We start from the raw sequence: 72089 nt of genomic DNA, 5'->3' as shown, positions 1-72089 counted from the left end.
ATATCATTTAAAATAATAAAATACTTCATCGACGACGCCCATTTTACATCGTAAAACGAACCCAAATAATGACAATGACAACTAAAGAATACATGTGTCCTATCATCATCGGGTGTTTGTCGGGTTCTCTATAAATTCCAATATCGACGGATACGGGTATCTACAGAATGCAAAGGGAGAAGAGAAGGGCGGATACTCGCGTGAGAAATATGAGGAACGAAGGTCTCTATTTATACTAATCACACGGAAGAATTAGGGTTACTGTAAAACTTTGGAAACAAATCTCGAAAAGATCTGAAAATACGCAGAAAAGGGCTGGGGAAGAGGCGCAACAACCACTGCGACCCTTGGAAGAGGCGCATCAGGTGCTGCGTCCTTTCTCCAGAGGTTTCCTCCTGCGGAAGAAAGATTTTCCGTGTTTCTGTTATGGAATTGCAGTAGATCTCAACTTCTTTACTGTTCAAAATATGATTTCGGGATATATTTTGCCAAAAGATGAAAAGATTAGATTATGGAATAGAAATATCCGGAATATTCCACAACAATCCGACTCGGCATTTTAAACGGTTTATTAGAAAATGAAGACGGTTTTTGACACGGACTCCAAATGAACTCTAATTACTATCAAAACGACCGTAATGGCACGTAGATGACGACCAAGGAGTAGACACAAGTATTTGAGCTATCACGTGATGATAAACTTACGAACTGTCATAAATCGTTTCGTGTACCAAACATGCGGCCTAATCATCACCGGGTGGTTGGCGGGAGGTGCAGAAATGAGGTATCTACACCTCCCCAAACCAAACCGTACAATGCCCTCACACTACTACAAATCCAGGCAACTACAACGGCCCTGTAACAACGCTTATTCACGAAAATCACCATAAGACGTTGTAGAATGGATGTCGCGAATTTTACTAAAATTAATTACAACGGTTATGTGTTGATAACCGTTGATATAGGTTTTAACAACGGGTCAAACATAAACAACCGTTGTTAATATAAAACTAATAACAACGGTTGACTCTGTAATACATTATAACTGTTGTTAATAATTTGGCGCAAAATTGGCGCAAAGTTAGTGAAAAGTAATTACAACGGTTATATATAAACCCGTTGTTAATACTTTTTAACAACGGTTTTCTAAGGAACCGTTGTTAATATATTCTCTAATGACAACGGGTTTTTGTGTAAAACCGTTGTCAATACTTTCCATAATATAAACCACACAAACACAGATCAGCTACAGCCACAAACACAAATAAACCTAATTTAACACAAACACAAACATACACAAACACAAACACAAACACAAACACAAACACAAACACAAACACAAACACAAACACAAACACAAACACAAACACAAACACAAACACAAACACAAACACAAACACACACTTTCTCATCGTCTCTTTCTCTCTTTCTCATCGTCGTTTTATCATCTCCGTCAATGTTATTGTCATCGTCTCTTACTTTCTCTAATTATCAGGTAAATATGCATGGTTTAATTTAGGTACGTTTTGTCATCTCTAACCTTATTTCATTTGCATGCGTTTTTATCGATCATTATGTTCTTTCTCTAAGTATTATTCGATTAATTAGTTTTGTCACTGTTGTTTTTCTGCGTTTATTAGCTTGTAAAACAAATTAAATAAAATAAAAAAAAGAAGAAGATGATAGAGAGGAAAACTTAATTAATTAATATATATATAAATATATAAAAAAACGAATTACAGTTAAAAATGCAATTCTTAGATATGCATAGAGAGTCTTATTCTCTTCTATATATCCATCCTCTCCTCCTTTGCTATTTGTAGGTTTCATTCAGCAGTTGCTATATCGTCATATAGCTGCAACAACTGTTGCTCTGTCAAGCCATTTTTTTTGGCGTCCTTGAGTGCAAGCCGAGCGTCCACAAGGTAGCTCATGAACCTGTTCTCGATGTCCAGCAACCGGTGGATGAAAATCTTGTTGAACTCGGTCATAGTGCATGTCTTACGGATGGTATCATTCATTGTTGATGAAGTTTGGAGTTTGTTTGAAAGATTTAGGGTTTGGAGTTTGTTTTAGAAGTTTAGGGTTTGGAGAGAGTGAGATAATATATGGAATGGTTATTGAAATAATGCATGAATTTATACTAAGTAATGTGCCATTTGAGTTGTTTTTTAATTAATATATGTTTATAGGGCTGTTCACTCAATGGTCCGGACTAAAGACCAGACCGGACCGGGCCATTTGGGCCGGACCAGACCGGACCAAATGGTATTTGGTCCGGTCCACGGTCCACCTATTTACTCTACTTTGGTCTTCGGTCTGGTCCTGGACCAAACCGAATGGACCGCGGACCGGACCATGGACCGAAGTTATATAAAAAAGAATTTTTAAGATTGCAATATTATTGATTTTATTCTCTACTTTGTTTACATGTATTATATTATAGGGTTTTTTTGTCAAAAACTACCTTATATTTAGGGGTATTTGTAAAAAAACTACCTTATATTATTTTTCTTGTTTTAGACTACCTTTATTTTCTCATTTTTTGGTCAAAAACTACCTACGCTGAAAATATGGCGAGATTTGGCAGATTTAGTGGTGTTAACCTATCTCACATGACTTTCTTAACATCAAACAACAATGATCATCCAAACCAAAATTTAACTTCAGATAAGAAAATTAATGAATTTCACATTTCAATAATAACTACAAACATCTACTAAAGTTTAGCGTAAATACTTTATGACTTCCCAAAATCGGGCTTTAGTAAGATTAAAACATAAAAGAGTCATGTGAGATATGCTAAAGCCGGAAAATAGACCAAATATGTCTAGATTCTTAGCGTAGGTAGTTATTGACCAAAAATAAAGAAAACAAAGGTAGTTGAAAACAAAAAAAATAATATAAGGTAGTATTTTTACAAATACACCTAAATATTAGGTAGTTTTTGACAAAAAAACCCTATATTAGATGTGTAATTATGTAGTTAAATTTAGTAAGAAAATAATGTTACTTATTTTGATCGTTATGATCTTCTCGAGTTCTAGTTTTATATGGTAAAACATGTCAATGACAACAATATTTGGCCCACTTTGGTCCATTTGGTCCAGTCCGGTCCGGTCCTCATGTTTTTATGGTCCAGACCGGACCGGTCCAATATTAACATGGTCCGGTCCTCGGTCCACCTCTTAACCCTTATTTGGTTTTCGATCCAAAAAGTTTGGTCCGGTCCGGTCCAGTCCCGAACCAATGAACACCCCTATATGTTTAGGAAGTTGTGCCATCATATCTTTTTCAAATCTTATAACCCTTCTCATTCCATATATTATGTCCTTCCATATGGCAGTAATAATGCATGCATCGGTAATGGTAATGCATGCATCTAGTAATATAATTTTTTTTTTTTAAAAAAACATCAACAACAACGGTTATTTAAGAAAAAACCGTTGTCTTTAGTTATAACAACGGTTTTTTATACTGTAACCGTTGTTATAATTTTCCCACCAAAAATTAGTCACAGTTTCCACAACGGTTTTTTCTATTATAAACCGTTGTTAATAGTTTTAACAACGGGTTTCTTAGAAAAACTAACCGTTGTTAAAACCTTTAACAACGTCCACTTTTTTATATAACAACGGTTTTTAACCGTTGTTATAACCTGTATCTGTAGTAGTGTCATTGAACCCAAAAATAGGGAAAGGAAATGTAAACTAAAAAGGAGAGAGTGGAGATGCGGAAAACTCACAAGATTACGCGAAGAAGGGACCTCCCCAAACCAGCCAGCAACATGGGAGGTCGCTAAATAGCTCCATAACAGCGTCATTGGAAGGAAATCAAGCCAACTTACTCGATAGTACTCGTTCGAGAGGATTTAGTACTCGATCGAGTACATTAGGCTGCAAAACTATTCGATCGAGGAGAAAGGTTACTCGATCGAAAGACTCTCTTTTGCAGGCACTCGATCGAAAGAAGCAGATGTTCGATCGAGTTAAATTACCAGCAAAATAGTTCGATCGAGTATATAATGTACTCGATCGAGCCATCCATGATAGATTCCTACAAAGACGCAATAAACAGCCCGCGGAACTTAATAAAACAAGCTAATCGTTCCAGTCTATGGTTTAAAAACCAATTATTACACACAAAACTGAAATGCTTGAAAAACAACTAAAAATTAAAACTTCGGGTTGCCTCCCAGTTAGCGCTAGTTTCAGATAGGTCCCAGCTCGAACTTCTTTTCTTCATCCAGCTACTCCAGTTAGTCACAATCAAAACAACTCAAAGCTCTTAGCAGAAGATCATATATCTGCGCATGTGCTATACAAGAGCATAAGTAGCACCAAAATAGAAAAGGAGCAAATGAAAGCAATCTGGAGTATCGTCTTAGCCTAACAAATTTCCGATGATAAATATGGTGAAACTTTAGTAGTCTATTTATCCAACTGGGAGGGGGTGGAGTGTTGAAATATAAAGCGTAAGTCATGTGAGGTAATTTACTATTTATAGCAATAATAATAAAATGATCGCTAATTACCTCATGTTGGTCGCTCCTAACGTCGGAATCATTGATAAAAGAATGTATTACCTCTTCCGTGCTAGGAACAATCACTGACTCAGCTGTCTTCTCATTCCCCTCCTTTGTGATTTCTATCCCGTAAATCGCAGCCTCCAAGGCATCCAGCTCGGCTTTGAAAATGGGAGATTCACCATAACCATTGTCTTCATCAAAATCGTCATCCAAAATGGACCAAAGTGACAAAGCATTGCTCTCCGTGGCCATTATGTTCGATCGAGTGAAGATGGAACTCGGTCGAAAGCCTTCCTCTTGAATATCACTCGATCGAACACATGTAACTGCTCGATCGAGATCTTCCTCATAATAGCTGTTCGATCGAGTGGATAACTCTGTTCAATCGAACACTTCCTCAGATATTTCACTCGATCGAACACTATAGCCAGTTCGATCGAGTGCTTGTTGCTGTATAACGCAGAAATCTTCAAACAATGCTTCATTTTCAGCAAGATCTTCGTGTTCCGAGTCATACAAATCATCAGAATCGATAGGCAACTCGGGCCCTTCATGGGAAAGACCACTCTCGTTGTAGGTAACGTATACCTTATCTGTGTGCCTAAAGTTCATCTCAGCAGCTAACTGAGCTATTTGAGACTCCAGCTCATTGAATTGATCTTCCTTATATCGATCATGTTCTTGCAGTTGGAGTGCAAGTGTCTTAATCAAAGATTTCAACTCAGCAATCTGTTCTTTCTGGTTATCAAGATGAGGAGCTTGTTGTTACGGTGGCCAAACGAATGGAGGCTTTTGAGAGCCTCGCTCTTGAAGTGGATGTGGTGGCACAATTGCAATGGAATGACTAGCTTGTCCACGCTGCCTAAACGCATAGACTTCGTCGCGCCAAATTTTGACACGGTCGTTTCCCGCTAGACAAATGACAACATTGTGCCCAGCAGCACCACATCTCTCACAGTAAACCACCTGTTGCGCCATAGGATGGAACATAGGTGGAATATCAAAGGTACTCAAGCCTTCCTTTTGATGATCTTTTACCTAGAACTGTCTAGGTAGGACCCGTAGGGCCTATCAAAACAACATTAGAGAAAAAGATGAGAACTGCCTCAAGGAATTAATCCCTTGAGGCTAAAGACAGACACAAATAAAACAAGCAGATAAAATAGTTGCCTCCCCGACAACGACGCCAAAATTTAGTACCCTCGTTTTAGTACCAAAAATAAATACCTAAGTACTACTAACAGAAGTCAGCGGTAAGTAGGGTCGATCTCCACAGGGAGGCGGTCACTATCTACTTATCAATTCGGTCTGCCTAAGGTCACCAGATGGGGGTTTGAATTGTGTGAACTAAACTAAATGAGATTAAAGCGAGAGAAAAGAAAAAGAGGGATTAATAATAAAGAGAGTGGACTAAGATTGTCGGGTCATCAATGCACGTCAGTTAATTGCAGTTAAGGTTACAGATCGGTCGCGTGTATTAGTCTAAGGAGCAGTGAATATCTTCTTCTGGTCTCAATTCACCCTAAAACATTATTAGCTTAGCTTCCGCCCTCACTAAAGCATCCTAATGTTCACTGCAAGTCTCACCCCTTCCAACCTTCCGGTCTAGGTTAAGGCTTACCAAATAAATTAGCTAAATGCATCGATTCTAGCAGCTAATAACAGTTAATTGCAGTGATTAACAACAAAGACATGATAACAACGAGAGATCTGTAAACCTAATTAGCAACTAACAATAATTCATCGAATCCCCTAAATCCTAGCAAGATATTTAGCTAGACATAGTAGTAAATAGAACAAGAGCAAAAGATAAAGGAATAATCAACATCACAAATTAAGGAGAGAGTAAAGAAAGAGAAAGAGTAAAAGGAAGAATTACAGATTAAGAGATCCGGAAAAAAGAGAGCAGAACCAAGTAGCAGCCATTAAGAGAGGAAAAACAGTGTTTAAGAGTGTATCAGATGTAAAAGGTGTGTTTATGACCTAATCCCGACTTCCTTTAGGAAAGCGAAATTTTACAAACATAAACCTAATCACAGACTAGCTAACCCGCGTATTAAAGCAAACTACTCGATCGAGCCATTTGAAACTATTCGATCGAGCAAAATTCAGCAAAAACCGCTCGATCGAATAAACAAGCAACTCGATCGAGGAACTCCTAAAAAGCTCAGCTCGATCGAACACATAAAGTACTCGATCGAGTCTTCTTATCCTTCAAAAGTGCTCGATCGATCAATAAAGGCTTCGATCGAGTGACTTCGACTTAGCTAGCTCATTATGTCGTTGGTTTCAGCCTTGACTTGGTGATTTAGCTTCCGAAATGACTTCACGCATCCCATAATCGCAGTATTTCCGCTCCAAATCCAATCATCCTCTAAATGCAAGCAAAATGGACTATAAAAGGCTTGATTCTGCTACTTTCTAGTCCATTCCTGCAAATAAAGCAAAACAAACCAAAGTAGAATATTCAGGGCATTTCGTAGCATAGAACCACGAGATTCGCATAGTAATACGTGCATAAGAGACTTAAAAAGACTTATAAAATGCACGTATCAAGCCCTCTAATGTGAAAGCTTTATATCGTAGAGGCTTAGCCTTACGAAAATTGAATTTCTCTGTGGAAGCCCTCTCCGATTTTGAACATGCCTTGAAGCTTGAACCGAATAATAAGGATATTAGTCGTGAACTCAATTCCGTAGTTGATTGCCTTGCTCTGAAACCCAATGGAAAGTGAATCGCTTATCATTTTGACCTCTTGGGCACTTACAGGAAAGGTAAAAAACCTCTTCTTATTGTTGATGTGGATACTGAGTGTAAGACCTTTGATAAAGTGGTCTAAGCCTCTTTTAGTCGAGTGTCTTTGCTGAATAATGAGATGGAGTATGAAAATGTCTGATGCGTATTCTGCGAAGCGGAAGACATTTTGTTTTGTTTTTGTGTTTTAATGTGAGGTTTTGTATAAATAAAAGGGGATATTTGCTCGATCTAGACCTATAGATCGACCAATGGGTGAATTACTCGATACGCGTCAAGTAATCCAAATCAAACTCGGGATCGCGTCCTTTGTTCGAGGCAAGGTTCGAAAACTCATCGAGCCTTTGGTAGCCCTCTTACTCGTGTAAGCAACACGAAATAACAAGACAATTTAGAGAGAATTCTCAATTCAATTTCAATCACAAGCATCTAAAAATGAGTACAAATGAATCCTATAAATTGGTCAAACCACACGGCATTCCTCCCCTCCTTTGGTGTGGTTTTTTGTGCATTGACCTCTCTAAAAATATCTAGCATTTTATCATAAACTCTAATTTGACTCTTTATGGAAAAATCTAAAATTAAGCCTAGAAAATATAAAATGTATGAACTAATTAATTAACACTTTGAATATTGAGGTGCATGGAACCAAGTTCCTTGTTCTTCCCCCCTCTTCTACTCGTGCGGTCCTTGGGCTTCAAGGGGCTTATTTTGGTTTATTTTGTGATTAATCATGCGGTCCATAGGAAGATAATGTCGCGTATTTTTTCGTCTTTAAAATTCCTGCTCCTCCAAGCATCAATGTCACAAGTTGCAAGAGCCCTGATGTGATTATGGATTCCGTGTCCAACGCCGAAACTTACCCTCCCTTGCAAAGTCAAAGTGACAGTAAACCTTTTGTTACCAAATCTTCTAATTATAGTTTCTCAAACAAAAACCAAGTCCACAAAAACTTGTATATGTCTTTCAAAGACTATGATAATTTGATATCCGGGAGGAATTTGCAATTTTGTCACCAAAAGTCAAGGGCTTATATAATGGTTCACCCCTCTCCCTTAAAACTTCTATCTTGACGGAAACTTCTCAAGAACAGTTTTCATGGGAAGCAGAAGTTGCCTCCTCTTCTCTTTTGAATGTGAAGCATTCGCCTTCTGAAGATTTGGGAAATCACGATGAAAAGGTAGCTCATCGTCTTAATGTTAAGAGACCTTGTTTGTCCCATAATGAGAGTTCAAGTAACAACAATGCGGTTTGCAAAGTTGCAGAAATAGATAGCACTCCTTTGGAGCTCGCTGTGATGGATGATTGTTATCAGTTGCTAGGTCAGACTCATTTTGTTTTTTCAACTTCGAAGACGCGTTCAGGTAGCAGATGTAGCCGACCGTTTGGGTTGGGATCAAACTCAGTTAAATAGTAAGTTAAAAAGTAAGTCATTGGTGAATGGATTTGGTTCACAAATATAAAGACGTTGGAGATGGTCGTAGGCTACAAAAGAAAAGATGAATGTTCAATTTGCTTCGACGACCTCTACCATTCCCTCTTAAGAAACGTCGTCTTTGTGTTACTGGGTCAGTTTATATTGTTACTTATGTTAACTCTAAAATTGCAGATATCATGTAAATCGACGGTTTTCTTTTATATAATAATACACGGTTGTCTAAAAAAAAGAGTCACGCGAGAGCTGAAGCAACGTAAAATAGAAAAGTCCAAAAAAGTAGCAAAGTCAAAGCTGCCCACTGATTTCCAAAGCTAGAGCAACATAAATTACTTAGCACGGCAGCTTCCTTGTGCAGCAATTACACGGCCAATGTAATAAAGAGCACAACTTCACGTCATTCGGATAATCCCTGTCTGTCTTCGTTAGTCTATTTTCTCATCTGCGATCAAACTCCAACATACTTCGTAAGCGACATACGAGTCACATACTAACAATTCTCCACCTTGACTCGAACAGTCGCATTTAGCAAACGACTTCCAAATCACTTGACCATTATACAAGTCTCTCCCAAATAAACATGTATCTGTCATGCTCCAGTAAATTGAACTCTCACACTAGAACACCATAGACTCCACCTTGAGTCTATAACCATCCAATATACCCTGAACTGGGTCTGCCATCCAAGTGGCCCTGGACAAAGGCACTACTACAAATCCAGGCAACTACAACGCCCCTTTAACAACGCTTATTCACGAAAATCACCATAAGACGTTGTAGAACGGATGACGCGAATTTTACTAAAATTAATTACAACGGTTATGGTTAGATAACCGTTGTTATAAGTTTTAACAACGGGTCAAACATGCACAACCGTTGTTAATAATTTGGCGCAAAGTTAGTGAAAAGTAATTACAACGGTTATTTTTTAAACCCGTTGTTATTACTTTTTAACAACGGTTTTTGTTTAACAACCGTTGTCAATACTTTCCATACTATAACCCACACAAACACAGATCAGCTACAGCCACAAAACACAAACCTAACACAAACACAAATATACACAAACACAAACACAAACACAGCACAAACACAAACACAAACACACACTTTCTCATCGTCTCTTTCTCTCTTTCTCATCGCCGCTTTATCATCTCGCCGTCGCTGTTGGTTTCATCGTCTTACTTTCTCTAATTATCAGGTAAATATGCATGATTTAATTTAGGTTTTGTCATCTCAGTCATTATTTTCTTTTTCTAATTATTTCATTTGCATGTGTTTTTATCGATCATAATGTTATTTCTCTAAGTATTATTCGCTTAATTAGTTTTGTCACTGTTGTTTTTTTGCGTTTATTAGCTTGTAAAACAAATTAAATAAAATAAAACAAAGAAGAAGCAAGATGATAGAGAGGAATAATGCATGATAAACTTAATTAATTAATTAATATATATATATATATATATATATATATATATATACATACATACATAAATTAAAAAACGAATTACATTGATAAAAATGCAATTCTTAGATATCCATAGAGAGTCTTATTCTCTTCTATGATATCCATCCTCTCCTCCTTAGCTATTTGTAGGTTTCGTTCAGCAGTTGCTATATCGTCATATAGCTGCAACAACTGTTGCTCTGTCAAGCCATTTTTTTTGGCGTCCTTGAGTGCGGATCGAGCATCCACAAGGTAGCTCCTGAAACTGTCTTCGATGTGGAGCAACCGGCAAATGAAACTATTGTTGTGCTCGGTCATAGTAACAGTCTTACGGATGGTATCATTCATTTTGTTGATGAAATTTGGAGTTTGTTTGAAAGATTTAGGGTTTGGAGTTTGTTTTAGCAGTTAGGGTTTGGAGATAGTGAGATAATGGAATGGTGGTTGAGATAATGCATTTATTTATACTAAGTAATGTGTCGTTTGAGTTGTTTTTTAATTAATATATGTTTAAGAAGTTGTGCCATCATATCTCTGCTTTAAATCTTATAACCCTTCTCATTCCATATATTGTCCATTCATATGCAGGATGACAGTAATAATGCATGCATCAGAATTATAACGGGCCGTAATTATGCATGCATCTAGTAATATTTAATTTTTTTTTTTAAAACAAACAACAACGGTTATTTAGAAAAAACCCGTTGTCTTTAGTTATAACAACGGTTTTTTATACTGTAACCGTTGTTATAACTTTCCCACCAAAATTTAGTCACCCTTTCCACAACGGTTTTTTATACTTAAAACCGTTGTTAACAGTTTTCACAACGGGTTTCTTAAGAAAACCAACAGTTGTTAAAACCTTTAACAACGGACGCTTTAACAACGTCCGCTTTTTTATATAACAACGGTTTTTAACCGTTGTTATAACCTGTATCTGTAGTAGTGAGGCCTGCATCCATTTAGCCCTGGATCGGGCCGCTCAAGGATGCTTCACCTCAAGCTCAGCACCCCGAAGGGTAAAGACATAACCGTTTATAATCAGGAACTTCTTTTGTTTTATGAACACCCCTGTTAAACTTAAAACTGTGTTTCTTACCAAACACATGCTGCTCATTAAACTTAAGGTTACTCACCTTGACACCGTTAAGAAGATCCCTCTTGCACACTTGTTGTATCCCTCTATCACCCATATGACCAAGCCGCTTATGTCTACCCTTAGTCATCTCCTCGTGATTTACGGATGCACAAACTGCAAAATTAGTCAGTGTTTCACCTTGTAATACATCCAAGGAATTTTGTTTGACACCTTTCAGCACCAAATTAAAACCCTTCGTGACAGACAAAATCTCCCCTTTACATTGGAACTCATAACCTAAATCACTTAATAAACCAAGTAATATAAGATTCTTCCCTAAAGCTGGAACATGTTTCACATTAGTCAAAGTACACTTCTTACCCTCAGTAGTCTTCACTTTAATTGACCCAATAGCCACCACCTCACACGTAACATTGTTACCAACAACAACGCGACCCTCGTTAAAGGACTCATAAGTATTAAACCAATGCTTGTGTGGACACATATGATAAGAACACCCCGAATCTAGAATTCAACAATCAATAGGACGAACATAATCAACCACAAGTGCATAGTCCGCCTCATAATCGTACTCCAAATTCTTACTTTGAACTACAATCGCATTAGACTTAGCTTGCAACTTAGGACAACTATGTCTTTTATGCCCAGGTTCTTGACATAGAAAACAAATAACAGATAACAAAATTATCAGCAATATTGTAATCTGAGCCGGTTGCAGTCCAAATTTTTTATCAATTTCTGTTCAAACAGGTTCTGTGCCGGTCCGATCTGATCTTGAACCAGTGCGGCGGTGCACAACCCTACTTTAACGGGTGCACAGCCCTACTTTAAAAGTACATAATGCACATTTTATGGTGGCTTATAAAATCAAATCAAATTATGCAAAAGTAGTTGATAATTTATTACTAGTAATTGCACCACTAAAAGCTCGACTTGCTTAAATGGGAAAGAATATATGAACAATTCGTCTCATTGTAAACATACATTATTTATTTATAGTTTTAGACGGATAGTGACCCTCCCATAAAATACAAGTGGGGGTAAATGAGGATATTCATCTTCCACCCACTCGTATTATCCACTCTCATTTTGTGAGGGGACACTATTCATTTACCATCTAAAGCGCGAGAATTTGTATACTATGAAAGCAGGGGAGATTCCTGAATCTTACGCAAGAGTAGTAAATTTGCGTAGAAGTAGTTGCGCCGACTTTTATGGAGCTTAGAAGTTTGGACCTTGTAGATAGGCTTTCCCAACCTACTCAGTGATTGTATAAATTCTCGCACAAATAAATGAAATTGTTACGAAAAAACAAAGAGAAATTGAAACGTAACTATCAAATACAGTAGATTGTTTCATGTTAAAATTAATGTTTCAAATCCTAGGTATAATAACTCGTTTTTCTTTAATAAACCTAATAAGAAAAAATTTATAAGATATTCTCCTTACTTATGGTAAATTTAAGTTTATACTTGTATTTGTAATGCGAATATCTTGCAAATATTTTCCGGCTTATTAATTAATGTAATTTTATTGCAAAACCGTAATTTTATTTATTTAATTTTATTATTGCGATTAGATGATTTTTGTTTCATAGTTAAAGCGTTATTGTTTTAGGCTCTGCTTAGTAAAATTAACTGAAAAGGTAGTTGAAAACTGAAAAGGTAACTGAAACATAAAAAAGGTAGCTGATAAGGTAGCTGAAAATTAGGAGCTGATAAGCTATCTGATTATACAAAATTGTGTTTGACAAACTAGCTGAAAAAGTAGCTGGTTTTGGTAAAATGATTTAAAAAGATACGATAATTATTGAATATTATAAATTAAAGGGGTAAAAGATGGAAAATATCTCATTTCAGGTACCTTATTATCAAATGCTACATGAGTTAGCATTTCATTCCAGGTAGCTTATTTGGTCAAATAAGCTACTCCCTCCTAGTCTGAGTGTTGGTTCCCTTTCTTTTGGGCACCAAAATTAAGTAAATGAATTTGGACCACACAAAATAGCCTACCCCACATGGAATTGAATTTGGACCACACAAAACTTAACAAAAAAGGAAAGAGGAACCAAAACCCGACTAACATGGAAATGGAAAGAGGAACCAACACTCAGACTAGGAAGGAATATTTACCACACACTTGCAAAAAAAAAAAAAATCAGTAGCTGAAATTTTGGTCAAATAAGCTACTTTGGTCAAATAAGCTATTTGAAATGTCTTACCAAACGGAGCCTTTAGACAGAGGCGGCTATGAGCCGGTTCAGGCTGAGCCCAAGAACTGGGCCTCCAATTTTTTTGGGCCTCCAAAATGCTTGTTTACAGAATAAATAGATATTAACCTATGATATTATTAGCAAAAATAGAGTGGTGTAGTAGTACAATCATTTTATACCAGCCAAGTGGCCCGTGTTCGATTCCCATTGTGCTCACGTTTTTTTTTTTTTGCCCCCTTTTAAAATAGCGACATCATTTTAACATATATTTTTTTGCCCTTTTAAAATATCGACAACATTTTAACATATTTTGGGGGCCTCCGTTTTGTTCGTGCACAGGGCCTCCAAATTAGTTGAAACGCCCCTGCCTTTAAACTTAATTTATTAATTCAATTCAGTTCAGCAGTTTAATTAAGATCAGTTTAATCTTCTCAATCAAATCGTCTTACATAAATTGTCAAATAGAATGATTTAATGAACATTTTTCGTCACAAACTTGTGACCTCTCACCGTTATAAGCCTGCAAGTGGGGGAGAGGGTATGAGAGGTGATAAACAAGAGTTTCGGTGTTGGGCAATGTGCCACTGCGACAAATTATTATGCCAATTCATTGGACTATAAGGCCTAAACTCCCTTGTAATCAGAACTCCTGAAGTTAAAGCCCAAAGTCATTGGACTCGTATTGGTAAGTGACTGAGGCAAGCATACCTGGCCCAGATACTGTTCCCTGATGACAATGGACTCTGATCAAAATCACAAATTTTTCTATAGAACCATTTTTAGCAAAAGACTAGTCTAATACTCTAATAGCACAAATCCCAACTAAATAAGTTAATAAATGTGTAAAAAAATTGTTTATTTTGGTAACATAATATTTTATCTTGATAACTTGCATATTTAAATATGTCGGTATTCATTATAAGATATCAGATAAAACTGAAATATGAATGTAATTATATGTTAACTTTGGGCTTTTCTTCTTTTGGGTCAGTCTTATACTATAAGGCAGTCCTATAAGAGAGTTGCTGGATCAAAATATATTGTCAGGATACTGAATATCAAATCCGAATCTTATTCGAATTAACGGATACTGTTCCCTGGGGTAAGAATGAGAACGCCAAATAAGAAACATAATATGTTATGTGAGAGCATTTATTTTAATATTTTAACTTTTTTAAGGTGTGTTTTGAGTGAGAAAGTATATTCGGGTGTGGCGGTAGGAACTTAGGACCATCCTTAATAAGGGATCGTTGATGTCTAATGAAAGTGTTTCTCGCGGCTCATGGTATAAATTCTTGCTTATTGCTTGCACGACATTGAGAATTCTCATTCTTTTAAATTTAGTAATTCTTGAAAAAAGAAATAATAAAGGGAAAAGGATTAATCCTTTAGCATAAGGGAGAGAGAATTAAAAAAGCTGGACATTACTTTACTATCTAAGAATACTATACAGGCCCGTACAAATGTACAATATATGGGGACAGATGGAAATTCGAACCCATGACATATTGTTACGACAGTTCTATCTCAAGTCTTAAGCACTAGGCTAAGAACTATTCCATACGTATGATGAAGTGTTCAAAGAATTCAAACTAATACGAGATACTTTTTAAAATTTATATGGAGTATTAGGGAATCAACGTCATTATATTATTTGGAGGACCCATTTACATCACTATCGTGATATTTGGATTGGATTCGGATTCACTTATGCCAATAGCAGCTAAGCACATAATTCCAGGTCATGTATTGCGGAATGATTTCCATTTTATTTTGTATTTATTTATGAGTTTGTATTATTATTAAACGTCCACTTTCACTAGCCTTGGTCTGCAGGGAAAGTGAACTCGATAGCAACCTCACCCCCCACATATTTAATTCTTTTCGCTTCATACTTGTAAACGAGGTGAATGCTTCACTTGCTAGTCAATTTTTAGAATCAATAGCAGAAAATGAATAAGAATATTTGAAGACGGAATGTACGTCTTAAACTTAAAAGAGGTCAAATAGTGGGGTCTGCTTTTGGAATACTCTAATACTTTACCGTTTTAAGTTTAATACGAATAATATAGCGATTTTAATTATTAAGAATTTCTGTATTCCTTAAACAGTCATACGAAGTATTTTTTTTTAATTTTTTTTATGACGAGGGGTTTAATCCCCGGACACATGCAATGTCAGGTAAGACATCCTTTAGGATGACAGGTAACCGCAGCACTCTCGTGTAGGGAGTTGAACCCGGGACCTCTTAATTGGTTGCCAATTTGCAACGTTTTGAGGCACTCCCACACTCCACTTCACTCAAGCCACTTTGGTACGAAGTATTTACTGGAGCGGATAATGAGATTATCGATTCATGGCACATAGTCACACAGTAACGGTACAATAATCTAATCTTAAGTCGTTATTAAACGTTGTGTTTCAAGTATCTGTAACCAATTACAAATCCAAGTAGAGTACCAAATACTCGAGAAGAAGATGACAGACGATGTACGTTCGTGAACATATTACAGTCCAAGTACACTAGAAATTTCCAGGCAAGACAACATTTTGTGTTATTCACAAGTCTGATATCTCAGATAACATTACACTCAAAATGTCAAATTGGTTTATGAATTTACAAGGACAAAAGTACATCTCTTCTTAAATAAATTCATCACGAAAATCTGGAGTCCCTTTAAACAGTACTTTAAATTAACATGGACTATACATTAGTTATTATAGAGTATTATATTAAATACAAATTCGTTTCCAAAATCATACTCGTATATTGGATGAGCCATATGTCTTGGAGTAATTTTTTTTTTCCCCAAATACAAGATGAATCTTAACAGCATAATATTTTATTTTTTAATAATTAAAATCCTTTTACTTCCCCGGACCTAGAGTCTTAAACTTATTTTTGGACTTTTTTTTAAAAATAAAAGACTACTCCCAAAAAAACTCAACACTTTTTCCGTCCGTAATCTTATCTCAAAGTCTCAAAGCTCATGCAAATTCAACTTAAAATATTGGGATAAAGTCACTAGTAAAAAAACTACTCCCTCCTATTCCAAATAACTGTCTCATTTGTCATTTCCGTCTATTCACATAACTGTCTCATTTGTCATATTTGTACATGTTTTTTTTACTTTCCTACCCTTGACTCTTTTCTTTATTTACCACCCCAACTACCCCTAAACCATCATATTCAATACTTTTCATTATTTAACTCATATATTCTTACCTCTATACAATACTTTTCATTATTTTAACTTCAGTGCCATTGTCTAAATGAGACAGTTATTCGGAATAGGAGGGAATATATCTTATCAACAAAGAAACGCTTCTCCAATCAACTCACAAAATCTTAATTAAATTAATTATCTTACAGTGTGTCTAATTGTCTACGGAGTATCTACTGGAGCTAACAAAAACTGACCCGACCCGAGGAAACCGGCCCAATAGAACTAAAAAAATAGGTGAACTGAAATCGACCCGATCCGAGACTAAACCGATAACCAATAGCAGCTATATTGTTCCAACCCAAACTCGACCTGAATCGACCCAACCTCACCTATGACCCGACATTGACTGAACCCGATGGATAAACCCTATAACGAACTACCTTGATAATGATGCAAATAAGATCAAATTAATACTCATCTTAATATTTTCACTTAAAATACAATTGATAAACTCATACATATTTTAACATAAAATGACCCCATCTTAAAATTAAACACATACGAACATAAGAGTATAAGATACTAAAATATACTCCTGATAACTTAGTCTAATGCTAACCCGAACCTGACCCAGCCCTATTCCAAACGACCAAACCTAACAATGACCCCATATCCATCATTAACCCGACACATCCCAAACCCTCTATATATCGACCCATAACTAACCCACTAACCCGATTGTCACTTCTACTTATACAAACTTTTACTTGTTTTATTTTATATCTAAAACTCTATGATAAATACACAATTATCCGTCACAAACTTGTGACGGGTTAAGTATCACTCACATGGGTAGATAAGACAAAAAGTAGGGTGCATAGAGAATCATAAATAACTTGTCTTTATCCTCTCATGTAGATTTTATTTGACCCGTCACAAGCTTGTGACGAATATCGACGCTTGTGACGAATATCAACCGTCACAAATGAGAATTTGTGATACACAATTATCTCTTCCGGTCAAACAAGTCATTCACCCACTCTTGTTTTTATTTAGTAAAAAAAAAACAAATTGATATATAACACACAGTATTTTACTCCTACTTGTCTGCTACCATTAACACTTCAGTCTTCTCCTCCACAACGATTCTATTAAATTATCAATAAAAAAATCTACAATCTACAACAACATCAACATGTTTAATACAAACTCTTTCATAAACAAATAACTAAATTAATTGATATAACCAAAGTTTCAATCTTTTTCCTCAAAGATTCAATCTTTTTCCTTGCAGTAATGTCAACCCAAATGCAAAATGGAGGAGATGAAGAAGTGCTTATTGAACCATTATTGTCTCTTACTAGAAACCAATTATCTTTTCAAAGCAATACTACTTCTCAACTTGCTCTTGTTGGTGCCAACATTTGTCCTATTGAAAGTCTTGATTATGAGTATGTTTTCATCATTTTGTTAATTACCCATCAATTTTTTGTTTAATTTCATGCTGTATTTGTTAAAAAGTTGAAAATTTGATTGAATTTTGTACTTGCCCATCAAACCCATGTTCAATTTGGTAGTTATTCTATTTTTTGATAATAATTATCGAGTAATTTTCATCTTGGGTCATTCGGAAACAGCCTAAGGTTGCGTATATCAACCCCCTCCTTACCTCGTAATTTGTGGGAGCCATTGAGGAATTGGGAGTAATGCTGCTGTTGATGTTGTTGTATTGAGTACTTTTATTTCTAGCTCAGTAAGATCAGTTAGATAGGGTGATATTTTTTTTATTGTTGCTGACTTGCTGTTGTTGCTTATCATGCTGCTATATTGAGAAAGTATGTTCAGTATGTAAATTTTTCTTGCTGCTATTGTACTCAGCTAGACTAATTGTTGATCAAAATTTTACTCAGCTCAACAGTATCCCTCTTAAGATGAAATGAGGTCAAATACGCTCCCACTTGCATATATAGGACAAACCTTTTGTTAGTCCGTAGGCATCCTTCTTTTTGTCTTATCTACATACCTGACCCATTTTAAGTTTAAGACGGATATTGTGGTCTTAAACAAGAAATTGTGAAGAGCTTTAGTTTCTCGGATTTAGCTTATATGTTGTTGCTGATTGTGTTGTATGAATAGTCCTCATCTTGGTTAAGTAACTTGGGTTTTTTTTGTTCCGAGTGCTTCTTCTAGTAATTATTTTAATTGTCTGAATTTTGGCTACTTATTGTTGAGGTATGCGAAATTAGAAGGGATGGGATGATCATTATATGATTTAACATGATGGCCTTGCCGAAAAATCATATGAGATCGTTATATGCATCTTATAATTGTGTTGATGACTTATTGTAGTCGTACAACGGTCTTACTGAACTAATTGGTTGATTTTTGTTGTCATTATGGTTTCATAAACATTGAAATCTTTTTCTGGGTTTCTGTAGAATTATCGAGAATGATTTCTTCAAGCAAGATTGGAGGAGTAGGGAGAAGCCTCAGATATACCAGTACATATTTATGAAGTGGGCATTTGTTTTTCTTATTGGGTTGATTGTTAGCTTGATTGGGTTCTTCAATAATTTGGCAGTTGAGAACATTGCTGGCAAGAAATTCGTTATCACTTCCAGACTAATGCTAGAAAACAAGTACATCTCTATAACAATTCTTTTGCATCGTCTTTAATAATTGAATTTGTCGAGAGATTACCAAGCATATGGGTATATGATGGACTTTGATTTCCTGTAGGCACTGGACAGCATTTTTGGTTTTCACAAGTTATAATTTGGGGTTAACTCTATTTGCTTCCCTTATTACTGCGCTTATAGCGCCAGCGGCTGCTGGATCAGGTATACCAGAAGTGAAAGCGTACTTGAATGGTGTGGATGCACCTGAGATTCTTTCAGTCAAGACTTTGATAGTTAAGGTGAGAATTGTAGTTATATTGAGGCACTCTTTGCTCAAGTTATTTTAGGTCTTTTGATTTGAGTGTCCTCTACTCCTCTGGGACATTTCTGTGTGAATTCAAAAGTACCTAAAACATTCTTTGTTAGTCTTCTGTACGAATAATGCTTGCATTTAATCCACATCCTTTCACCTCAAGTATTAGGCAATATTTCGTTGGGATAAAAGATTATGCACAGAAACCTTAAGAAAATTTAAGATATCTGTCTTTTAAGCTTACAGCAGATTTTATTCAATTTAGAATGTTAGTCTCAGATATGTCTTTGATTGCAGATTATTGGTAGCATAACGGCAGTGTCGTCTTCCCTTCTGATTGGAAAAGCGGGGCCTATGGTGCACACTGCTTCATGTATTGCTGCATTGTTAGGTCAGGGGGGATCAAAGAAGTATCGTTTGACGTGGAAATGGCTGCACTTTTTCAAAAATGACCGAGATAGGAGAGATCTTGTAACATGTGGAACAGCCGCGGGAATTGCTGCCGCTTTCCGTGCTCCAGTTGGTGGTGTATTGTTTGCTTTGGAAGAAATGACTTCTTGGTATTGTTGGTTCTTTTTAATTTTTAACTCACATGATTTTTTTAAGAGCGGTTGTTCTTTTTAACAATGTAAGTTAGGTAAACAGTGTCGTAGAAGCGTGATATTAGCCTTTAGTTGAACTTAAAAATTGCAAAGCATGAACTAGGTGAACTTTTTGGTAATTCTATTTTAACACGCAACACAGGTTGATTTAAGAGTCTCTAGCCAACTTGCATGCATTAATCTGTAATCTACATATCCATTTGTTATTTTCTTAATCCTTCGAGAGAGGCCTTCTGTATTGGCATTGACTTATGATCATTTTCCCATTTTAAGGTGGAGAGGTGCACTCTTATGGAGAGCTTTCTTTTCAACAGTAATTGTGGCTATCATGCTTCGTGGTTTTATGGATTTCTGCTACAAGGGCAACTGTGGACTATTTGGAACAGGTGGTTTAATCATGTTCAATGTCACGTCAGAAGATTTTGTATATCATCTCAGTGATGTCCCTGTAGTGTTGGTCATTGGCGTCGTAGGGGGATGTTTGGCAGCCTTGTACAATTCTATCCTGGAAAAGGTTCTTCGTATTTACACTATAATTAACCAGTAAGTTGATTTTTTCTTGCCATTATACTTTGGTTAGATGAAAACAAAAGCTCTTGATTATACGTAGACCTGGCAAAACTGCGACCCAAACCCAAAAAAGCAACTATGATTGGCCCCTACACGAAAAATGATCTGATCCATAAATGGCTCCCTCAACTGACCCCTACCCAAGTTGACCCAATAACAAGATGACCCAACTCCGATCTGAATGACCCGTTTACCAAGTCTAATTATGCGCTTTGACCTCTGAATACCCTTTATTGCTCTTTCTTTTCAGGAAAGGCATCATATATCAGATACTTCTCGCTTGCTTACTCTCTCTATTCACATCATGTCTTCTTTTTGGGCTCCCTTGGCTCGCAACCTGCCAACCTTGTCCAAGTGGCTCTAAAGAAGCATGTCCCACTATAGGCAGATCGGGTAACTTCAAGAAATTTCAGTGTGCTCCTTCCCATTATAATGATCTGGCAAGTTTGATTTTCAACACAAACGATGATGCTATCCGAAACCTTTTTCGACACAGCACGGATACTGAGTTTCATGGAGTAACAATGCTCATCTTTTTTGTGACTTGTTTTTTCCTTAGTATTATAAGTTACGGGCTCGTGGTCCCATCCGGCCTCTTTGTACCTGTAATTGTTACAGGTGCATCATATGGACGTTATGTTGGGATGCTACTAGATTCATATACCAGTCTTAACCATGGTCTTTTTGCTGTGCTTGGTGCCGCTGCTTTTCTTGGTGGGTCCATGAGAATGACAGTTTCTTTGTGTGTTATCCTCCTAGAGATTACCAACAACCTGTTACTGTTGCCTCTAATTATGCTGGTTTTGCTTATTTCCAAGACAGTAGCAGATTGTTTTAACTGTAATATATATGATGTTATGATGAAGATGAAGGGCTTTCCTTACCTTGAAGCTCAGGTCGAGCCCTACATGCGGCTACTTACGGTAGCCGACGTAGTTACGGGACCACTTCGGTCTTTTCATGGGATTGAGAAGGTGGGAAATATTGTGCATGTTCTCAGGTCGTCACGACACAATGGGTTTCCTGTATTTGATGAGCAAGAACATTCTGAACAGCCAGTTTTGTTTGGTTTAATCCTTCGTGCTCATTTAATTGTGTTGCTGAAGAAGAAAGCTTTCTTTTTTACACCGGTGAGAACTGATGCTGAAGCATTTGACCAATTCTCCTCGGTGGATTTTGCCAAAGGTGGGTCCGGAGTTGCTGATGACATTGATGATATCAAATTGACAGATGAAGAAATGGAGATGTTTGTAGATCTTCACCCATTCAGTAATGCTTCCCCATACACGGTTGTGGAGACGATGTCTTTAGCAAAAGCTCTTATACTTTTCCGACAAGTTGGTCTCAGGCATATGCTCGTTATACCGAAGACACCGGATGTAAGTATTCGTGATCTCTTCTGTCAATTGTAGGTATTAGTTCTCTTACCAAGACTTGGAGACAGATTTCTGAGAAAAGTAACCCAATTTTCTAGTGATTTTGCCCGAAGCCTGCACATAACGACCCAGACATGTCTTGAAACCTGAATTGACCTAATTCAACTCGTATACGGTGTGAACTTTATAGTATCTGATAATAACCCGGCCTAAAATCACCTGGCCCTAAAATGACTATGTCCAGATAGAAAACGAGTAATTTGAACTGACCTAACTTTTTCTATATAAAAATAGCCAATGTGTTACTCAGACCCGATTAATCTACCCATAACTGTTGACCTAAAAATGAGCCGACTCTTACTGACCTGTCCATTACACGATTTAAATGACCTGTTTGCCTAGTCTAAGGCCAAATCACGTGAGAGCTCGAAACAAGATGTGGGTGGGTCAGTGGGTGGGGGGTTCAGTAGAGATGCACACACACATTAGGTCACGCAGATGTTAAATAGATAGCCTGTTAAACTGTTCAGAGGTAGAATTCACGAGCGACCAGTGTTTCACAGTCATTAATTTCACTGTGACTCCCTTTCGAATTTATCCCTAATCATACCCAGATAACATGTCACATCCACTTTGAAATCATCCGCCCTGCACCCACCCCCATCTCTAGCTGCAATATTGCTTTGATGAGTTTGATCTGTTTTCAGTCTATTATCAGTTTCTTAGCCAACTCGACTCATAGCTTGATGAAAACGGTTTGATTTTGTGCAGAGACCACCGGTGGTAGGGATGTTGACGAGGCATGACTTCATGGCCGAACACATATTGAATTTGTATCCCTCTCTGGTGCAACGAAAGTGGAAAAGGTTGCGATTCCCATTCCCTCCACTCTCAAAATTCTTGTAGGTCTGCAGTTCGAAGTCACAAGGGATGACTATAGGGGCTCGTATCCAGTCACATCAAGAATGTCCTCATGTATCCCTTCACCCCCCGTACAGGAAAAAGTTTATAGGACTGCACAGGTCACTGTGACTCCAATTTTAGCCAACGGAATTCCGACACTCAGATTGAGTTTGTAAAATACACTAGGATCTTAAGGTCCAAGTGAATCCATAGTCACTATCCCAGATAGTGTATTTTTTTGCCATTTTGGATTGATTATTAATTAAAGATGGTCATTGTAAATAGAACTATTTATTATCTCATTTTCTCATTGTATATCCGTCTCCAGAACAATAAATGGTATTTTCCGGTATTCACCTTGGTTACTTTGAAAGTTTATTTCCTACTGTATAATTATGCTTACATGGACATTCCACCGTAAATCAACAGAGTAACAATCTGAATAAAAAGCATAGAGAAAAATATGCAAACCATATGATCTGATTGATACATTATTCAACACAAGCAATGCAATTGATTGTCAAACAAAACAAAATAAATCTAGGTTGATGGTTTTCTAAAAACACCACTACCAGAGCTACATTATGCTCTATTAAGAAGCAAATTTGGATTTTGGATTTTTTTTTTTTCCCCGGGGGATAAGTATACAATGTACAGTGAATTTCACCAAGGCGGAGTTAAGTTAACCCCAATCATGAAGCGTAGATGCAGTATGGTAGGTTTAGCAGGAAGAAATTTGGTCTATGCATGTCTTGAGCTCTGATACTCCAGCCTTATCGCCCACAACTGCTCCCCGACTGTTTTCATGTCTGGTCGATCTCCTCGTACAGGTGCCGCACATTGAAACACCAGACAAAATATCTTCTTTAGTAATTCCCCATCTACTGATTGTCTCATCAATGGATCAAGAAGTTTCAGGACATTGCCTTCATTGTAGCTATTGACGGCCTGCACCAATATCATTCAAACATGCTATAAAATGCAAATTATAACTCAGTTGCATCTCATCAAACACAAAAACTCATGTAAGGCGGGCTTACATAAGTAATTCTGTAAAAATGCGTGTATTTTAATATTTGACCTAAATATACTGTGGAAATATACTTTATAAGTATATGGGCATGGATATCTGTAATGGATGCATTTACAACCATACCGCCTTACAAGAACAATTGGTCAAAACTCACAAGGGTCATACAAAGGATTAATTTACTGAAGTAAAAAAATGGACATTTCCTTTATGTATGAACTGACAGTTGAAATGTTAGGACAGTCATTCATTTTCTGTTGCATTATGTTTCCAACCTATGAGTAATCAGCATGCAATAACCCAATGTAAAATCCAATAACAGCAAGAAACAAAAAGTGTCATCTTGCACAGTGTATTTTCAGAACGACTTAACAGTCATCGAAGTTTAAAGGCACAGTGCTTCAAAGTGTAGGATAAGAAGGTTACCCATCTGATAGTTACTCTCTCAGGAACAGGTCTTTTGGGTTCCACAGGACGACGTCCGCTCAAAATCTCTAAAAGCAAAATCCCAAAAGAGTAGACATCGCTTTTAGGGGTGAGTTGATAAGTCTTCATGTACTCAGGATCAAGATATCCAACTGTCCCTTTCACTTTGGTTGAAATATGAGTTTGATCACCATCAACCGGACCAACTCTTGCAAATCCAAAATCAGCTACTTTGGCCTTGTAATTATCGGTCAGAAGAATGTTGGATGACTTCACATCACGATGGATGATTTGCTTCTCTATTGTCAATTTATCAATAATTTTTTTATAAATTAGAACGCTGAGAGTCCAAAGAGAACTAATCAACACGTACAATCAATAGGTCATCTTCTGAATACGTCAGACAAACACAACCATTTCAATATGATAGGTGCCTTATAGTATTATTATTATTATTATTATTATTATTATTATGTGCTTTGGGATGTTTTCATTTAGACCAGATTACTTTACCTGCATACAAATGAAGATAAGTTAAGCCATGTGCAACGTCTATGGCAATCTCGAGGCGCTGACCAAAATCCAAAATCTTGTCTCTCATCCCTGTCATAGTAAGACCGAAATATCAGCATTTCATAATGGGAAAGATTGGGTCAATTTCTGTGCCGAGTAAGTCTTACCATCCAAATGTTCTCTCAGGGTACCATTTGGAACATATTCAGTAACGATAAGTCGTTCGTTTCCTTTATCAACATATCCTATCAGTTTCACCAGGCTGCGGTGTTCAATTTTTGATAGGATCTCAATTTCACAGTTGAATTCAGCAGAATCGAAATTTTCCTGTCATTAAGTAGAAGAAAAGAATGGTCTATGGGTAAAAATAGAATTTTCAAAACTGTATACACATTACAATATATCTAGATACTAATACAATAACACATTACCCCAATGCCTCAAAGGCTCCCGCAATTGAGGGGTAAAGGAGGTTAGCAACCTTACCCTTGTCCAACACGGACAAGCTATTTCAGGATGACTCATAATAAAATTGCTGAAATTATATTGAATGTAACTTCACAATAAAAAGAGGCAAGATAAGTTAGCTAGTTAAGTAGTTATTCTACTTTATTCCATCATAGTCCAAAACCAAAGAATAGCGAGTCTTTGGCTTTATTGGAAACAATGGAACTTTACCCAGACACTGCTACACTCCTCAAATCCTCAAAGTACCTCCAAGTATACGAGATTTTAGGTTTTAAACCCTAAGTTTCCAAAAGGAACAATTACTCCCTCCGCCCCGGTCAATTGTTGTACTTTTGTTTTGGCACAAAGACCAAGGAAAGAGGAATGAGCCAATTACTAAATGACGAGTGGAACAAATTGAGTGTGAATGATCAAATTGTTTATCAAGTTCATTCTTAAAATAGAAAGGATAACAACTCACTGAGACACCCCAATATGGAAAAGGACAACAAATGACCGGGACAGAGGAGGTACATTTTATTTACTCCAATCCATTCCAAACTACCCACCAACTTTCTAAAGTCAAACTTGTAAAATATTGACCTTGCTTATATTTAATCAAATTCATACAATTTTAAGAAAAATAGATGCATTTACGTTTGTTTATATCGAGGTTTCGGAAAATTATAATTTCAACACAAAATATGGAGTAATATATAAATGGAGAAAAATGTGGTCAAATTGTCATCTCATAGAATGTGAAAAGTTAAAAGGTTAGTTTGGAATGGATTGAAGGGAGTACACATATGGAGTTTATCAATTATAAAGTTCTTGTTTTGTAAAACTCGCCAGAAACAAATATGGACTCAAGATACAGCTTAAGGTGAAGGTTTGTAGTGTGATCTTACTCACCCTTTTAGCTCGCTTCACAGCAATCCACGGACCATTTGGTAGCTGGGCCTTGTACACATTCCCAAAACCACCTTCACCTATCTTAAAGGTTGATGAGAAATTATGCGTGGCTTTTGCAATCTGACTGAAATTGAGATGAACTGACCCGAACCTATTGAGCTTTGGGGACATCGGATATCGAGGACTAGATGGAGGATGCCGAGATTGATTAGGACTGGGTGGAGGGTATCGCGATGGAGATGGACTAGGTGGTGCATGCCTCCATGGACTAGCTGTGACCTTTTCCGGATTTGAAATCATCTCGAAAGAGGAAGATGAATCCACTGTAGAAGAATTTATGTTGTCAGCAGTGCAGCTTAAACAATGTTAACTGGCCTTACATTGCTGGCTTCATATTACAATTGACAACTAGATAAATGTGTTCAAACTTATATCAGATGGTCGGTCGGTCTTACATGTGAGACCAACCCCATAAGGCTATAGGCAAATGACGAATACATACATCTAGGTTGATCATACATGTGAGACTGTCTCATAGAAGACTCGCTACGACGTTCTCGTCGTTTGGATTAGCAAACCATAAGCTAATGAGATTTCGACAAAGAGCAACCAGGTTATTACTTACTTAGTGTCAGATCCCTCTGAGAATCATTGACGTGAACATCCTTCTTCTTTGCTTGAAAGCAGGGACAAATTATCATACAACCCAAAAGGAGCACTCCAGGTATTGCCATGCCAACAATTCTCGGTGAATAAACATAGTGGTCACTGTTTCCTACTTTATCAAAGTGAGATTGCGGGAATTTGGCTTCTTCTTTGATTCCGTTAAGAAGTTTCCTTCCTGCCTCTAGTGCAAAGGCTCGCGGCCAGAACAGACACGGTGTTAAGCTTAACAAGCATATGAAAACTTTTGAGCCAAAATAGCAGCAATCCATCCTTGGAGACTGAAAGCAATTATCACAACCCTAATTCAAACCCTCATCTTTGGGAAACTAGAGATTTGTCAAAGACAGATATTCTCAAAAGCTCTGTACACTCATTGGGGTAACCAGCATGTAGCTTGTATCAAATACGTATTTCCCTTGGACGAAAAGAAACGGGCGGAATTGTTTGACACGATGAAAGCTGAAGATTAATATACAAAAATGTCCTTATGTCAGCATATAAAACAAGCTTCCAAGGGTAAACCGAACAGAACCTGACAATATTGACCCTATAAAGCAGATGAGATCTCATACTTGCTACTTTCTATATAAGAGTTGGATTCTTCGATATATGTACATATTGTACAACAAGGAACTCATACTCGAGATGACATAAATTACATCACAACACAATCAATTTATGCCAGATAGAGGCCACATTTTATGAGTAACGAATTGTCGTTACCAGCAAGTTATAGTTTAATTGTAACACCAAAATGCATACACTCCCAACGATTGTCTCGAATAAATTTCACCATCCAACAAAAGCTAATATATACATAGAACATACAGCACAGTTGAACTAGAAATACACATGCCTAGCATAAAATAAAGTAACAGGAAACACAAACAAAACTGAATCATTCCCCCAGTTTAGTTACAAACAAATACTCCACCGTAGGCAGAAAGTAGTTACTAGCAAAAACTTCGTAAGCTCAGTAGCACATAAAAACCCGTCTGAGAAACGACATCTTTGAAGTTCCAATCTCATCATTGAGCAAAGTTATGAACACCCAATAAGCTTAAAACAAACATATGAACATCCCAGATAGCTAAACAACGCAACCCACCAAAATTACTGGCGTTATCAACCGAAATACAGCAGAAAGAGCTGAAATTCCAGCACCAAAATCCATCATTCATGGAGACAACCCAATAATCTTCACAGTATATAACACATACATAAACCAAAGAACTAGGAATTAGGGTTCTAACAAGATAATTTATAACCACAAACTAAAATAGAAATATGAACTTTTTTGCACAGAATTTCAATCCAAATTAGGTAAAGAATAATAATAGTATTATTCTACAAGGACAGCATTATTGACCGAATTCAACAAAAGACCAAAAATTTCCAACTCAAAAATGTTCTAAATCATCAACTAAAACAAACCCAAATCAGCAAATGCTAAAAAAATCCACAAAAACACAAAAAACCCATCATTTTGCACTTAGGGTTCTAACAAATCAGGTAATTTATGACCAAAAAAAGCATAAAAATCAAAACTTTAATCAATCAATCAAGAGTTATACATCAACAAACCTTGGAAAAGGCAGGAAAAAGAGTAAAGTTAAATTGTTGGAATGATTTGGAAGGAGAAAAAATGAAGAAGAAAAGAGAAAATTGAAAAGTGGAAAGAGCTGGAAAATGAGGGTGTTGCTAATGTAACACAGAACAAGGTTTTGTTGACTAAACATATTTTATGCAGTCAAGTCACAAGTGGGATTTTGTTGACTGTTTTTTAATTTTGAGTTTTTTCCTATTGAAAATCAATTGAAATCAATAAAGTCTACTTCACGCAAATTTTTTGATTGGATTCGTCATTTTGGTGAATTCACACATAATAATCAAATAATCACATTAGATTTTTTCTAAGTTTATACATGTACAAGTTATTTTATCATTTTTTTTGGGAGTGTGACGAGTGAACTTGCAGCCGCTACCTTCAGCATGCATTGGGTAAATCATCCGATGATGACAGACTCGAAGTCTATAAGGCACGGACTCAGGCCAAGAATGTCCGGCGCGCACTAGGTAAACCACCCGAGGGTGACAGACTCGAAGTCTATAAGACATGGACTCAGGCTAAGAATGCTCCACAAGATTTTGCTCTTGGGAGGCTTGAACTTAGGTCTCCTGGAAATTTCACCCAAGTTTTAACCACTAGACTCCACCGAAATATATATAATTTTTTTTTGTTTTTGCAAAAGTGGTATGATTTTAAATTTATTGAGATTGTATTTTGAGAAGCTTTATGTAGAGTGCACTTGTCACGATTGGAGGGAAAGGAAGGTGGTGAGGGACGGGAAAGCATATGCGTCAAAGGGGAAGTAGTTTTTGATGATGAAAGGTGAAACTCTGAAAGAGCGTGATTCTACATGTAAAATGAGGAAATTTTACAGAAAAATAGTCGAGGAAGGGAGTTTCCCCCTCTTTTTTTTAAAAAAAAAAATACATATAATTGTGATAGTCTTTCTTGTTTATTGATTTTTTTTTGCGTGTAAATCGAATTGTCCATGATCGATAAAAAGCTCCTCTTCTATGCGGGTGCTTTTCATTGAGGTAAATGATTAGCCTAAATGTTTTCTTTAACATCATTTAGGAGAAATGAAACCACCGTTAACTTTATAATCAAGAATGAGATTAGATAAGCAAACGCTATAAAGCCTTTCGTCCTAACTAGGGGTGTTAACGTGCTGAGTTCGAGCTTGGCCTTGCTCGGCCTGTGCTCATAAAGTAAAACTCAAGCTCGAGTTGATCTCGAGCTTACCTGAGCTTGAAAAACTGTGCTCGTTATCAAGTTTGCGAGTTTTAATGCGAGCTCAAACCAAACTCGAGCTAAACTCGAACCTATGTATAATTGTTTTTTTTTTTTTTTGGCAGCCGTAAAGAAAGATATACCTAACTACGCATAGCCCCACACGCGAGGCCATGTGCCATAACATTATAGGACCTAGGAATATAACTAAAAGCTAAGCAATGAAAGGACACGAAAAGTTCCTGAATGTCCCCAATAACATCAACCACTTGATGATGCGGTCTCTCAAGTCCAGCTGGAAAGACACTAGAGAAAGGCAATCCGTAGAAACCTCCAAGTGATGATAGTTGTGATCAAGTGCCCATCAAAGAACCTCTCTAATCCCCAAACTTTCAGCCTGCAATGCGGACTCAACTAGCACTCGTTTCCTTCCAGAGAAAATAATCTCCCCAACAGACGATAACCCAACCCAACCAAGCCCCCCAGTAGCGACGTCTTTCCAACCGGCATCAACCATGATTCGCACATGGTCGCACAACATTAAAGAACCCACCACACAAACAGCTTTACTCTCCCACGACCACTGAAGCCATTCATCCTTCTGGGAGACGTCATTCCCATACCCCGGCACCATACACTCCTTCTCCTTATTCCTCCCCTTCAGAGCCTTATCCGCCGTATCAACAACATTTGACCATAATCTGAAGAACATTAGTGGGTGGAATGGTACTCCCTGAAAGAGAACCCTATTCCGGATACTCCAAATGCATGACACCATAGCCAAGAACCGTATGATTCTCGACTTTGCCTCATCCAAATTTCCCAAAAAGTAAATCCACTGAACCATCCATTTTTGAATACTTAAATGTACTCCATTCTCTACCCGAATTCCTAATTCCGACGAGGCCCATAGCCGTCGCGACACAGGACAGTCGCGAAAGAGATGCTCCATAGTTTCTAGCCCCTCAAAATCACAGAGATGACAACCTTTTCCACTCCCTAGGTTACGCCTTGCAAAATTAACTCCAGTCGAAAGTGAATCAGTAATGATTCTCCACACTAGGATTTTCCATACTTGTGGACCTGGTAGATGCCACAGTGTTTTTTTACAAAAGTGTCTTATTTCAGCATCAATCCTTGTTTTATCTTTAGTTGTTGCTCGTCGTTCCATGAACTCATTGAATAATACCCCATACCCACTCTTGACACTATAATCCCCGATACCAGTATGCAGCCAATAAAGCTTATCATCAACCCGTGATGCACAAATATGAATAGCAAGGATATGGTTTGCACTCTTCTCCGAAAACAGCGTCCTAATTAAAGGTTCGTTCCATGACATACCGGCAGCATCATTAGCCGGCAGCCGCAGATCCTTAATTCGCAGATTGTAAAGACCAACATGATCTAAATCAAGAACGCGCACATTAGGCTCCGGACAATCGCCATTAGTCCAACATGTTGTCCACACATTTAAATCCGAGTCCAAACCCGGTTTCCACCCTATATGTTTCCTAATAAAGTCTAACCCTTGTAGAACACTTCTGGCGCCCCATGAAAGGTTAGTCCCACTCCTCAGAGCTGTAACACCACCAAAAAACCGGCCACCCAATAATTTCTGCCGGAACACACGTATGAAGAAGGTATCCTGGTCAGAAATGATCCGCCAACCAAGCTTTCCTAACATTGCCATATTAACACATTCAATGTTTCTAATGCCAAGTCCTCCTTCACTTTTTGGTAAGCTCAAGAATTTGTTGCTGCACCAATGGATAGGTTTTCCCAATCTATTTCCGGCCCACCAAAAATGTGACAATAAAGAATTAACCTTATTAGTCACACTTACCGGTATTTTAAATACCGATAGAAAGTAATTCGAGATGTTCGATAGGACAAAATTAATTAGGGTAAGCCTTCCAGCTTGAGAAAGGAAGATTCCGTTCCAAGAAGAGATTCGCTTCATAACCATATCAATAATGCTTTTAAACAATTCCCTTTTCGAACCTAGGAATTCCGTGGGTAGACCAAGATACTTTCCAAGTCCTTTATTCCCGGCAATCTTGAGATTTTTAATGCTACGACGCGCACTTCCAAGAGTGGTACTTGGACTAAAGAGGATACCTGATTTATTTTCATTCATAACCTGGCCCGATGCTTGGCAATAGGCCTCTAGAATCTGTCTTAAGGTAGTTGACGAGTCACCTTGATCCTGAAGAAAGAAGATAGCATCATCCGCAAAGAATAAATGAGTCAAAGCGCTTTCTTCACGGCACAAGCAAATTTCTTTAAGCGACCCATCAAGCATAGCACGCTCCAATTTACACGATAAAGCTTCCATACAAAGCACAAAAAGATAAGGAGATAAAGGGTCTCCTTGTCTTAAGCCACATGTTGGATTAAAAAGCCTTAACGGTTTCCCATTAAAAAGAACCTGATATGAAACCGTCCTTACACAATTCATAATTAACCGCACTAAACGCTCAGGGAGCCCCACCTTAATCAAGACAGCTTGAAGAAAATCCCAATCCACCCGGTCATATGCTTTACTCATATCAGCTTTAAAAGCAAATCGACCATATTTTCCTTTCTTATGTGTGTTTATTTTATGAAGCGCCTCATGTGCCAGTAAAATATTGTCTGAAATCTGTCTTCCCGGCACAAAGGCATTTTGAAATTCTCCAACCAAGTATCGCATCACCTTACCCAAACGGTTTGCAATACATTTCGAGACAATTCTCATAAAGAAGTTACATAAGCTAATCGGACGATAGTCACCCACACCTTCCGGATTATCATTTTTTGGTACCAAAGTAATAAAAGTCCTATTAAGTTCCGTTAGCACCAAACCCGAATTAAGGACAGACAAGGCCGCCTTAGTAACATCTTTCTTAACAATGTACCAACACTTTTGAAAGAAAATTGCAGGAATTCCATCTGGACCAGGTGACTTTAAAGCTCCCATTTGGAAAACAGCGGTTCTAACTTCCTTAGCGGTGAATGGTCGATTCAGCATATCACCATCATCACTAGAAACAGATTTTGTGAAACTGTTTAGGAATTCATTTCGTACTCCAGTTCTGGTATCATTATCAATCTGTGACACAGGGTTATAAATGGCATGGAAAGACTCATGAAACATATTTTCTACTGTGCGGGGTTTGGAAATCGTAGGGGGGGCTTAGATCGTGACTTGAGAATCCAGGAGGCAATCATGAATCGTGTGGAGGGGGATGTTGAGTGGGCGAGAATGGATGATGATCAACGGGGTTATAACCAAACCTTTGACCCCCCACCTGGTGGGATTCCCATCATTTATCATTATCCTAATGAGGGCAACCAAGGGATGGAAGGGGATGGTGAGGGTGCTGGGGAAGATATGGGTCATCAGGCTAGTGATGAGGTGATTGTTGTTAGTTCTGATTCTGAGGTGGAAGTAGCTGAAGGAGTGGCGGAAGGAACTGGGGAGAGTGACTCCTACCCTAGTAGCTGGATGGTGTTTAGGGATCAGATGGGGGATGGGTCTGATGGGTCGTCTGTTTTCCACCACAGTTCTGCTATCAATTTGATTTCGACTTCAGAGGATGGGTCAGAGGTTAATGCTCCAAGAGTGTGCACTGAGTTATGTTTGACTGTGGGGGATTCTGGTCAGGGTGATATGGGGACTGGGGAGGCTGGTGAATCAGGGGCAATTGGTACTGTTGATCCGAGTTTAACTCCAGCTGCTATTGTTCGCAAGGAGAGGGAGATGCTTGTTGGGTCTTCCTCGCTGAAGCCACTTCATGAACTGTTGGTACAAAGTAATTCTGGTTCTTTTCATAAGAAAGAGGATAATAATTCTGGGAAGGGGAAGCTATTTGATTTTCTATCGTATGGTGTCCCGTCCTCAAAGATGATTGCAAGTATGGATGATGGCAAAGGGGTATCGAGTATTTCTGACAGTATGCTGGGTTTGGCTGACTGCTATTATATTTCTGGGTTTGCTGCTGAGAATAAGGATGTCCTTATTAATGCTAGAAAGAGGAAATGTTGTTTTGAAGTTTATGAGGGTTTAGTGCCTGGGGACGCTCTCAGGTCTGTTGAGAAGGCTAAGTGTTATCTTGCTCAGCTGTCAAAAAAGCAGTGTTTGGGGATGAAATCTGGGTTTGATCAGGAAAGGCTTGGTGAGGGGACTTTTAGAGTTGCAGTTACTGATATGGAAATTGAGCTCTCTTCTGATTCATCTGCTGGTGGCAAGGATGAAGGTTTTGCGGAGGTTGGACCATCACAACCTCCTTCTTTCCCATGATTGGATTGACTTGGAATTGTAGGGGTCTAAATAATACGATCGCCCCTACAATTCCTAAAGTTAGAGCGTTATTAAGTACTAAGTATTATGATTTTGTTTTTCTCATAGAGACCAAGTGTAATGATAGTAGTATTAATCCCTTGTTTAGGCCTTTTGGTTTTATAAATAATGTCGGAGTGGATGCTTGTGGTAGCTCGGGGGCCTTTGGGTGGGATGGCGTAGTGACGCTAAGTTTCGTCATATTTTGACTTGTAGTAACTTCATCGTTTTGTTGGTTGAAAAGTATAATGGTCTCTTATGGTATATTGTGCTTTTTTATGGTGCGCCATCTTATCAAGATCGACAATCGGTTTTAGAAGACTTAGAAGTTTGTATTAAGACATTAGATCATCCATTCTTAATTATGGGTGATTTTAATCAAGTAGAATTTGGATGTGATAAGTTGAGTATGAATACAAGGTCAATTGTTGGAGCTTATGACTTTAATTTATGGAGGATCTCTAATCAACTAGTTGATATACCATTCAAAGGTCCGCGCTTTACGTGGTGCAATAATAGGCAAGGACCAAAGAGGGTTTATGAGAGAATTGATCGTGCACTTGGATCGAAGGATTGGTTTTCTCTTTTTCCGAATACGGGTATTAAACATTATCCAATTCAACTTTTGGATCATGCTCCAATTGAGTTGGACCTTCATCTTACGCGTAATGTGAGTAAAAAACCGTATAAGCTTGACGCGCGGGTTTTCACATATGAGGAATGTATCTCCATCATTAGGGATGCATGGCGCTTCCAATTTTGGGGAACTCCGTCTTTTCAAGTTGCAAGGAAGTGTTCAAGGGTACGACAACATGTTAAAAGATGGGCACTTGATAAACGACTAGAATGGAAGCAAACTTGGGATAATTTCGATATTGAGTTGGAACGGGGAATGGATTTGGCAATTAGGGAAGGAGATGACTCTTTGTATACTAAAACGAATGAGAGGGTACGGGAATTTGCGAGAGCGGCAGCGGTATTTTGGAAACAACGGGCTAAATTGAAATGGATGGTGGAAGGTGATACGTGTACTAAATACTTCTTTAATTGGGTTAAAGGCCGGGCTGGAAGAAATTGTTGAATTTTCGTTTTTTTCTCCCTCGATATGTTCAATAACAAGGCTCGAAAATTTAATATACAAATATTGGAAAATCAATGAGACATTTTTTATATGTGTGATACAAATATATAATCATGACAAAATATTTTTATAAAATATGAGCAATATCTTATCTAATTACACAAGTTCGAGCTGCTCACAAATTTTTCGAGCCGAGCCAATGTTAGCTCAACTTGACTCGTTAAGCTCTCGAGCCGAGCCCGATTCGAGCTCACATGAGCCAAGCTAAGACCGAGCTTTGATCGAGCCGAGCTCGAGTTATTCGCAAGCTGTCTCGTCTCATTAACAACCCTAGTCCTAACCCAACGGATCGGCCAAAACACAACTTCACCGGAATTGGCCCATTTTAAAAAATGGCCCATTATTAAAAGAAGCCTAAAGAGAAGAGAGTGTAGTGTGACTTGTACTCCGTACGTGTTAATTGGGCCAACGAAATGAGTTATTATCTCTATCATTTGGCAATTCATTCGGTCCTATCTTATGTTTATTTAGCGAAAATTTTATTTACAACCTGAAAAAACACAAACTGTTTAATAAGGCGGTCTCATACCATGAGACCAGCCCATTAAATAGAAGCCCAAAAAAATCAAGTACATCCCAACAAAAAATACAAAGCTCCAACTATCTAAATTTCTGGATGGAGCCATGAACGGCTTCTCTTCAAACAGAAAATCACCTCCTCGTCTCCAATCAAAAATCAGCCGGTGATTCTACTCCACGCCGCTGCCGCTCCTCTCGGTCTACCCTAGCTAGTCATTTTAAGAGAGTGAGTCCTTAATATAAGACATTAAGTTTTCAAACTAATATAATCTTGAACTTGAATTCCTACTTTCCAAAAATATGTATTCAAACTAAAGTTGATAGTAATCAAACTAAAAATGCACCAAATAAGATTACAATAACGACTTGGTTTCAAAGCAAAGTATGAAGTTTTCAAACTAAAACCGTAAGTTGTAAAGTAAGAACCAATAGTTTTCAAACTGTGAATATAAGACAAAGGTATGTGCTAAATATTGTGTTTTATTTGAATTCCCTAAATTTTCACTTGAAAATTCAGAACTTTAACATAAAAAATATGAACATGTGAATACAAATTAGTTGTCAATTTCAACTTACTAAAATATGATACCTTCAAAATCTAATTCCATACTTGTGGGTGAATGGCGCCACCGTCAATGCCGCCGTTCTTATTCTATTTCGTCTAATTGATTGGTGCTTCAAAGATTTGGGTCGATGACAGGGAGATAATGTAGCGGTGGTGATTGCCGAGGTGGTGGGAGCACTATCGTTGTGGCGATGAAGGAGAGTAAAGTCCGTAGCCTCTGTTTGTGGGAGTGTTAATACGCTTATATGGTTTTCACTTTTATTGGGCTAATTCTCCTATTGGGCCCGTCCTATACTATAGGACGGTCCTATAGGAGAGTTGCTGCTGAAAAAAAAAATTGTTTATTGAGCAAACTTTTTTTTTAAACAGTGTCGTTACGGTAACATTAGTATAGAACTCGCGCAATGCATGCACGGTATATATAGAGTTTTTATTTTTCAGGGTATTATTTAAATCGATACCTCATTAACATTTAATATTTCATTCCATTGTATTTTGATATGAAATAAAAACAAATTTGAAATGAAAATTAATCAAAGAAAATTTGTGTTAACGAAATATGTGTTTTTATGAAAGTACTTTTTTACCATAAAATTTCGGATTTCATTTTATAATTTTCTCCAGTTTTTTTAATGAATTTTTTTGTCACGAACCTAATAATAAGTACTCACACCATCCCGGTCAATAGTTTAAACTTTTCATTTTTGGGCATTTAAGTCAATAGTTTACGTTTTCATTTTGGGTATGTTATACTTTCTACTTTATCTTTTAATAATACTAGCATAGACCCCGTGCAATGAATGCACGGTATATATAGTATTTTACTTTTTTAGTATATTATTTATAGTTTTAAAATTGACCACCTGCACATATTTGTTTTTAGCCTAACTTCTTATCATAAAATGTCAATGAATTTTTATCGTAAAGTTCTTTAAAGAAAAAAAAAAGAATTTCTGTAACATAAAAAAACTGGAGATAAATTTGTGGGGAATGTAATATACTAACTCTTATAAATATTTACATTAAAAAAATTATGCCCATTTATAACTCATCATACATATAGTATGTGCTAAAAATAGTAAATCTAATTTAGGAAATATTTTTTAGACGGGAAAAGTAGGAGTTTCTCCTATTTTTTTAGTAGATAGGGGATTAAACGCAATTCTCCTCTCTTTGTGTCTTGCTCTTTGTGTATAAAGCATAGTAAACATTTCATGGAAACGCGAAAAATATGTGTTAAGTTCATTTCTAAAGTAATCATTATTACATTATGAAAAAATTAGCAACTTATAGTGTATAGTTTAATACCGATTTTGTTTTATTATTATTATGAAAAAAAATCATAGTTTGAATTTAATTAAAAGACTAAAGTATAATAATTATAATAAGATTATATTATAAGGAAAAGATAATATATAGTTTATTAAAAAGAAGTTTTAATTGTTTTCTTATTAAGGAAGATGTATTTTGTAGGGAAAATTAATTTAAATAATTTTTATTCTCTTAGTAGTAAGGGGATTTGTAGTTTTGTCGTATCTCCTCCATTTCATTTTTATTGTCCATATTTTGTACAATCCATATTCCAAATTAATTGTCTTATTTCTAAATATAGTAAAAAGGAACTCGGGGAAGTGGTGATTGACCCCCATAACTTTGTGCAATTGTGAAATTAACCCCCATAGCTTTCAATTTAAGTAATTAGGCCCCGTAACTTACATAATAAGTGAAATTAAACCCCTTTGTCAAAATCTCACGAGAAATTCAATTTATCATGTCACAAAAGTAAATATGGTTATATTTTTAAGAAAAATACAAAATATAAGTTTAAAAATTTAATAAAGAAAATAGCACATATATTAGATAAAAAATAATTAAAATATTTTACGAAAACAAACAATTATTTTTACATATGTATGTAATTCGGTATGATTTTTGGGAAAAAAAAATTAACAGTTGTATGTGAATTATTTTGAAATGCTGAAAAATTGAATGTTTTTTTTTACCCTTTTATTATATTTTTTATATTTTTTGTCATGAAAATCTTTTATTCCGACTTCTTATTTTAACACAACTATCTAACAAAATATTTTGCAATTTTTTTTTACAAAAATTGTACAGTAAATTTTTTGAAAAATGTACTTTATATAAAAATAATAAATTCTTTGTTTTCGTAAAATATTTTAATTTTTTTTATCTAATATATGCTATTTTTTATTAATGATTTAAAATTTTATTTTATATTTTTCATAAAAACATAACCATATTTACTTTTGAAATATGATAAATTGAATTTCTCGTGAAATTTTGACAAAAGGGTTTAATTTCACTTGTTATGTAAGTTACGGGGCCTAATCACTCCTATTGAAAGTTATGGGGGTTAATTTCACAATTGCACAAAGTTATGGGGGTCAATTAACACTTTCCCGGTAAAAATAGTGAACTACTCCGTATCTATTGTAACCCTAGTTAAATAACCTCTCCTTTTACATTTTGCTTTTATGCTGTCTCTAAATTTAGTGGTCAAGGGATATTTATGCTATTTTAACGATTTTTCTTAACAATGACATTAAGTCAAACTAGGACAATAAAAGTGAAATAAAGGAAGTATTATTTTAACAACACGCATACAGAGTATAAGATTGTTATGTACAAAATGATCCATTAACATATTCGGCTAAATTTTTAGTATCACTCAAACTGATATAATTTGACCCGAGTTCTTGCAAACCTAATTAACTTACCCCACCTGATCTGATCCACACCAATCCCCCCGTTTTGATGTAATTTAAAACTCGTGGAAATGAGTTAATTTAGTTTAAGAGACAACTCCTTTTTTGGAACCTCGAAGTTGTCTCTTAAACGAAACTCGGGGAAGTGGCAAATAAGCCCCATACGTTTGACACTATGTGCATATTAGCCCCATGTCTTTCTATTAGTGCAAATTAACCCCACTAGTTATAATTAATGTGCAAATAAGCCCAGTTGAACATATTCAGGCCAATTTCTCGCCGGAAAAAATGACTAGTCACCGGAAAGATGTCTAGCCTTAATTAAATAATTTGAAAAACAATAAAAAAAACCAGGATTGTTAACAACGCACCAGTTCAATTTTTGTTTACTCTCACCCACCCCCTCTCAGATTTAGCTTAGCTCCTCCATCTTCACCATTCTCACTTCAATTTTTTTGCTTTATAGTCTAAGTCTCGTTTTAATCTGTCATTCCCAAACTTGTCATCAAAAGTCTACCCAATAACCCACCACAAGCTGAAAAACGAAAATTTGGGGAAAATTCAGATACCTATCAGAAATCAAAAGTCTACCTTCAAATAATATTGACAGCATACTATTTTGATGACGACAAGTTTGGGACGATAATTTCATGTTTGAATATCGAGGATTTGTTCGATGCCGTAGGGTTTCTGTGGGACGGTTTTTCAGAGTTAAGTGTTGATAAATTTGATTGTGTGTTGCATTGAGGTCGTGAAAGAGGAATTAATAGTCGAGGAAATCTGCATTTCGTGCGGCGAAATAATTGATAATTATGGTGGAATGATGAAGGAAGTACCCTTGATTCAAGCAGAAGTGTGTTTGCCATTGTTTTCCACCGGTTCTTGTTCGCATATGAAATCATGATTTTTTTTAATTATTTAATTAAGGCTAGACATCTTTCCGGTGACTAGTCATTTTTTTCCGGCGAGAAATTGGCCTGAATATGTTCAATTGGGCTTATTTGCACATCAAGTATAACTAGTGGGGTTAATTTGCACTAATAGAAAGACATGAAGCTAATACGCACATAGTGTCAAACGTATGGGGCTTGTTTGCCACTTCCCCGAAACTAAATTAGTTAATTTAGTTTAAGAGACAACTCGTGGAAAGTAGTAAGAAATTATGACCTATCACTATGAGTTCTATTTAATTTTTGTAATTGTTAAATCCCGCGCACTAATTTACTCAATCCCGCGCATTTTTATCCTTTATTCCGAATATGCCCTTCATTTCTCCACCCCAACCTAAGAAACAAGAGAGAGAGAGAGAAAAAAAGAAAAAGAAAAAAAAGGGAGAACATGCTGTACACAACGGTTTCCTTCAACACCCACCACCACCAACTCCCCCCCTCATCCAATCCTACCGCCAGCCGCCCTTACATGCCCCTATCCCCGCGCCGATCACGCCTCTCTGCCCACATACCGGCGCCGACGACCACCCCAGCCCCTCCTTGTGCGCTCATACTGCAGGAAACGACCAACGCACCTTTCGACCACCGCAACACCCTCCGACCATCCATGATGCGCTTTCGACCACCCTATTCTGGCCGATCCGACAACCCCACAACCACCCCTTCAACAACCGCACTTTAGTTGTAATCGTCAATCGGAACCCTAATTTTAAAAATAAACCTTTTGTGAATTAAAAAAAGATTATTTCAATCGATTAAAACACGATATTCTAAAAGTATTTGATAAAAGGGAAAAATTACTTGTGATATGCGCGAATTACGATCTATTATTGTTGAAATATTAATGATTAATGAATGAATTGGTTAAGTTTTGAGAAAAAAAAAAAGAAGGGTAGGAGGATCTATTAAGATGAAGGGCAATTATAGACTATTTGGGGCAAAATGCACGGAATTTAGTAAGTTAGCTAGTTTAGATCCCGCGCAATGAATGCACGGTATTTTTATAGTTTTTATTTTTGTATTACTTAATCATGCTAAATTAACTCCCCATTAATTTTTCATATTCCAAGTCATTATATTTTGATATGAGAAAAAAAAAAAAAAGAATTGTATCCAGGAAAACTGAGTAAAATTGAACTGTGAAATAATTGTGGTATGACTAGTATCTCATTAATTATTCATTTTTCTCGTTATTGTATTTTGTTTCGAGCAAAATAAAAAAAAAATGAAAATTAATTCAAGAGAATTGAGTAATCTGCTGAAATGTATTATTTTTTTAAAAGTGTTTTTATACCACAAAGCTAGTGATTCTAATTTATAAATTCTCTCAATTTTTTTTTGTTATAAAAGTAATCGAAATGATTTATATTTTTGTTTATACATAGCATGAGTAGTATGAGTCAAGTCATTTTCAAATAATAGAATTAAGAGAAAATTGTTGATTATAGCCTTTTATAAACCACTTTTTGAAAATTACAGCCTTATATATTTTTTTTAAAAAAATTGCATCCAAAATTTTGCTTTTCTTCTAAAATTGCACCACGATCATGTTTTCGGTGAAATTTGTTAAAATCTGACCGAAATACCCTTGCTTAATTATTTGCCTACTTACCAAGATGATATCAATTTACCACTCATTTCTTTAACTTATTAGTTATTACCTCTCATTTAACCTAAACCTTATCTAAACCCTCTCATCTTCCTCAACATTTATCTCTAAAATTATCCCCAAATTACTCCCTAATTTATACTGTAATTCATTCTCCATTGTCAAAAAAAGGCTTTAGAGTAAGGATTCATACACCTTTTTTTACTTTAATTTTATCTTCAATTTGTTGTTCTTAGTGTCACTCCAAATTTCTATTTTTTCCCAATTTGTTGTTTTTCAATTTATTGAATCGAATTTTAGAGTTTGGTCAAATTCCCCAAATCATGTTTTGATCTTAAATTCTTTTTTTTTTTTTTTATTGCATGTGAATGTGTTAGATTATAAGGGTGTTGATTATTTGGTCATGTATGATCCCTTAATTACGAGTCCGTTTTTAAAATAATGCTCAAAAATAAAATATTTGTCATTTTGGGTTGGTTTTGAAAATATTTATCAAAATAGTGTCCACGTAGGTTCGGGTTTTCAAAACCTGAAATACGGAACAAACACGCCATTGACAATGGCGTGTTATAAGTTAGTAAGAAGGTCAGTCGTAAAATAAAATAACAAGGCAAGACACGCCACTACGAATGGCGGGTTTTAACCAAGAAACACGCCAAGGCCATTGGCGTGTTTGTTCAGTTGCAATAAAAACCAAACCATCCTCATAAAGTATACTGCAACTTTTCCCATAAACCAAGTCAAAGTGTAAAAATCAACCACTCTTCAATTCATCCTCTCAACCACTTCATACCTCCATAAATCCTCCACTTCATACCTTCATCTATTGTTAACTTCCACAACAAACCAAAACACCTCACCTTTTCATAAATCCGGCCACCATACCAATCAGTTGATGGCGATTGGAAATGGTGATTGATGTCGATTCGAAATGGTGATTGATGTCGATTCGAAATATATATTGATTGATATCGAGTTTGGGGATCCGAAAATTGGCAAAAGGAGAAGGGTAGGTGGTTCGCTTGTGGTTGATTTAGGGTGGGGCCATGGTGGCTCGATTGCGGTGACGGCGAGTAATCGAAGGTAGAATTGGCACTCAATGTCTTAATCATCACTGAGCTCACAAATTACAACAACATAATAGAGAAATTCAAGGAACAAAATTCACCCACTTGAGGTGTAATGTGTTCCCTGACATCAAACCTTAATTCAAAGGGGGAGGGAAAAGTGGTTTTTGATGGGTAAGATCCAATATGGGACAGTACTAGAAGATGAGAAGTGAGAGACTCGTTTATTTTTGCATCAGATTTTAGCGTCTATGATACACGCCATTGCAAATGGCGTTTGTGTTACCATAGACACGCCAGTCCCAATGGCGTGTCTGTTTTGCTGCATTTTCTGCCAGTCTGCCTTTCTTGCTCCCTTAAAACACGCCATTACTAATGGCGTGTTTGTTCCGTGTTTTAGGTTTTGAAAACCCGAGTCTATCTGGACACTATTTTGACAAATATTTTCAAAACCGACCCAAAACGATAAATATTTTATTTTTGAACATTATTTTAAAAATGGATTCCTTAATTACTCTATTTACTGGTATGAATTTGTAGGGGCTTCCTACTTTGAAGAACCCTAATTAATTTCAATTTGGGAAAAATTGATTTAGAAAATATAAAAGAGAGATGAAAAATATAAATAAGATAGAATTAAATTTCGTATAAAATGGAAATAGAGTAGAATTCAATTTCGTATAAAAGAGAGCAAATGGAAATAGGGTTGAATTGAATTAGAATGATTACGGATATTGTTGAACTCTGATGAGGAATTAGAGAGATGAAGAAATTGTCAAAATCTGATGAAAGAGATGAAAATCTTTATATATATATAAAAGAGAGTTTTTTCGAGCGATCTTAGAGCGTCCACATCATCAAAAATCAATTTAGAAAAGTATAATTTTTGATGTAAAAAATAAAGTGGAAAATCTTTTAATTATTATAATATGTATATTTCCTAAATTATATTCAAGTGATATTTCCAATTTTTATATCAAACTTTTACATTTCATTTGGCAAAAAAAAATCGTTAAAAAAATTATGAAAATAATATAATTAGCTTTGTGGTAAAAAATGTTATCATTAGAGTATAAATTTCATATTATTTGCACATATTAAAGATTGTGTACTTCTTAATACGTAAAATTGTGTACTTTTAGTACGTTTTGTCCCACATTGGAAAATAAGTAGGCGTGGTGAATATACTACATATAGAATTGTCCCACATCGAAAGATTAGTATAAGTTAATGTGATCCTATGATTATAGATAGGAGGCATATTTGGAACTTATGTATCCACCCAAAATTTTTTGAGTCTCATAAATATTGTTTTAAAGAGCTCTTAAGATTTTCTATCATTATCTACGATATGATATAAAAAATAAAACTAAAATTTTTACTAATGGTTGTCTTCTGAATGCAGTAATAGAGCGTTAATGAGTCGTTATATGTACGATGTAGAGATTTCTATCTAATGATCGAGATTAAGTGGTTTTACCTCAAAGAAAAATAATATGTATACAATAATGGGTTTTTTAAGAAGAGACATGTATTTCTTGGTATGTTATATCTTTCACATTGAAAAATAATGTAGGCATGATGAACATAATACGTCTAAATAAATTATGTATCTCACATTGAAATAATAGCATACGGTTAAGGTGATTCTATAAATATAAATAGGAGGCATCCTTGAAACTTAAGTATTAACCCAAAATTTTAAGGTAAAATAGAAGAACATTTCATTCAATCATTGTCTCATTACATTATAACAATAAGGAGCAATACTAATTATTTAGAATTACACATACAATTGTTCATCATTAAACTATTACAAAATATTACGAGTAATACAATATGTAGAAGTTGTGTAGAAGTGAGCTAGATAACCCGTCCACGAGACCACGAGTTAGTTAAATATGTGGAAGTTGTGTAATTAGTGTGTATTTCATTAATTAACAATAACGTACATATATAGGAGAGGCAATACAATAACCTAAAGATACAAAAATTCTAGGGCAAGCAGAGTATACAAAATACAATAGGCTGCATCTGTTCGTCCCCTCCCACCCCATAAGTCCATTCTATAAATATAAAAGATATGTACTTTTTAGTATGTTATATGTCCCACATTGAAAAATAATGTAGGGTGTGGTGAATATATTATGTATAAATAATAGAATTGTCCCATATATATACATTTTCTATATTATATAAAAGTGATGTTTATAATTTTGATATCAAAACTTTATATTTCATTTGACAAATAAGTATCGTATGAAAATTATATAATTAGATTGTGACAAAAAAATGTTATCATTAGAGTGTAGATTGTATTGTATTTTCTCATTATTAAATCGGGTTGATGTAAAAGTAGGTGCATAAAAAATGGTGTACTTAGTATGTTATTTGTCCTACATTGAAAAGTAATGTAAGTGTGGTGAATATACTATGTATAAATATTAGAATTGACCCACATCGGAAGATTACCATAAGGCAGAGTGATCTTATGATTGTAAATAGAAGTCATAACCCAAAATCTTTTGATTCTCTTAAGTATTGTCATAGAGAGATCTTAAAAGAGTTTGTATTACTGTCTCTATAATAATGATTTCTAACCTAAGTTAATCTTTGGAAAATCTTTTGGTTATTATAATATATACTCTTTGCTTAGTCTTTGATAAATATTAATCTTTGATATCAGAGAGAAAATAAATGTTGTGATGTTGATGAATATTAATCTTTGCTTAGTCATGGATCATTCTGTTCAGATTTTCAGATACTATTGTTTTAACAATGACGGTTGTAGTCGGTTTATTGCATTTCTGAATGTTACATTTTAATTATGAAGAACTGGGGAAGTAGATTGTATAGCAGCAATTCTTACATTTTCATCTACATGTTGAACCCTTTTGGAACATCGACGACTGGTCGGGACTCGGGAGGGTAATGATTATCGAACAAATCTGTTGTTTTATGTTATTGTAAGATGGAATGAGATGCCTTGAACTTGAGACAAGCATAAAGTAAATGTCAATCGTTCAACTTTTTGTGTTCAAGGTAAAAATGAGCCGTGTCTACGTATGTATATCTTGTAGATCTCCCACATTTAAATACACATCTCAACCTTAATGTGGATGTAGATTTCCTACGTCCAAGAGTGGGAGATACGTATTCGAACCCAGGTTTAGCAGCCTTCCCTCCAAAATAAAACCACAACACAAGTTAGTGGCCAACTGACTACCCGCGACCAATTGACAACTTCTTTCAGGTACAATACTACTCCATCCCTTCGTCTCAAATCATTTGTTTACCTTCAACTAAAATACCCGCCACAAAGAAAAAAAAAGGTAAACAAATGACCGACTGAGGGAGTAAAATTTAAGGTTCCATGGTTTGTTCTTTTGTATACTCAATTGGGTATAAATTAATATAGGTCTTCTTATTTGTCTTTCTTAATCAATGTAGTTGACCCTGCTTGTGTATTTAACGAGATTTGCTTGGCTTTGATGCTCTAAATTGAATTTATTAGTAGTACCGGGACACTGGCGGAACAATGTTTACTATTGGAACAAAAGCTAGGGGAAAATAATCGGTAATTTGAACTTAAAATCTCAATTGAACTTGTCAGTAGTAATGTTGATGATTTGTTGGGGTACTGTAATGAAGAAATCTCAATTGAACTTGTCAGTAGAATGGACTTCTTTTTTTGTGTAGGATTCGAGTTTTTATCGAACTAGGGTACAAGTCGATCTTTGTTTTTGCCACTTGAATTTATGATAGGCAAATGGTTTGGCTAGAATCAAGATAGGGGAACCGATACTATTGCAAGTATGAAGGTTGTGTATAGTTTATGGTTAGTTTATACTCTCTCTTTCTTAGTCAATTGTTTACCTTTACCAATTTTGTGAGAAATTTTGAACAAAGGTAAATTAATGACTAGCATAAACAAAGTAGTTCAATTCCCTTAGTAACTACAAGTATTGTTTCATTGGCTCTCTTTAGGCGGTTGGTACTTGTAATATTAGCGATGACTAGTATACATGTTCATTAATATTCCAGTTTTTGTGTCCTATTGTAACATTTAATTTGTTCCCATTTTTTGTTGGTCTTTGATGTAGGTCGAAGATATGATATGGATCAAATTTGAACAAAGGTAAATTATCGACTAGCATAAACAGAGTAGTTCATTTCCGTTAGTAACTACAAGTATTGTTTCATTGGCTCTCTTTAAGGAGTTGGTACTTGCAATATTAGCTATTCTATCCGTTTGTTGAACTCACCCAACCTCTAGGAATCGATGTTGAATCACTAGGCCATCTAATGGTGGCAAGGCTAACAATCAAGTAGCATGTTTTCCACTGCGGATGGCTTAACTAGTCCATTTGGATGGTGTCCAATACCCGATTACATGCTTCCCACAATTCTTAATGTTTTATGAATCGAAAAGTCAAGCCTTGAATCTCCCCATCGAAAAGAGAAATTACAACTCAAACCTTTAAATCTCAAGTGTAACAGTTTTTTCACCAACTTAGGGGGCCAACCTGTGAGACTACCATTGTAGCAATATCAGTAGATAAGTTAGCTTCCATGTCAGCTTTCCGATAGGTGAAATTAATATTACCAACTCATTAATGACTCTAACTAGAGCAGTAGTAGCATCATAAGCCCAAAATCCATAAACATTTGGTGTTGCTTCCATCAGAGTTAGGTTCTTTTTCTGCTGGAATTTTGATTTCCATGTGAAGGTAAAATTTTGGAGCTAATCAAATATATTCATGTAAATTATTGCTTTATGTTATTTCTGCCTTCAGTGTGTACTAATCAAATATATTCATATAAAATATATTTTTTATGCCCGTTGTAGGTTTCAGATTCGTCAGATGGTCAAGATGCGCCTTCATATGTTGATTGAAGCCCCTTTAACATTGCGCCTACATCATTGAAGCCCCTACGACGTTCAAACTACTAGGTGTCCTTGTCTAGCTAGTTTCATAGCATTATTTACGACTTTTTGACAACTTTATGTTGGATTTTACTTTCATCCAGATCCTTATTGCTATTTTTGATTTTGTCGTACTATAAAGTACTAGTTTATATTAGGTAAATTGTCAATGCTAGTATTTGTGACGGAGACGATATTTGTATCAGACGTGTGATTATTTATAAAAGTACGTGGGTACTACTTCATTATATATATAAATTGCATTATGTTGGTTTATGATTTAGTAATAGCTAGTAGTAGTGTAGTACTACTACATTATATGTCTATTTATTCTCTACGATTTTATCAGGAAATCAAATTCTTAAAAATCTAAAAGCCGAAATTATACTCTGACAATAAGAAGCGTCAATATATTAATAGTTGACGCCTAATTAAATCTCATCGACCGACACATAAAACCATCAATAGTCGCACAAGACGCTTAAAAGCGTCACATTTATTGACAATTAAAAGCGTCAATAGCCACCAAAGACGCTTAAAAGCGTCAATTTTGTTGACAATTAAAAGCGTCAATAGTCCATGAAGACGTTTAAAAGCGTCACATTTATTGACAATTAAAAGCGTCAATAGCCACCAAAGACGCTTAAAAGCGTCAATTTTGTTGACAATTAAAAGCGTCAATAGGCCATGAAGACGCTAAAAAATGTCATAATTATTGACTAAAAAAAGCGTCAAAAAATAGTGACGGCCCAAAATTTGACGCTTTTATAAAGCGTCGATAAAAACAAAATTGACGCTTTAAAGCGTCGAAAAAGGCCTGAAAAAGCGTCACCAATGCAAGATATGTGTAGTAGTGCAAGTGAAGTTTCTAATTTTTATATAAAAACTTTTACATTTCATTTGGCAAAATAATGTCGGTAAAAAAAATTATGAAAATAATATTATTAGATTCATGGTAAGAAATGCTATCATTAGAGTATATATAGATTTCATATAATTTGCACATATTAAAGATGGTGTATTTCATAGTATGTTATATGTCTCACATTGAAAAATAATATAGGTGTGATAAATATACTACATATAAAAAATAAAATTTTCTCACATCGAAATATAGCATAAGGTGGGTGATTCTATGATTATAAATAGTAGGCATCCTTGGAACTTAGGCATCAACCCAAAATCTTTTGAGTCTCTTAAGTATTGTCTTAGAGAGCTCTTAAAAGATTATATCATTATATTTTCTACCTATAGATTTTATATGTCCCATGTTGAAAAATAATGTAAGTGTGGTAAATATACTACTTTTAAATAATATAATTAGAATTGTGTTAAAAAAAATTCTATCATTAGAGTATAGGTTCCTATCATTTGCACATATTTTAATTATGATAAAAAAATAGAAAATAAACCTCCATGGTAGTATGTGTAATCTATCAAAGTTCAAGGTTACCATGAGAAATTTCCAATATTATAATGATATAGTTAATTAAATTTTCATTTAAAAGAGAGAGATATCCGTACCAATAAAATAATAAATGGGGTATTATTTTTTAATTGTTAGTTTATTGCCACGACATCAAACATAACATCCATTTAACAGCCTTACATTAGGGGGTACCGTGGGCAAAAAAATGGAACCTCAAGGGTACCATAGGCAGATTCTTAAAAGTAGGGGTAACATGGAAAATCTGACAAAATTAAGGGGTACCACGGAAAATTTTCATATCTCAATTATGTTAAATTTTTTTTGAAGAAAACAACGTACAAATATTAATGGAGAGTACTTGATCATATTATTAAATTTAAATATAACTATTAGATATAATGAGTAGCAATTGTCTGTATTCGGTATTCAAGATCTGGTTGGATGTCGAACTAAGTGCAAAAAAGATGGTGTAATTCTGAATATATTGTTTTTTCCACATTGAAAAACAATGCACGTTTGATGAATATATATTACGTATAAATAGTAGAATTGTCCCATATCAGAAAAAAAATCTAAGTTTTGTGAATATATTACTTATAAATAGCAGAATTGTTCCACATCGAAAGATTAGTATAAGGTGGGGTGATTATATGATTATAAATAAGAGTTAACCCACGTATATATTAATCTTTTTTTTTTTTTTTGAAAGAGTATTTTAATAATATGTAAACAAGTCATAAGACATAGAATGTAAATATTAAACCCTTATAAAGTTTTTTTTTTTGCATTATAAATAAGTTAATTACCTCGTTGCAACTCTCGGGCATTCAAACTAGTAAAGGAATATAAAGGAAGAAGGTAAGGGCATTTTGGTCATAAAAGATGAACTTAAGTGACAAAAATTCAATTTGGAATCAATTGTCCACCGGAGTTAAAGTTTTGGCTGTAATTTCTCATCATAAGTAAAATTTTGAATGTAATTTAAAAAAAAAAAATTATATAAGGCTGTAATTTTCAAAATGTGGTTTATAAAAGGCTATAATTAACAATTTTCTCTAGAATTAATAAAAGATTTAATGGTTTAAATTTAATTTTTTATTATTTATACTTTAAATAAAATATTATGGTTTAGTGTTTAGTGAAAATTATATAATTTGATCAAAAAATTAATTTTAATGAAAAAAATTATATAATGAAATTATATTTTTTAATTATTAAATATATTTATTAGTGAATACAATTAAATTATCAATAGTTTCCTTATTTAAAAAGATGCTTCTTGGAAGGAAAATTTGTAAGTTCACCTATTCTTTTAGTAAATAGGGGATGTGCGGAATTTAGCAAGTTCCTTAATTTTTTGCACTAAAAAAATACTATGATGTCAATTTTACCAAATTTGTGTCAATCATATACTTGTGTTTCATATTATAAGAAATTGAATTAGGAAAATGTATGTCATGTTTTGTTACATGTCTCTCTAATGAGAGGGTGGTTGTCCTGTTAGATTTACGTACACGTCTTTATGAGATGACACTTTACTTACTTATTTGAGGAAGACATGATACGAGTACATTATAAGCTGGAACTTGAGCTGAACAATCAATACTACCTAACTGACTAACTCCAAAAATGCAGTACGCCGAGCACTATACAGTAAGTATAATTATATCGGTTAGTCTCAGTTAAGACGGATTCAATGTTAAAGTTTAAGATGGGAAACGGTGATTCATTTACAATCAAATGTAAGTGTTATGTGACTACTTTATGAAAAAAAAGTTATCAGAACAAAATTTTTTAATTTCAACACTAGTTACAATATTTTGTTGTTAAGTGATTACATTTTATCAAAAAAGTAACGATATTTGACTTATCTTAAATCTTGAGACGGAATAGTCCGTTTGAAATGAGAATTGGTGAGTATATACTTATACGGAGTACAATGATATACATAATGTCATTAGTGCACAATAATTATCGTTAGAGTGCACACCAATAAGATGTCCACCTAATTCATATACAAAAAGTACTTTAATTTGTATGAATTATTTACTTTAAATTAAGCTTAAAACTTGTATGTGTGATGTTCCATTTCAAGTGAGCAATCACCAAAAAGCCACCTATATTATATACAAATACGAATACGAGTATTAGGTTTTGTTATTGTAATTATTGATTAATTAAGAATAAGACGAGGATGGTACAAAATCCGTCTGCTCAAATCATTTGAACACTCGTGACCTTGCTTGGGGATGGTCTTAGACCATTCCCAAGCAAGGTCACCGATTGGGTCGTGACCTTGTTGGGTCACCTTAATGACACCTTAAATTAGGATTAAGGGGATAATTTTGGTGACCTTGAATTACTCAGGGTCAATTGGTGACCTTCAGTTGAGTTGGTGACCTTGTTGGTGACCCGATATGTGGCACTCTCTCATTGGCTGGAAGCAAAAAAAAGGGCAACCATTAAAACAAAGGGAGGGTGACCTTTGGTTGAGTATGGTGACCCGGTAGGTAGGACTCTCTCATTGGCGGTAAAGTGGAAAATGATTGGGTTTGTGATCTAGGTCGTGACCTTTTGGTTGGAAGGGTGAAAGTGGGTCAAGATAATTAAGGTGTGATTAAGAGGAAAAATATTGGTAACCCGATTAACTCGACCTTATGCTTGGAAATGGTCTAACGTGACACAAGAAGTTCCCGAAACACAAATTCCTCCAAGGCAACTTTATTACTCGTAGTAAAATTGAGCTTAAAGCTTCCTTAGAAAAGCGGTAATTTAAATCATATTCCTGTTGCGATATTTTAAATGCATAGTCATCGGTTAATAAAACAATTTGAATACGATCGAGTACTTTGGATCACAATGAGTCGGTTAAGTTCATAAGTAGAATGATTTTTATTTTATTTTCAAAAATTTCTACTATCGGGTTCATAGGTCATTTTTAGGTCATCATTCAGGTTAAGCCAATTTGGGATATGAGTTAACTTTGAGTAGGACATTTAAGATATAATCGTATCAGTTTGGAACGCGTCAATTCAGTTGGATCAATTTGGGTCAAGTCATGCAGGCCCATTTGGGTGACCATCGTAGTTATGTTCTATATAATGCATGTTTCATGTACTAATTCTTTGAGATATTACTACCTAAATAATCGCATGCGAATCATTTGAAATTTTGAATAGATGCTTTGATCAAATGTATGATGTGAGTAATAAGAACACGTATTGATTCTAATTTTGTAATTTGGTTTTTTTAGTAGAGTTAATAATTATATAGCGCACGCCTAAACTCATATCGAGCCTACGATGATTGGTACATTTGTGTGATCGCTGGCGTTACCACTTGCTATGAACAATGAAGTACATTTTGATTCTTTATTATTGAAGTAAAACGTTTGGGCTTTATCCCTCGAGAAAAAAAGATAGAGATTAACATCCGCATTATAACAAGAGAGACCACCATCTGGATTGTCTTAGATAAAAAGAAAAATTGTGCATGAAATTTGGATGACCAACCTAAATAATGAAAACTGAATACCGTACGTAGTTCAAATAGCATAAACTAAATTGATTCGCATCTTATGTGTTCATCAATCATCATTTATATTATTGTTTCAAGAAAAAAAATTATCACTTATATTTACAAGATATATATATCCACATGAGTTAGTTTCAACCAACTATAATTTGTTGGTGACTTTTCAATCAAATATAATGCTACAAATTTCACAACATAGGCTGAGAGTCCAAACTTTTTGTTGAAATTAATAAACGATGAAAATCAATTGGTAGAAATTCATTTTCTCCTAGTATATTGAAAGTGACTTATCAAATCAATCTTCCTTAAAATGTGTGATGACCACAATCTCATTCTTGTCCATGCAAATTGAAAACGGCTATATACAAAAACAAATTAATGCATGTCTCCATGCTACAAATCTCCGACACATAGTGAACAAAGTTGATTTACGATTACGCGCATCTACGTACGTAAATTAGTATGTAACCATAGTTAGAATACCGATCCTCGTTCTTTTTATCCTAGATAAATTGATAAAATCATCCTATTTTTAAAGCGAAAATATCTCACTGAACTCTCAAAAATCATTTTTATAAGCGGACAGATTTATTAACATTTTGTTTTAATGATCGAAGTGAACTTAAATGAACCTAATGTATTGACAATGAAAACGAGTCGAGAAAGAGCAAGGCCTTCATTGTTTAAAATGAGTGAGAAAAGTAAAAGTTAATAACTATCATACCAATTACCAACTATGAAAAGCAACACAAGTTTTTACATTCACCTACAAAATCATTTAGGAGGAAGAATTTTGTTTCTAATTAAATGAGGCTCAATAATAAATTTATCAAATTAGGGTGTAGTTAAAAGTAATTTTTAAAAATGGATCTACATGACGTTTTTTTAAGGAAAAACAAATAAAAATTCCTTCAAAATCACTGAATTACCTCGCGACTTTTGCAAATGGCTCTACGACTTTGTACTAAAATCCTCGAATGACTTAACATCTTTAATGACTTTCAAACAAAGAAAAACATTAAAAAAAAAAAAAAACTTGGACTAGAATTGTTAAATGCTTGCTTACTAAAGATTTTTTTTTTGATATTGTAAACAAATAAAGTGGTTGATTCATTCAATAATTATACTCCACACCCCCATGTTCACGCTATATTGATCAAACACGAATCCATTTTTGATAATTACAAATTTACACAACCCTATTTTAATCCTGCAAACTTTCTTTTATTATTATTTTTCATTCAACATGAAATTTATCACAAATGTTATTTAAGATAGATATGTCCAACTTTAAATAAAATATAAGTCAATTAAATAGATAGATAAAAAATCGAATTTATAGGATACAAATAATTATTATCTCATCTATTTGTTTAGATTATATTTGATCTATTTTATACTTAAGACGGAAATAGCCGTGTCGGGACACCAAGTCAGCAACCGGAGATACTTGAGGAAGAACTAACAAAGATTCTGATTGACTTGTTGGAATTAAATTACCGTTAGTACGACAAATTCTGTGACACGCACTCCCAAAATCACATCTGTTGCCATTAAATAAACACAATTACACCTCTTTTCCCTCTTTAAAAGCCAACAAAAAAACCAACTTCGCTTTCACATCAACATACACAAAAAGCACACAACTTTTTGACACTGTGATGAACTGAATGTAACAAGGTTGAAGATATATTCAACAAATCAGTAAAAATGGCGGGAAATGACTGGATTAACAGTTATTTAGAGGCAATTCTTGATGTGGGTCCTGGGATTGATGATGCTAAATCATCTCTTTTGCTTAGGGAAAGAGGAAGGTTTAGTCCTACTCGTTATTTTGTTGAAGAAGTTGTTTCTGGGTTTGATGAATCTGATCTTTATCGTTCCTGGGTTAAGGTAATTATTTGATTTTATTAAGTTTTGTTGTGTAAATTCACTTGCTTTATTGTTTAGTAATGTATGATTGATTTCAGAATTAATGAGGCGGTTAATGGGTGCAAAGTTACTTGCTTGATTGGGTTCTTTACTGTTCTCGACGCGATTTTCATCTTTGGTAGTTAGGAAACCGCCTCTTTGTGGAGTAAGACTGCGTACATCTGACCCCCTTACCCCGCAATTTGCAGGAGCTATTGAGGCACTGGGGATAATGTTGTCGTTGTTGATTAATGCTTTGTTTTAATTGTTATTGTGTTGGTTTGTTCTGAAATTTTATGGTGGAAAGTTACTTGCTTGATTGAGGTTTTGATTGTTGCATTTAAGTCATTTTGTGAGGAAAAGTTTATTACTTGATTAATTGTTTGCTTTTGTCAATAGAAAGTTAAATGATTGGTTGGGTTTTAGCTTTGGCCTTCTAATTGTGGTGATTTTGTTGTAAAGTTTTGATTTTTATTTGGTAATGGTTTGGTTAATACTCCAATGTTTTAGGCACAAGCGACGAGGAGCCCACAAGAGAGGAATACTAGGCTGGAGAATATGTGTTGGAGGATATGGAATCTGGCTCGTCAAAAGAAGCAGGTGCCTTGCATATTCTCTGCACTTTGTCTTTTGGGTTGTACTTGAATCCCTCAAAAGTAGTGAACTTTGGAAGATTATCAGATTATGTATTGCTTTGGGTTGCTTGCTATAGTGATCCCATAGTCGTCGAGGTTTTGGTAGGTTATGATGTAGTCGGTCTTCCCAGGTTGCCTAATTCATTATAAACGCGTAATATCTGATACTCGATGTGCTCGTAATAGAGTATACAATATATTGGGTTTTAGCAACACCATGATATGAATACACTCGGACTGTTTCACGATCCCCACTAACTGGTTGAGCGATTTTGGTAACTCGGTCTTACTCCTGATAAATTGTGGCATGTGGAGAGGTTCTTTATGCAACAGCTGCCATGAAAAAAATTATTAAAGAAAGAAGTTGATTAATTTAAAAAGGTTGTTCTAATTATAGCTGGACTATTTGCCAATTATGATCTGTTGATTGCTCAGTTCTGATGGTATCATTTGATGCTGGTTTTTGGTTGGTCTACGTGTGTTTTGATGAGTTTTTGTTCGTGGGGGCATATTCTTTAATCTCAGTTCATTGCTTTTTGTTTCCCCTGATATTATACTGAATTGCTGTTCGAAAGCGAAATAGACTCAAAGGCCGATATCTTTAGTCACTATGATAACTACAGGAATAAGAAAATGAATTAAAAGGTGTTACACTGATGGTGACTAATTTTTTTCTTTTTTCATATTTTTCATTACTATTACTGTTGGTTCAATTTGACACTTTTTTTTTTCCTTTTCAATTTAATGGAGATGAACTTTCGTAGTTGTTGAGGTTTAAGATGTAGCGGGTCTTCCCAGAGTTCCCTATTTTTTTTTTTTTTTCGTAAATTCGTTATATCTGATACTCGACTTGCTCATGATAGATTAACTGGTTGTGAGATATAATACATTGAAACTGATTCACAATCCACTAACTGGTTCAGCGAATTAGGTAACTCGGTTTAACTCCTTAAAATTGTGATGTGGAAAGAATAAAGATTGGTTATGCAAGACCCGTCGGTAAAAATATACACCGTAGAAAAAAAAAGTTGAATAATGAAGGGTGGTTCTGTTTATATTGTAATGAATTTTTGTTTGTAGGGGAAATTCTTGGTTCATTGCTTTTTTTCCCCGGATGTTATACTAAAGTGCAATAGACTCGAACGTGTCGTTCTTTTATCTTCACTATGATAACTTCAGGAAGAAGAGAATCAATTAAAAGGTGTTGACACTGACGGTGATTGAGTGAACTGCTTTGCCTTCTTAGAATCGGTGTTCTGTCATGCAAGGCCGTTAATTTTTGTACTTCACTAATATTACTATTGGTTCAATTTGACCCTTTTTCTAAGTTTAGTGGAGATCACTTTCATATGGATTTTTGCTTTACCCTGTGTGCATGTTTTGCTTGACATATATGTCTATACTTTCTGGCTTGATTTACAGCTTGAGAATGAAGAAGCCCATAGAAAGGCAAAGCGTCGTATGGAGCGAGAGAGGGGTCATCGAGAAGCAACGGCTGATATGTCAGAAGATTTTTCGGAGGGAGAGAAGGGTGATACCGTGCCTGACCGTTCAGCTCACGGTGATAGCAACCGTGGTAGGTTGCCAAGAATAAGTTCAGTTGAAACCATGGAGGCATGGGCTAGTCAGCAAAGGGGGAAGAAGCTGTACCTTGTACTGATTAGGTATGTGGATGACCTAATTATATAAATGTAGTGGCACTTCTATGTGAGGTGTATATTTCTTACTACTCATTTCTCGTAATTTTTCTGATTGATATAAACCTATAAAAGGTAACAAATGCTTCTTCTGTCCTGGTTTGTTTTGCACAAAGAATATGGTAAATAATAAGATGTGGGTGCAAATGTAAAATGATGAGATATGTGGTCGTAAACCATGGTGTCCACAAATAACATACAGAAAAAGTAAACGAGAAAGTTTATTCATGGACAAAGGAGTATATTTTATATTGCTTGTTTGATTATACACTGATTAACCATATACCTGCAGTCTCCATGGTCTCATTCGAGGTGAAAATATGGAGCTTGGTCGTGATTCTGACACCGGTGGTCAGGTAACTTCTGAATCAGTTAGTTTGCCTTACGATAAACAGGTTCTAGTGACATACTTTAATCGAATATTTCGTTCACAGGTCAAATATGTGGTTGAGCTGGCAAGGGCTCTTGGCTCAATGCCTGGAGTATACCGAGTTGATCTGCTTACAAGGCAAGTTTCAGCTCCTGATGTGGATTGGAGTTATGGTGAACCCACCGAAATGCTCGATCCAATTCACACTGAGGATTTTAATGATGACGATAATGACGGGGAGATGGGAGAGAGCAGTGGTGCTTATATCGTTCGAATACCATTTGGACCGAGGGATAAGTACGTCCCAAAAGAAGAGCTCTGGCCATATATTTCAGAATTTGTCGATGGTGCTTTAAACCATGTTGTCCAAATGTCCAAAGTCCTTGGTGAACAGATTGGTAGTGGGGAACCCATTTGGCCGGTTGCCATTCATGGTCATTATGCCGATGCTGGTGATTCGGCTGCGCTTCTGTCTGGTGCTCTAAATGTTCCAATGCTTTTTACTGGACACTCTCTTGGTAGAGACAAGTTACAGCAACTTCTCAAACAGGGTCGAATGTCTAAAGAAGATATAAATAGCACATATAAAATAATGCGTAGGATTGAAGCTGAAGAGCTATCACTCGATGCATCTGAAATAGTAATCACTAGTACAAGGCAAGAAATTGAGGAGCAGTGGGGATTGTATGATGGATTTGATACCCTTCTAGAACGTAAGTTGCGTGCAAGGATCAAGCGTGGTGTAAGCTGTTATGGAAGATTTATGCCTCGCATGGTGGTATGTCAATCTGAACTGTTGATCAGTTAGTATCCAATAAGTTCCTGGAAACTGCAAGTGTCTATTGACTTAGTGGTTGCTAACTTATCTTAATTGATCATGATTTGCTTCCTCTCGAAAACGTTTTCCTAGGTGTCCCTCTTGTCCTGAAAAAAGGAAGCTTTAGCTGAGTACCTTATAGATTCGTCTTGATAAAAATGCATTTTAGCCTGCTGTAATTCCATGAAGAATAGAACTCCGTTATTAGTTGGAATTGTCATGTTAGTTCCTCATGTATATATACGACTTGTTATCTGGATCTAACTCAGCTTCTTGCACTTTTTTCCTATCAACATTATGTGCTTTTGTGCTAATGTGCTCTACCATGATGTATTTATCGATAATTATCAGGGGATTGGGAATACAAGGATGACTCTCTTGCAACTCTTTGTTACTTTGCTTGTTTGCACAAATTTCCTTAGTTTGTATTATAAGATCCGATCGAAATGCATCAGATTCAGACTTTTAAGTTTCTTTATTGATGTTTTTTTTTTTTTTTTTTTTTTTTTTTTTTTTTTGTCTTTTGAGTATAATTTTATTTCATTGCTTTATTGTGTGTTAGTTTAATATGCTAATTACACACTGCAGGTAATTCCTCCTGGGATGGAGTTCCATCATATTGTTCCACATGAAGGAGATATGGATGGTGAAACAGAGGAAAATGAAGAACATCCTACGTCACCCGACCCGCCTATTTGGACTGAGGTTTTTGACTTGCCTTTTATTTTCAATCCCAAATTTCTCCTTTTTTTCCTTGTTTGTTTGTTTTAATGGATCCCTTTTTTGCATGTCATATTCTTAAATTTCCTTTTGTCGAGCAGATAATGAGATTCTTTTCTAACCCAAGGAAGCCTATGATCCTGGCCCTTGCTAGGCCTGACCCGAAGAAGAATATTACAACTTTGGTCAAAGCATTTGGTGAATGCCGTCCGTTGAGGGAGTTAGCAAATCTGGTGTGTCTCTTGCCTAGTACTAAATGTTTTTTAGAGATAGCGGGGATTATCGCTATTCTACTTGCATTTCTCTAACATTAACTTGAAATAAAAATTTTGCAGGCTCTTATAATGGGTAACCGGGATGGTATTGACGAGATGTCCGGCACCAATTCTTCAGTTCTTCTTTCAGTTCTTAAGCTAATTGATAAATATGACTTGTATGGTCAAGTTGCATATCCAAAGCATCATAAGCAATCTGATGTTCCAGAGATATATAGTTTAGCAGCAAAAACAAAGGTACTTCATAAAAACTTTAATTTGGCATACTACTAGTAGTATTATATATACGCGATCCTTAATTTCTAAATATCTTGTCACCTTTAAGCAACAATTTGTGCAATACTTTTATTTGGTGAAAATTGTCACCAATTTGATTGCCTGTCTGTACCATGAATATGTAAATTCAATGCTCTCCATAAAGTGTCGATTTTGCCTTCTCTTTCTGATTATGTTATTTGTGCAGGGTGTTTTTATCAATCCAGCTTTTATAGAGCCGTTTGGGCTAACTCTAATAGAGGTATTCCTCACATCTACTTGTTTAGTTTCCTCCATATAGTTTTCATTTCAAAGTCTCTGATGAAAGAAACGAGATGGTCGTAGCTGTGTGACAGTCCATTAACCCTATAATTAAATCGAGGAATACATAAAGACTTGGGTTGGTCTCACGTGTGACAGTCTCACACAGGACTCATTGTATCTAAATACTTCCATTTTGCCTCTTCCGGTTGCAGGCAGCAGCTCATGGCTTGCCGATGGTTGCTACCAAAAATGGAGGCCCTGTTGATATCCAGAGGGTAACTTAACTTGCTGACTATATTAGTCTATCTATTAAGAACCCTGTAGAACTTTTGTTTTAAGAGAGGTTATTATTTTGATATGTATTTTTTACTCCGAAATTGTCTTAGGTTCTCGATAATGGCCTTCTCGTTGATCCCCATGACCAGCAATCCATAGCGGATGCTTTACTGAAGCTTGTTGCAGATAAGCATCTATGGGCCAAATGTCGTCAAAATGGTTTGAAAAACATCCACTTGTATTCTTGGCCAGCCCATTGCAAGACATACTTATCACGAATAGCCAGCTGTCGACAAAGGCAACCACAGTGGCAAAATAATGATGATGGCCCCGACAATGAGGAGCCTGAATCTCCGAGTGATTCTTTACGAGATATAAAGGATATATCTCTTAACTTGAAGTTCTCAATAGATGGAGAAAAGGATGAAGTTGATGTGGCATCTGAAAGGAAATATGTTAATAACAAAAATAACTTAGAGAATGCTGTTATCTCATGGACCAAGGGTGTCCATAGGGATGCTCGTAAAGCTCGGTTCCCCGATAAAAACGACCAGGCTTCCAACCTGAATAAATATCCGGCTTTTAGGAGAAGGAAACTTATTTATATCCTTGCTTTGGATGGCCATTATGATGATGGGCTCTCCGAGAGTTTCCGTAGAATATTTAATTCCGTTGGCAAAGAGAAGGAAGAAGGTTCTATAGGGTTCATTTTGTCAACATCCTTTTCTATGCCCGAAACTCAGTCATATTTGCTATCCAAAGGGTTTAACCTCCATGATTTTGATGCATATATATGCAACAGTGGAAGTGATTTGTATTATTCATCGATGAACTCGGAGGATAGTGCGATAGTAGTAGATTCAGACTATAATTCACACATTGAATATCGGTGGGGTGGAGAAGGCCTGAGAAAGACTTTGCTTCGATGGGCTTCATCAATTACTGACAAAAATGGTGATGAAGAAGAACAAATTATCATTGAGGATGAAGAAGTTTCTACAGATTATTGCTTTTCATTCAAAGTAAAGAACCCAGAAAAGGTACTTCTTCATGGTATTTCTTTTTTCTTAATTTTTTATATGAGAACGGTGGAACTACAACTAATAGTCTATAATAACTTTGGCGTGACTGCGTAAAGCCCATGGTATATGTGATGACCTCCAAACCACGTAAACATAGTTAGCAACTGCTTTCACCAGCATGGCAAGCTCTCACTTAGGAGTTAGGATGGCATATAGGCTAATGGCTTGCATAAGGGTTTGAACCTCAGATCCTTTAGTTAATAGTTCATGTTTTAACCAACAAAGCCAACCCATACGGGTTCCTTGATGCATGTTATCATTCATTACATAATTTGGTAAACCAAATACGCACAAGTCACAAATTTGTGATTATTCATTTTCTGGGGTTCGGAAGTATGATATAAATCAATTGCAGGTTCCGCCAATCAAGGAGCTACGCAAGTCTATGAGAATTCAAGCTCTACGTTGCCATGCCATATATTGTCAGAATGGAACTAGGCTCAATGTGGTTCCAGACTTGGCGTCCCGGTCTCAAGCGCTTAGGTAAAGCTGCCTTTTCTTATTGTTTATTTAAGTCTGTCTACCTAATTGACGTGAATTTAAAATCGTAGAAATTGAGTAAATGACTTCTTGCTTCTTGCCAAAAGCCTAGAAATAGAACTTCTTATCGAATTCTAATACTACGTACTCCTTATATAATGTAGGAAATTACCTACATAGTACCGGAGTACCCCCTAGCTATGTGGGAAATAGAGAATTCTCAAATGAATTGTGGTTCCCTTATTTGAGCCAAGCAATCACTTACCCAATTCACTTGTGAGTACATCATATGAACATATTACATGAGACCACCTCACCTTTAAGCTAAAAGGGTCACTTGGAACAGTTTCTCTGGTTAAACGGGTCACTTTCTATTTTTAGCTTATTTTATAAGGAGTGGCTCGTATATGGACATGGGAAACAAGTCATTCAAGTCGGTTATTGATGAGCTCATTTCGTATATGCTTGGATTCGGATTCAGATTCAAATTCAGATTCGAGTTGTGTCAATTTTAGGTTTTAAATGAGTCATTTTGACGTTCAATTCAAAGCTGGTAAAGTTTTGGAACTGGTCAAGTCAATTTGAGTTATTCTGTTAGGGGTACATCTGTACATGTCAGTCAATCCGAATCGAACATTCGGGTCAAGTCAGTTTTGCCACGTCTATCCATATAAAGTACAAATTAGAGCAGCTTATATGAGAATGTGTGATAACAAAATGAACGCGCTATTGTTCTCTAATACAATGTAATGAATCTTCAGGTATCTTTATGTTCGTTGGGGATTCGATTTAACCAAAATGGTAGTCTTTGTCGGAGAATGTGGAGACACGGACTATGAGGGCTTGCTTGGCGGGGTCCACAAGACGGTGATACTGAAAGGGGTCTGCAACAATGCGCTCAGTTCGCTTCACACAAATAGAAGCTATCCCTTGTCACATGTCGTGGCACTTGACAGCCCCAACATTGCTGAGGTCAATGCAGACTCATCAACTTCTGAAATCCGGTCAGTCTTGGCAAAATTCGGGGCTTCAGGTGTTTGATCAGAAACCTGTCCGTTTTATGTACTATGGAACTCTCTTCACACTTCATGCATGCAACCGGAGTTCCAGCATCTTGATTACCACAGTTAAGTTTCTTTGACAAGTAATTTCTTCAAATAAATAAATCCGGTGCTGTCATGAAGGCGCGCTACTGCAATATTTCCAGCTTACTTGTCAACCATATAATTATACGAGAATTATTTATATATTTGGTTTGATCTCGCTAATAAAATGTTCCATAAACGACTCAGTCGATGCTGTAATACTGCGATGTTAGCATAAACTGTGTTTCGACTTTCAAGACTTTATTACTGTCTCTTTGTAGACATTGAAACACGTTAATACTTAATACGGAGTGACGATCATCTGGCCCATTATCATCATCCCTTTCTCTCTTTGATATGGGTGAGTTGTAAAGGGTTTCCAAGAACTTAATTACAATTTTTTTTCGTAGACATTGAAACACGTTAATACTTAATACGAAATGAGGATCATCTGTCCCATTATCGTCATCCCTTCCTCTTTGATATGGGTGAGTTGTAAAGGGATTTCAAGACTTTATTACCATCTTTTCATAGACATTGAAAGACGTTAATACTTAATACGGAATGAGGATCATCTGGCCCATTATCGTCATCCGTCTCTCTTTTTGATATGAGTGATTGGGTGTCAATACTCAATATGGATGACCCATCCTCATCCTTTCATTCTTTGTATGGTGATGGCAATGTGTTGAAAACTTGGTTGTTTAATGAGGCAATAAATATGGGCAACAACTTGATAACTTCCTAATAATGGGAAATGAAGACCAACAAGATAAGCCGCATAAGAGGGTGTATCTCACCCTCAAAACACGCCCTACCTTACTACCTACTTCCCAGTTGCCAGCCATGCTTCAATGTAAGTCAACTCTTGAGTCTTGTTGATTTGTTGTTCTTACCAAATTCCAATGAACAACTAATGACCATTGTATATTCTGATCTCGTTGTACGGTATGCGTGAGACGGTTTCACACTGTGAAACGGTTTTAATGAATGGTTTTCTTTGCTGAATGGACCGTCTCACATGTAAGACCGTCTTACTTTATGATTTGTGTTCTTGTATAAGTTGAGTATTTCATTTATTGATAGCAATAAATGAGTGTTTTGGAAATCAAAGGGTCGTTTTACATTATAAGACGGTGTTATTCTTAATTTGTGTTACAAATTACTCCTAGTATAGACATAACCCAGGATCATCCGAAATTAACCTGAAACCTAAAATGAACCTGATCCAAATTAACCCGACACAAACCCAACCCAATATTGTAGCATGTTTGCCTCTTTGTTGAGCTTAAGTTGGAACAAACTATACCTCTAACAACTAGTTTGTCATTGTATAAGATCATTGTATAATACTCCTATATGATGAGGCTGTTATATGCGGTATAAATGTATAATGATCGTATTTGAATTTGTGTTAAAACAAAAAAGTCTCGTATCAAGTTTGATCACAAATTCTTTTACGGAGTATGAGATAATATTATCATGTGACGGACTCATTCTCCAAACGAAATGAAAATAAAAACAAGTCTTGATAACTTATTAGCAGACCCATAAATACTTGTAAACGTCACGGAGATCAGAATTTTCGGAATCCCCTATTTACTAAATGAATAGGCGAAACTCAACATTTCCCGCCTAAACATATTGCCTAGGATAGTGCTTAGTATTTTTAGCATATAATATAGATGTGAACATGATGAGTTATAAATAGATATAATCTTTTGTATTTAAATATTTATAACATATAATATTTCACATTACAAATTTATCTTCGATCTTTTCAAGATAAGGAAATTCTATTTTTAAAGAACTTATTGATAAAAATTTATTGACTTTTTATGATAAGAAGTTTCGGCTAAAAAATATGGTATTAGTAAATATTTATTAAAATTCATTGACTTTTTATGATAAAAATTAGCAGCTAAAAAAATATGTTATTAGTAAATATTTCTAAATTAATATCACTAATTTCTCGGTTAAAAAAAAATACTCATTTTATTACTTCTTACCATTTAAATTTTTATTTATTTCTCATTCAGGAGAAACATGAAAAATAAGTGAATTGTCAATTTAAATTATATAAATAATACACTAAAAAATAAAACTCTATAAATACCGTGCATATATTGTACGGGTCTATATTAGTAACTCTATAAATACCGCACATTTATTGTGCGGGATCTAAACTAGTATTTGATATTAAGCTCCTGTAAATGAAAAAAACAATTCTTCAAAGACCATTCTGTCAATGTATAATTCCTCGCTTCGATACATAAATACAGCTTCTAAATTTCTATAGCATTATTACAGACAGGGAAGATCAATTATGAAAACCAATATAAATCTTGAATATTACATTTACATCTCACACATGGAATAAATCGGCCTTAATCTATCGGCCCTAAAAGAATTTGTCGACTATAATCAACATTTAGAGACGATAAGAAAAATAATTAATATTTTGTAAGAATTTATGTGAGACGGTCTTCAATGTGAACTAACCCATTAACCTTATAGTTAAATGAGGAACATACAAGGATTTGGGTCGTTCTTACATATAAGACCGGGTCACAGAGAGTCGCGATTTTTGGCTATAATGGACACCCAACCTGATCTCTATACTCCATGAATACCAAAGCAGCACCATAGTGAGTCAAAGCACCCATAACCACAAACACATGAAATATCTGATGGCTATGACCAACTAGATCAAACCAACCCGGTCTCCACCTTTCCGGGATCCTACTAACATAAAACCCGGTCCCTATTAGGTAAGATAGGGCCATGCCAGCTTCATACGCGAGGGTCAAGTTCCGTCTAGGATTAGTCCAGTTCAAGATACAAGCATGGATTGCAGGAATAATCCCAAATAAGCCCATGGAAACGAAGAGGATGGCTCGGAAATTCCTGCAGTTGCCCGAGGAGAGGGTTGGGGAGACGAGAGTGGCGATGGTGAAGAGACCGAAAATGGAGATACCGGCCAGGTATGTGAATTGCCAGAGTGGTTGACATTGGAAGATGTAGTACATTGCCGGGAAGAAAGAGGTGATGATCATGACTGTGATACCTGTGTAGTCCATTCGGAATAACCATACGTTTAGCTTGTTCGAGTGGCAGCAGAAGAGATGGCAGATTGAGCTTGATATAAGGCAGAACATTGAGCCACTTAAGTAGACATAGAATGGCCACCTAGCTGTGCGTTCTGTTACTCCGGTTAGATGGTTTATGTGTAGATCAACCATTGTTGTCATGTCCTGAAATTGTTGCAAATATACTTATTGGTCATGTAAGACGGTCTAACACTAAGAAAATCATGTAGAAGTTGTGTCAGGATATCGTAAATTGTAGATTACTCCGTGTGTTGCTTACCAATAAGAAATTGCTGGAATCATGGGACGAATTTGTGCCCGGCCCCGAAGGAGAGGTCCTGAAAAAGGGTTGGAGTGTTCAATTGAGTTACATACTTACACACAAAATACTAAGAGTAACATACAAGGACTAATGTAATGTGCCATGGCATGTCCTTAAGCATCAATAATGTGTAGTCTTGCCAAAGTTGTGAGGGTAAATAAAAAAGCTTATACTCATTACATCCTCATTCCGGACCTAATACCATTTCATAATAATAAATCCGAGAAAATAAATTCAATAATGCATCTCTAATAATCACTCAAATTAATTAATTTAACTGGTTGATCTAGTTTAATCAGAAGTCTCAATTTAGAGAATGTTGCCACGATGGTTGATGGAGAGCATTTTCACCCTTGTGACCCTAACCGGCTTGGAACCCGGAATTCCGGACTAAAGCAAGGATAGAGCAAAGGAGAATACCAAAATGGCAATATCTACCTTGTATGACCAGTAACTACAATTTGTTGTGTTTGTGTTATTTCTTATGGTTTACCAAACTCAACTACTTAGTCAATTTTTTTAGCATTAGTACAGCAAGCTACTTTGATGACTTACAAGCTAGTACAATCTAATTAAATTAAATTACCAATTGTAGGTGGTTGACACATGTCCTTTGTTGCATAGTAATAATTAAACCTTTTTTTACCATGGCTATGTCAACTTAATTAAAATACCAGTAAGTCTTCTGGAGGACGTCTCACGTTAAGATAATGACAGACATAGCATATACGGAGTACTACTGTAATGCACTTTGAAGGTTAAAAGGAGAAAAATATAAGCTTATAGTGAGACCGCTTGTTATGAGAACTTATTTAACACGAAAAGCGAGGGGAAGAATACAAATAATGTTTAAAAAATACCTGAGAAGTCCAAACAGATCAACTGCTTCAGTAACATGGGCAGCATTAACAACAGTCAATACCACAAACAGAACAAATCCAAGTAAATGCCTGCATTCAGATCAAAACACAACAATTAATTAAAAAAAAAAAAACACTCAAACTAATCTGAAAAAAGTCAAATACCCAACAAAACCAAGATCATAAAAAGGGTAAAACTTTGATCATCTAAGAAAGAAATAAAAGTGATGAAACTATGATCATTTCAGGAGATTATACATTGTTGTCGACGGTGGAAACTTACGTCCAAATGTTGATAGTTTCATTATGCCATTGAAACAAGCTGAAAAAACAATTCTTCAAAGACCATTCTGCTCTATAGTAATTAACAATAAACTCATTATCTTTCATGTAATCTGGCAATTCATCAAAACTATAAAGTTTACAACTTTTGCAACTTTTCTCACTTTTTTCACTTTTATTGTTCTGTTTTTCCATTTTTCTTTTATGGGTTTTCCTGTTTCTGACAACAGATGATGCAGAACTCATTTTCTCAGATTAAAAACAACTAGAAAAACTGGATTTTTGAGTGTTTTTGTTGGTTTTTTCAGGTTTTGTTGTTGTTAGGGAAGTGATGATGCAACTAATATAAGTAGAGGAGCATTTAAAGGGATAATTAGTTTGTTGTTAAGTGTAAGAGTCTTGAAAGTTTTGGCTGAACTAATAAATGAATGAAATGTGGGATTTGTTTGGAAAAAAAGGAGGAATTTTTCAAGGACTTTATAATAGTTGTTAGGTGATCAATAAATATTTTGGCCAACACACTTTTGTAGTTGTAGCAACATGACCTACTTGTTTTCATTGCCATGTTAGCTTGCCTTTTGTGACTTTAATCATGTGTAACTAATTTTGGATTACAAAGTTCGAGTACTTTGTTAATCATACTTAGAAGTGGCAATGGATCAATCGGATTGGTTATGGGTCGGGTCAAATCGGGTCCGGATTATGTCAGGTCAACAACAGGTTTAGGTCGGTTATGGTTTATGTCAGATCGAGTCGGGTCATAATCGGGATGACAAGTCGGGTTAGGTTCAGCTTGGGTCACTAACGAGTCATGCTATCTTAATTTAATTGATAATTTCATGTTAAAATAATAAAAATGGTGTATTTATTATAGTTTAAGCTTAAAATATTAAGATGAATATCAATCTGATCTTATTTGAACCATTATTAAGCTACTTTTGTTATCAGGTCGAAATCGGGTTAGAGTTAATATCAGGTCATTGGTTGATTTGGGTCGGGTTCAGGTCGGGACAAATAACGTAGTTTTCGGTTGTCGGTTTGACCTTGGACCGGGTCTGTTTCGGTTCACCCAGATAAATTTCGTGTTCTGTTGAGTTGGGTTTTCGAGCAGTTCGGGTCAGCATTCGTCACCTCTAGCCTCTAATATACAACTCAATCCTCACATATATAATCAAAAGCCAAACAACCAAATTGGTAAATAAAGTAAAGGGTTCTCGCCAGATGTATATTTTCCGTTGCCGGAGATGTAGCAAATTACCCCCATAACTTATGTACTATGTGCAATTCAACCCCCTAAGTTTCACTTGTAGCAAATTACCCCCATAAGTTTTCAAAAATGTGCAATTAAGCCCAAATTAATATTTCTACCATTGTTTTTAACTAAAACTTATTATTTTCTATTATAAAAATCATTTTAAATATATCTATTGAAAATTAAATATAATATTTACATATTAAAATGTGAACCGAATTTAAGATCAAAAAAAATTTGGGCATGTAACTTTTCATTGTAACTTCACTAAAAAATAAAAATTCTCATATTATGAATACTAGTTTGAATGCCCGTGCGTTGCAACGGGGTAATTAGCTTATTTATAATGCAAAAAATTTTTTTATAAGCGTTTAATGTTTACATTATATGTCTAATAATTTGTTTACATATTATTAAAATATCTCTTTCAAAAAAAATAAAAGATTAATATATACGTGGGTTATTTATAATCATATAATCACCCCACCTTATACTAATCTTTCGATGTGGGACAATTCTACTATTAATAAGTAATATATTCACAAAAATTGGATTTTTTTTCTTATGTGGGACAATTCTAATATTTATAGGTAATATATATTAATCAAACCTTCATTATTTTTCAATGTGGGACAAATAACATACTCAGAATGACACCATCTTTTTTGCACTTAGTTCGACATCCAACCAGATCTCGAATACCGAATATAGACAATTGCTACTCATTATATCTAATAGTTATATTTAAATTTAATAATATGATCAAGTACTCTCCATTAATATTTGTACGTTGTTTTTCTTCAAAAAAAAAAATGAACATAATTGAGATATGAAAATTTTCCGTGGTACCCCTTAATTTTGTTAGATTTTCCATGTTACCCCTACTTTTAAAATCTGCCTATGGTACCCTTGAGGTTCCATTTTTTTGCTCATGGTACCCCCTAATGTAAAGCCTGTTAAATGGACGTTAAGTTTGATGGCGTGATAATAAAATAACAATTAAAAAATAATACCCCTTTATTGTTTTATTGGTACAGAAATTTCTCTTTTAAATGCAAATTTAATTAACTATATCATTATAATATCGGAAACAACCTCTTTGTGTTTCTAACACAAGGGTAAGGCTGCGTACATCCGACCCCCCCTTACCCCGCAATTTGCGGGAGCCATTGAGGCACTGGGGTAATGTTGTTGTTGTATTATAATATTGGAAATTTCTCATGGTAACCTTGAACTTTGATAGATTACACATGCTACCATGGACGTTTGTTTTCTATATTTTTTTATCATAATTAAAATATGTGCAAATGATAAGAACCTATATATACTCTAATGATAGAATATTTTTTAACACAATTCTAATTATATTATTTAAACATAGTATATTTACCACACCTACATTATTTTCAATATGGGACATATAAAATCTATAGGTAGAAAATATAATGATATAAACTTTTAAGAGCTCTCCAAGACAATACTTAAGCGACTCAAAAGATTTTGGGTTGATGTCTAAGTTCCAAGGATGCTCATAGAATCACCCACCTTATGCTATATTTCGATGTGGGAAATTCTATTTTTTATATGTAGTATATTTATCACACCTATATTATTTTTCAATGTGGGAGATATAACATATCATGAAATATACCATCTTTAATATGTGCAAATTATATGAAATCTATATATACTCTAATGATAGCATTTATTAACCTGAATCTAATAATATTATTTTCATAATTTTTTTACCGACATTATTTTGTCAAATGAAATTTAAAAGTTTTTATATAAAAATTAGAAACATCACTTGAATATAAAATAAGAAATACATTGTATATATTATAATAACTAAAAGATTTCCCAAACATTAACTAATGTTAGAAATCATTATTGTAGAGACAGTAATACAAACTCTTTTAAGAGTTATCTCTGACAATACTTAAGGGAATCAAAATATTTTGGGTTATGACTTCTATTTATAATCATAAGATCACCATGCCTTATGGTAATCTTTCGATGTGGGACAATTCTAATATTTATACATAGTATATTCACCACACTTACGTTACTTTTCAATGTAGGACAAATAACATACTAAATACACCATTTTTTTTTTCACTTACTTTGACATCAACCCGGTTTAATAATGAGAAATAAAATACAATACAATATACACTCTAATGATAACATTTTTTTGTCACAATCTAATTATATAATTTTCATACGATACTTTTTTTTTCAAATGAAATATAAAGTTTTTATATCAAAATTATAAACATCACTTTAATATAATATAGAAAATGTATAAATATGGGACACTTCTATTATTTATACATAATATATTCACAACACCTACATTATTTTTCAATGTGGGACATATAACATACTAAAAAGTATATATCTTTTATATCAAAAAAATTTGGATTAATATCTAAGTTTCAAAGATGCCTCCTATTTATATTTATAGAATCACCCTACCGTATACTATTATTTCAATGTGAGATACATAGTTATTATCTAGACGTAGTATGTTCATAATGCCTACATTTTTTTTGCCAGATGAAATGTTAAAGTTTTTATATAAAAATTAGAAACTTCTCATGAATATAAAATAGGAAATATAGATATTATAATAATTAAAAGATTCTCCACTTTATTTTTTATGTGGAAAATATTATTTATGAAACTTTCCTAAATTAATTTTTGATGATGTGGACGCTCTAGAATCGCTCGAAAAAACTCTCTTTTATATATAGAACATATTTAGGAAAATTACCAGGCATCTTTATTTTATTTTAAGGAAACTGACAATCTTAATTAATTATTTTATTTTAAGGAAATTAACCATGTGAAGGAAAATTACCAAGTTTCTATATAATTTATTTTTTTATCTCAAACTATGTAATATTTGCATTGAGATCCTTTAATCGGGTCCATCACACGGTGCTATTGATTTAAAACTATATAGTATAATTAATTTGTATAATTTTCTTTAATTACATTGAAGTCCCTTGGTTTCTGGAATTAATATATAGTATTGATTGATTTTTTCACCAAAATAAAAAAAAAAAATATATTTGATTATGCTATCTAATAATTAAGAATTTTAGGATTAATATTTGATCAATAATTTTAACTTTTAATAATAGTAAATATATTTCATTTAGTAAATTTCATTAATTTCATTATTAAAAATAAGATATGTGTTGAATCCCCCTACTACTAAGAGAATAAAAATTCTCTTAATTTTCCCTCCAAAAAGTATCTAACTAAATAAGGTAATAAATAAAATTCTTTCAATACATTATTATCTTGTCAATGAATATATTCTTATAAATACTCTAATTTTTTAAACAAATTCATAATTATGATTTTTTTTTATTAAAATAAAGTAAAATTGATATTAAATGATAAAGTATAAGTTGCTAAATTTTTTAGTAATGCAATAATTATTACTGTAGAGAATAACTTGACACATGCTTACTATTAGCTTCGTGACAAAAAAATTCACAACTTAAATAAATTTTTTTATTAGTTTTTCATTTCAATTTTTTTTTCATATCAAAATACAATGGAGTGAACTGATAAATATTAATGAGGTGCAAATTTTAAAAGTATAAATCCTCCTATATATTAAGAGAATACATGTTCTCTAAAGTTTTCCATGCAAAGTGCTCAAACTTATATATGGAAACAAATTAAATTTTCATTTATTAAACTAATTTTTCATTTAAAATAATCTATACATAAAAACTGTATCTCCTATTATTAACTTCGTGACGAAAAAAAGATTTTTTTTTTTTAA

General features: G+C 35.1%; 6 protein-coding genes and 1 long non-coding RNA gene across 9 annotated transcripts; 4 read left to right on the top strand and 3 right to left on the bottom strand.

Moving 5' to 3' along the window:
- The first annotated feature begins 17680 nt into the window (after window positions 1-17680).
- LOC141606062 (putative chloride channel-like protein CLC-g) lies at window positions 17681-23380 on the top strand. The gene is made up of 7 exons (XM_074425054.1): window positions 17681-18093; window positions 19081-19281; window positions 19382-19559; window positions 19871-20133; window positions 20449-20718; window positions 20996-22124; window positions 22893-23380. The coding sequence occupies exons 1-7, from the start codon at window positions 17939-17941 to the stop codon at window positions 23025-23027; spliced, it is 2331 nt and encodes a 776-aa protein (XP_074281155.1). The 5' UTR covers window positions 17681-17938; the 3' UTR covers window positions 23028-23380.
- An 83-nt stretch (window positions 23381-23463) lies between these two features.
- LOC141606063 (calmodulin-binding receptor-like cytoplasmic kinase 3) lies at window positions 23464-28781 on the bottom strand. The gene is made up of 7 exons (XM_074425055.1): window positions 28603-28781; window positions 26978-27477; window positions 26353-26675; window positions 25161-25320; window positions 24994-25083; window positions 24481-24779; window positions 23464-23972 (listed from the first exon to the last, which is right to left on the bottom strand). Exons 2-7 carry the CDS (start codon window positions 27285-27287, stop codon window positions 23766-23768), a joined length of 1389 nt encoding a protein of 462 aa, XP_074281156.1. The 5' UTR covers window positions 27288-27477; window positions 28603-28781; the 3' UTR covers window positions 23464-23765.
- Window positions 28782-30182: 1401 nt separating this feature from the next.
- LOC141608369 (uncharacterized) lies at window positions 30183-32957 on the bottom strand. The gene has a single exon (XM_074427731.1). The coding sequence runs from the start codon at window positions 32955-32957 to the stop codon at window positions 30183-30185; it is 2775 nt and encodes a 924-aa protein (XP_074283832.1).
- A 1549-nt stretch (window positions 32958-34506) lies between these two features.
- Window positions 34507-35223, top strand: LOC141608368 (uncharacterized). Its single transcript, XM_074427730.1, has one exon. The coding sequence runs from the start codon at window positions 34507-34509 to the stop codon at window positions 35221-35223; it is 717 nt and encodes a 238-aa protein (XP_074283831.1).
- Window positions 35224-45390: 10167 nt separating this feature from the next.
- LOC141609256 (uncharacterized) lies at window positions 45391-47925 on the top strand. Of its 3 annotated transcripts, XR_012527320.1 has the most exons (5): window positions 45391-45764; window positions 45848-45975; window positions 46488-46560; window positions 46826-46860; window positions 47572-47925. It is a non-coding gene; the product is annotated as an uncharacterized LOC141609256 (long non-coding RNA). The 3 variants fall into 3 exon arrangements; XR_012527318.1 differs by having other exon boundaries at window positions 45391-45975; XR_012527319.1 differs by lacking the exons at window positions 45391-45764; window positions 45848-45975 and adding an exon at window positions 46281-46299.
- A 6166-nt stretch (window positions 47926-54091) lies between these two features.
- Window positions 54092-62830, top strand: LOC141606060 (putative sucrose-phosphate synthase). The gene is made up of 13 exons (XM_074425052.1): window positions 54092-54505; window positions 55034-55123; window positions 56581-56822; window positions 57148-57211; window positions 57290-58003; window positions 58631-58747; window positions 58864-58995; window positions 59098-59274; window positions 59501-59554; window positions 59769-59831; window positions 59943-60872; window positions 61270-61397; window positions 62156-62830. Exons 1-13 carry the CDS (start codon window positions 54323-54325, stop codon window positions 62433-62435), a joined length of 3174 nt encoding a protein of 1057 aa, XP_074281153.1. The 5' UTR covers window positions 54092-54322; the 3' UTR covers window positions 62436-62830.
- Window positions 62831-64799: 1969 nt separating this feature from the next.
- LOC141606061 (heptahelical transmembrane protein 1-like) lies at window positions 64800-67527 on the bottom strand. The gene is made up of 4 exons (XM_074425053.1): window positions 67034-67527; window positions 66751-66840; window positions 65849-65906; window positions 64800-65733 (listed from the first exon to the last, which is right to left on the bottom strand). The coding sequence occupies exons 1-4, from the start codon at window positions 67276-67278 to the stop codon at window positions 65071-65073; spliced, it is 1056 nt and encodes a 351-aa protein (XP_074281154.1). The 5' UTR covers window positions 67279-67527; the 3' UTR covers window positions 64800-65070.
- Between the last annotated feature and the right edge of the window lie 4562 nt (window positions 67528-72089).

Source organism: Silene latifolia, chromosome 10, assembly GCF_048544455.1.
Source record: "Silene latifolia isolate original U9 population chromosome 10, ASM4854445v1, whole genome shotgun sequence".
NCBI classification, from domain to species: domain Eukaryota; kingdom Viridiplantae; phylum Streptophyta; class Magnoliopsida; order Caryophyllales; family Caryophyllaceae; genus Silene; species Silene latifolia.
Note: the sequence above shows the minus strand (reverse complement) of the source record. Positions and strands in the feature narration are given on the sequence as shown.

Coding starts and splice junctions, on each gene's coding strand:
- LOC141608369 (XM_074427731.1), bottom strand. CDS start 32,957: ATGTTTCATGAGTCTTTCCATGCCATTTATAACCCTGTGTCACAGATT.
- LOC141606063 (XM_074425055.1), bottom strand. CDS start 27,287: ATGGATTGCTGCTATTTTGGCTCAAAAGTTTTCATATGCTTGTTAAGC. Junction 24,780..24,993: donor TTATCTTCATTTGTATGCAG/GTAAAGTAATCT, acceptor AATTGACAATAG/AGAAGCAAATCATCCATCGT. Junction 23,973..24,480: donor AGAGAGTAACTATCAGATGG/GTAACCTTCTTA, acceptor ATATTGGTGCAG/GCCGTCAATAGCTACAATGA.
- LOC141606062 (XM_074425054.1), top strand. CDS start 17,939: ATGTCAACCCAAATGCAAAATGGAGGAGATGAAGAAGTGCTTATTGAA. Junction 18,094..19,080: donor ATTGAAAGTCTTGATTATGA/GTATGTTTTCAT, acceptor GGGTTTCTGTAG/AATTATCGAGAATGATTTCT. Junction 20,134..20,448: donor TTGGAAGAAATGACTTCTTG/GTATTGTTGGTT, acceptor TCCCATTTTAAG/GTGGAGAGGTGCACTCTTAT.
- LOC141606061 (XM_074425053.1), bottom strand. CDS start 67,278: ATGAGTTCTGCATCATCTGTTGTCAGAAACAGGAAAACCCATAAAAGA. Junction 66,841..67,033: donor GAAACTATCAACATTTGGAC/GTAAGTTTCCAC, acceptor ATCTGAATGCAG/GCATTTACTTGGATTTGTTC. Junction 65,907..66,750: donor GATCTGTTTGGACTTCTCAG/GTATTTTTTAAA, acceptor ACCCTTTTTCAG/GACCTCTCCTTCGGGGCCGG.
- LOC141606060 (XM_074425052.1), top strand. CDS start 54,323: ATGGCGGGAAATGACTGGATTAACAGTTATTTAGAGGCAATTCTTGAT. Junction 55,124..56,580: donor TGGCTCGTCAAAAGAAGCAG/GTGCCTTGCATA, acceptor CTTGATTTACAG/CTTGAGAATGAAGAAGCCCA. Junction 58,996..59,097: donor TGAGGGAGTTAGCAAATCTG/GTGTGTCTCTTG, acceptor AAAATTTTGCAG/GCTCTTATAATGGGTAACCG.
- LOC141608368 (XM_074427730.1), top strand. CDS start 34,507: ATGGGTGATTTTAATCAAGTAGAATTTGGATGTGATAAGTTGAGTATG.